This window comes from Ursus americanus, unplaced genomic scaffold (assembly GCF_024610735.1).
Source record: "Ursus americanus isolate L20-20 unplaced genomic scaffold, mUrsAme1.1.p SCAF_76, whole genome shotgun sequence".
NCBI classification, from domain to species: domain Eukaryota; kingdom Metazoa; phylum Chordata; class Mammalia; order Carnivora; family Ursidae; genus Ursus; species Ursus americanus.
In genome coordinates this window covers 599,151-667,988 of record NW_028273658.1, presented here as the reverse complement: position 1 = coordinate 667,988, position 68,838 = coordinate 599,151, and positions in this window count along the sequence as shown.

Genomic DNA, 68,838 nt, shown 5'->3' with positions numbered 1-68,838 from the left:
GCTAGCAAAACCGCCGGGTTGAGGGAAGGGTTCAGACTGTGCCTGGGCCCTGTGGTCTCTTCCAGGTCAGTGTATGCAATTTCCTTCCCCTTGCCCCAGGCACCTGGGAGCATGTCTGCAAGTGGAGAAAGACTTTCCAGTGGGAAGCCGGGTTTTGTCCAACGGGTCCCAGTGCTCTGCTCCTCTCTTTTCACTCCTGCTGCCAGAAGCCCAGGGAGGATGGGAGGGCTTAGAACATGGCTGGGCACTGGGGTTTCTTCCAGAGAAGTGGAGGGCATTTGCTTTACCTTGCCACAACCACTTGGGATAGGGTCTGCACCTCAGGAAAACTGTCTCCGTGGGAAGCCGGCTTTTTGCAAAGGGGTCTCAGGGCCGTGTGCCTCGGCTGTCCCTCCGGCTCCCCAAAGCACAGGGACGAGGTGAGGGGCTTAGACCATGCCTGGTCAATGTTGTTTCTTACACCTGGGTGTGTGGCATTTTGTTGAGCTGGCTACCCCCACTTGGGATAGGTGTTCCACAGCAAGCACCTATTGTTCGTCGGAAGCCGTTTTTGCCCCAGGGGTCTCCGGGCTGTGTTCGTTGGGGTTGAACTCCTGCTAGCAAAACCGCCGGGTTGAGGGAAGGGTTCAGATGTGCCTTGGCCATGTGGTCTCTTCCAGGTCAGTGTATGGCATTTCCTTCCCCTTGCCACAGGCACCTGGGAGCATGTCTGCACGTGGAGAAAGACTTTCCCGTGGGAAGCCGGTTTTTTTCAAACGGGTCCCAGTGCTCTGCTCCTCTCTTTTCACTCCTGCTGCCAGAAGCCCAGGGAGGATGGGAGGGCTTAGAACATGGCTGGGCACTGTGGTTTCTTCCAGAGAAGTGGAGGGCATTTGCTTTACCTTGCCACAACCACTTGGGATAGGGTCTGCACCTCAGGAAAACTGTCTCCGTGGGAAGCCGGCTTTTTGCAAAGGGGTCTCAGGACCGTGTGCTTCGGCTGTCCCTCCGGCTCCTCAAAGCACAGTGACGAAGTGAGGGTCTTAGACCGTGCCTGGGCAATGTTGTTTCTTACACCTGGGTGTGTGGCATTTTGTTGAGCTGGCTACCCCCACTTGGGATAGGTGTTCCACAGCAAGCACCTATTGTTCGTCGGAAGTCGTTTTTGCCCCAGGGATCTCCGGCCTATGTTCGTTGGGGTTGAACTCCTGCTAGCAAAACCGCTGGGTTGAGGGAAGGGTTCAGACTGTGCCTGGGCCCTGTGGTCTCTTCCAGGTCAGTGTATGGCATTTCCTTCCCCTTGCCCCAGGCACCTGGGAGCATGTCTGCACGTGGAGAAAGACTTTCCCGTGGGAAGCCGGTTTTTGTCCAACGGGTCCCAGTGCTCTGCTCCTCTCTTTTCACTCCTGCTGCCAGATGCCCAGGGAGGATGGGAGGGCTTAGAACATGGCTGGGCACTGTGGTTTCTTACAGAGAAGTGGAGGGCATTTGCTTTACCTTGCCACAACCACTTGGGATAGGGTCTGCACCTCAGGAAAACTGTCTCCGTGGGAAGCCGGCTTTTTGCAAAGGGGTCTCAGGGCCGTGTGCCTCGGCTGTCCCTCCGGCTCCCCAAAGCACAGGGACGAGGTGAGGGGCTTAGACCATGCCTGGGCAATGTTGTTTCTTACACCTGGGTGTGTGGCATTTTGTTGAGCTGGCTACCCCCACTTGGGATAGGTGTTCCACAGCAAGCACCTATTGTTCGTCGGAAGCCGTTTTTGCCCCAGGGGTCTCCGGGCTGTGTTCGTTGGGGTTGAACTCCTGCTAGCAAAACCGCCGGGTTGAGGGAAGGGTTCAGACTGTGCCTGGGCCCTGTGGTCTCTTCCAGGTCAGTGTATGGCATTTCCTTCCCCTTGCCCCAGGCACCTGGGAGCATGTCTGCACGTGGAGAAAGACTTTCCCGTGGGAAGCCGGTTTTTGTCCAACGGGTCCCAGTGCTCTGCTCCTCTCTTTTCACTCCTGCTGCCAGAAGCCCAGGGAGGATGGGAGGGCTTAGAACATGGCTGGGCACTGTGGTTTCTTCCAGAGAAGTGGAGGGCATTTGCTTTACCTTGCCACAACCACTTGGGATAGGGTCTGCACCTCAGGAAAACTGTCTCCGTGGGAAGCCGGCTTTTTGCAAAGGGGTCTCAGGGCCGTGTGCCTCGGCTGTCCCTCCGGCTCCCCAAAGCACAGGGACGAGGTGAGGGGCTTAGACCATGCCTGGTCAATGTTGTTTCTTACACCTGGGTGTGTGGCATTTTGTTGAGCTGGCTACCCCCACTTGGGATAGGTGTTCCACAGCAAGCACCTATTGTTCGTCGGAAGCCGTTTTTGCCCCAGGGGTCTCCGGGCTGTGTTCGTTGGGGTTGAACTCCTGCTAGCAAAACCGCCGGGTTGAGGGAAGGGTTCAGACTGTGCCTGGGCCCTGTGGTCTCTTCCAGGTCAGTGTATGGCATTTCCTTCCCCTTGCCACAGGCACCTGGGAGCATGTCTGCACGTGGAGAAAGACTTTCCCGTGGGAAGCCGGGTTTTGTCAAACGGGTCCCAGTGCTCTGCTCCTCTCTTTTCACTCCTGCTGCCAGAAGCCCAGGGAGGATGGGAGGGCTTAGAACATGGCTGGGCACTGTGGTTTCTTCCAGAGAAGTGGAGGGCATTTGCTTTACCTTGCCACAACCACTTGGGATAGGGTCTGCACCTCAGGAAAACTGTCTCCGTGGGAAGCCGGCTTTTTGCAAAGGGGTCTCAGGGCCGTGTGCCTCGGCTGTCCCTCCGGCTCCCCAAAGCACAGGGACGAGGTGAGGGGCTTAGACCATGCCTGGGCAATGTTGTTTCTTACACCTGGGTGTGTGGCATTTTGTTGAGCTGGCTACCCCCACTTGGGATAGGTGTTCCACAGCAAGCACCTATTGTTCGTCGGAAGCTGTTTTTGCCCCAGGGGTCTCCGGGCTGTGTTCGTTGGGGTTGAACTCCTGCTAGCAAAACCGCCAGGTTGAGGGAAGGGTTCAGACTGTGCCTGGGCCCTGTGGTCTCTTCCAGGTCAGTGTATGGCATTTCCTTCCCCTTGCCCCAGGCACCTGGGAGCATGTCTGCAAGTGGAGAAAGACATTCCCGTGGGAAGCCGGGTTTTGTCAAACGGGTCCCAGTGCTCTGCTCCTCTCTTTTCACTCCTGCTGCCAGATGCCCAGGGCGAATGGGAGGGCTTAGAACATGGCTGGGCACTGTGGTTTCTTCCAGAGAAGTGGAGGGCATTTGCTTTACCTTGCCACAACCACTTGGGATAGGGTCTGCACCTCAGGAAAACTGTCTCCGTGGGAAGCCGGCCTTTTGCAAAGGGGTCTCAGGGCCGTGTGCCTCCGCTGTCCCTCCGGCTCCCCAAAGCACAGGGACGAGGTGAGGGGCTTATACCATGCCTGGTCAATGTTGTTTCTTACACCTGGGTGTGTGGCATTTTGTTGAGCTGGCTACCCCCACTTGGGATAGGTGTTCCACAGCAAGCACCTATTGTTCGTCGGAAGCCGTTTTTGCCCCAGGGGTCTCCGGGCTGTGTTCGTTGGGGTTGAACTCCTGCTAGCAAAACCGCCGGGTTGAGGGAAGGGTTCAGACTGTGCCTGGGCCCTGTGGTCTCTTCCAGGTCAGTGTATGGCATTTCCTTCCCCTTGCCACAGGCACCTGGGAGCATGTCTGCACGTGGAGAAAGACTTTCCCGTGGGAAGCCGGGTTTTGTCAAACGGGTCCCAGTGCTCTGCTCCTCTCTTTTCACTCCTGCTGCCAGAAGCCCAGGGAGGATGGGAGGGCTTAGAACATGGCAGGGCACTGTGGTTTCTTCCAGAGAAGTGGAGGGCATTTGCTTTACCTTGCCACAACCACTTGGGATAGGGTCTGCACCTCAGGAAAACTGTCTCCGTGGGAAGCCGGCCTTTTGCAAAGGGGTCTCAGGGCCGTGTGCCTCCGCTGTCCCTCCGGCTCCCCAAAGCACAGGGACGAGGTGAGGGGCTTAGACCATGCCTGGTCAATGTTGTTTCGTACACCTGGGTGTGTGGCATTTTGTTGAGCTGGCTACCCCCACTTGGGATAGGTGTTCCACAGCAAGCACCTATTGTTCGTCGGAAGCCGTTTTTGCCCCAGGGGTCTCCGGGCTGTGTTCGTTGGGGTTGAACTCCTGCTAGCAAAACCGCCGGGTTGAGGGAAGGGTTCAGACTGTGCCTGGGCCCTGTGGTCTCTTCCAGGTCAGTGTATGGCATTTCCTTCCCCTTGCCCCAGGCACCTGGGAGCATGTCTGCACGTGGAGAAAGACTTTCCCGTGAGAAGCCGGGTTTTGTCAAACGGGTCCCAGTGCTCTGCTCCTCTCTTTTCACTCCTGCTGCCAGAAGCCCAGGGAGGATGGGAGGGCTTAGAACATGGCAGGGCACTGTGGTTTCTTCCAGAGAAGTGGAGGGCATTTGCTTTACCTTGCCACAACCACTTGGGATAGGGTCTGCACCTCAGGAAAACTGTCTCCGTGGGAAGCCGGCTTTTTGCAAAGGGGTCTCAGGGCCGTGTGCCTCCGCTGTCCCTCCGGCTCCCCAAAGCACAGGGACGAGGTGAGGGGCTTAGACCATGCCTGGTCAATGTTGTTTCGTACACCTGGGTGTGTGGCATTTTGTTGAGCTGGCTACCCCCACTTGGGATAGGTGTTCCACAGCAAGCACCTATTGTTCGTCGGAAGCCGTTTTTGCCCCAGGGGTCTCCGGGCTGTGTTCGTTGGGGTTGAACTCCTGCTAGCAAAACCGCCGGGTTGAGGGAAGGGTTCAGACTGTGCCTGGGCCCTGTGGTCTCTTCCAGGTCAGTGTATGGCATTTCCTTCCCCTTGCCCCAGGCACCTGGGAGCATGTCTGCACGTGGAGAAAGACTTTCCCGTGGGAAGCCGGTTTTTGTCCAACGGGTCCCAGTGCTCTGCTCCTCTCTTTTCACTCCTGCTGCCAGAAGCCCAGGGAGGATGGGAGGGCTTAGAACATGGCTGGGCACTGGGGTTTCTTCCAGAGAAGTGGAGGGCATTTGCTTTACCTTGCCACAACCACTTGGGATAGGGTGTGCACCTCAGGAAAACTGTCTCCGTGGGAAGCCGGCTTTTTGCAAAGGGGTCTCAGGGCCGTGTGCCTCGGCTGTCCCTCCGGCTCCCCAAAGCACAGGGACGAGGTGAGGGGCTTAGACCATGCCTGGGCAATGTTGTTTCTTACACCTGGGTGTGTGGCATTTTGTTGAGCTGGCTACCCCCACTTGGGATAGGTGTTCCACAGCAAGCACCTATTGTTCGTCGGAAGCCGTTTTTGCCCCAGGGGTCTCCGGGCTGTGTTCGTTGGGGTTGAACTCCTGCTAGCAAAACCGCCGGGTTGAGGGAAGGGTTCAGACTGTGCCTGGGCCCTGTGGTCTCTTCCAGGTCAGTGTATGGCATTTCCTTCCCCTTGCCACAGGCACCTGGGAGCATGTCTGCACGTGGAGAAAGACTTTCCCGTGGGAAGCCGGGTTTTGTCAAACGGGTCCCAGTGCTCTGCTCCTCTCTTTTCACTCCTGCTGCCAGAAGCCCAGGGAGGATGGGAGGGCTTAGAACATGGCTGGGCACTGTGGTTTCTTCCAGAGAAGTGGAGGGCATTTGCTTTACCTTGCCACAACCACTTGGGATAGGGTCTGCACCTCAGGAAAACTGTCTCCGTGGGAAGCCGGCTTTTTGCACAGGGGTCTCAGGGCCGTGTGCCTCGGCTGTCCCTCCGGCTCCCCAAAGCACAGGGACGAGGTGAGGGGCTTAGACCATGCCTGGTCAATGTTGTTTCTTACACCTGGGTGTGTGGCATTTTGTTGAGCTGGCTACCCCCACTTGGGATAGGTGTTCCACAGCAAGCACCTATTGTTCGTCGGAAGCCGTTTTTGCCCCAGGGGTCAACGGGCTGTGTTCGTTGGGGTTGAACTCCTGCTAGCAAAACCGCCGGGTTGAGGGAAGGGTTCAGACTGTGCCTGGGCCCTGTGGTCTCTTCCAGGTCAGTGTATGGCATTTCCTTCCCCTTGCCCCAGGCACCTGGGAGCATGTCTGCACGTGGAGAAAGACTTTCCAGTGGGAAGCCGGGTTTTGTCCAACGGGTCCCAGTGCTCTGCTCCTCTCTTTTCACTCCTGCTGCCAGAAGCCCAGGGAGGATGGGAGGGCTTAGAACATGGCTGGGCACTGTGGTTTCTTCCAGAGAAGTGGAGGGCATTTGCTTTACCTTGCCACAACCACTTGGGATAGGGTCTGCACCTCAGGAAAACTGTCTCCGTGGGAAGCCGGCTTTTTGCAAAGGGGTCTCAGGGCCGTGTGCCTCGGCTGTCCCTCCGGCTCCCCAAAGCACAGGGACGAGGTGAGGGGCTTAGACCATGCCTGGGCAATGTTGTTTCTTACACCTGGGTGTGTGGCATTTTGTTGAGCTGGCTACCCCCACTTGGGATAGGTGTTCCACAGCAAGCACCTATTGTTCGTCGGAAGCCGTTTTTGCCCCAGGGGTCTCCGGGCTGTGTTCGTTGGGGTTGAACTCCTGCTAGCAAAACCGCCGGGTTGAGGGAAGGGTTCAGATGTGCCTTGGCCCTGTGGTCTCTTTCCAGGTCAGTGTATGGCATTTCCTTCCCCTTGCCACAGGCACCTGGGAGCATGTCTGCACGTGGAGAAAGACTTTCCCGTGGGAAGCCGGTTTTTTTCAAACGGGTCCCAGTGCTCTGCTCCTCTCTTTTCACTCCTGCTGCCAGAAGCCCAGGGAGGATGGGAGGGCTTAGAACATGGCTGGGCACTGTGGTTTCTTCCAGAGAAGTGGAGGGCATTTGCTTTACCTTGCCACAACCACTTGGGATAGGGTCTGCACCTCAGGAAAACTGTCTCCGTGGGAAGCCGGCTTTTTGCAAAGGGGTCTCAGGGCCGTGTGCTTCGGCTGTCCCTCCGGCTCCCCAAAGCACAGTGACGAAGTGAGGGGCTTAGACCGTGCCTGGGCAATGTTGTTTCTTACACCTGGGTGTGTGGCATTTTGTTGAGCTGGCTACCCCCACTTGGGATAGGTGTTCCACAGCAAGCACCTATTGTTCGTCGGAAGTCGTTTTTGCCCCAGGGATCTCCGGCCTATGTTCGTTGGGGTTGAACTCCTGCTAGCAAAACCGCCGGGTTGAGGGAAGGGTTCAGACTGTGCCTGGGCCCTGTGGTCTCTTCCAGGTCAGTGTATGGCATTTCCTTCCCCTTGCCCCAGGCACCTGGGAGCATGTCTGCACGTGGAGAAAGACTTTCCCGTGGGAAGCCGGTTTTTGTCCAACGGGTCCCAGTGCTCTGCTCCTCTCTTTTCACTCCTGCTGCCAGAAGCCCAGGGAGGATGGGAGGGCTTAGAACATGGCTGGGCACTGTGGTTTCTTCCAGAGAAGTGGAGGGCATTTGCTTTACCTTGCCACAATCACTTGGGATAGGGTGTGCACCTCAGGAAAACTGTCTCCGTGGGAAGCCGGCTTTTTGCAAAGGGGTCTCAGGGCCGTGTGCCTCGGCTGTCCCTCTGGCTCCCCAAAGCACAGGGACGAGGTGAGGGGCTTAGACCATGCCTGGGCAATGTTGTTTCTTACACCTGGGTGTGTGGCATTTTGTTGAGCTGGCTACCCCCACTTGGGATAGGTGTTCCACAGCAAGCACCTATTGTTCGTCGGAAGCCGTTTTTGCCCCAGGGGTCTCCGGGCTGTGTTCGTTGGGGTTGAACTCCTGCTAGCAAAACCGCCGGGTTGAGGGAAGGGTTCAGACTGTGCCTGGGCCCTGTGGTCTCTTCCAGGTCAGTGTATGGCATTTTCTTCCCCTTGCCACAGGCACCTGGGAGCATGTCTGCACGTGGAGAAAGACTTTCCCGTCGGAAGCCGGTTTTTTTCAAACGGGTCCCAGTGCTCTGCTCCTCTCTTTTCACTCCTGCTGCCAGAAGCCCAGGGAGGATGGGAGGGCTTAGAACATGGCTGGGCACTGGGGTTTCTTCCAGAGAAGTGGAGGGCATTTGCTTTACCTTGCCACAACCACTTGGGATAGGGTCTGCACCTCAGGAAAACTGTCTCCGTGGGAAGCCGGCTTTTTGCAAAGGGGTCTCAGGGCCGTGTGCTTCGGCTGTCCCTCCGGCTCCCCAAAGCACAGGGACGAAGTGAGGGGCTTAGACCATGCCTGGGCAATGTTGTTTCTTACACCTGGGTGTGTGGCATTTTGTTGAGCTGGCTACCCCCACTTGGGATAGGTGTTCCACAGCAAGCACCTATTGTTCGTCGGAAGCCGTTTTTGCCCCAGGGGTCTCCGGGCTGTGTTCGTTGGGGTTGAACTCCTGCTAGCAAAACCGCCGGGTTGAGGGAAGGGTTCAGACTGTGCCTGGGCCCTGTGGTCTCTTCCAGGTCAGTGTATGCAATTTCCTTCCCTTTGCCCCAGGCACCTGGGAGCATGTCTGCACGTGGAGAAAGACTTTCCCTTGGGAAGCCGGTTTTTGTCAAATGGGTCCCAGTGCTCTGCTCCTCTCTTTTCACTCCTGCTGCCAGAAGCCCAGGGAGGATGGGAGGGCTTAGAACATGCCTGGGCACTGTGGTTTCTTCCAGAGAAGTGGAGGGCATTGGCTTTACCTTGCCACAACCACTTGGGATAGGGTGTGCACCTCAGGAAAACTGTCTCCGTGGGAAGCCGGCTTTTTGCAAAGGGGTCTCAGGGCCGTGGGCCTCGGCTGTCCCTCCGGCTCCCCAAAGCACAGGGACGAGGTGAGGGGCTTAGACCATGCCTGGGCAATGTTGTTTCTTACACCTGGGTGTGTGGCATTTTGTTGAGCTGGCTACCCCCACTTGGGATAGGTTTTCCACAGCAAGCACCTATTGTTCGTCGGAAGCCGTTTTTGCCCCAGGGGTCTCCGGGCTGTGTTCGTTGGGGTTGAACTCCTGCTAGCAAAACCGCCGGGTTGAGGGAAGGGTTCAGACTGTGCCTGGGCCCTGTGGTCTCTTCCAGGTCAGTGTATGGCATTTCCTTCCCCTTGCCCCAGGCACCTGGGAGCATGTCTGCACGTGGAGAAAGACTTTCCCGTGGGAAGCCGGGTTTTGTCCAACGGGTCCCAGTGCTCTGCTCCTCTCTTTTCACTCCTGCTGCCAGAAGCCCAGGGAGGATGGGAGGGCTTAGAACATGGCTGGGCACTGGGGTTTCTTCCAGAGAAGTGGAGGGCATTTGCTTTACCTTGCCACAACCACTTGGGATAGGGTCTGCACCTCAGGAAAACTGTCTCCGTGGGAAGCCGGCTTTTTGCAAAGGGGTCTCAGGGCCGTGTGCCTCGGCTGTCCCTCCGGCTCCCCAAAGCACAGGGACGAGGTGAGGGGCTTAGACCATGCCTGGGCAATGTTGTTTCTTACACCTGGGTGTGTGGCATTTTGTTGAGCTGGCTACCCCCACTTGGGATAGGTGTTCCACAGCAAGCACCTATTGTTCGTCGGAAGCTGTTTTTGCCCCAGGGGTCTCCGGGCTGTGTTCGTTGGGGTTGAACTCCTGCTAGCAAAACCGCCAGGTTGAGGGAAGGGTTCAGACTGTGCCTGGGCCCTGTGGTCTCTTCCAGGTCAGTGTATGGCATTTCCTTCCCCTTGCCCCAGGCACCTGGGAGCATGTCTGCACGTGGAGAAAGACTTTCCAGTGGGAAGCCGGGTTTTGTCCAACGGGTCCCAGTGCTCTGCTCCTCTCTTTTCACTCCTGCTGCCAGAAGCCCAGGGAGGATGGGAGGGCTTAGAACATGGCTGGGCACTGTGGTTTCTTCCAGAGAAGTGGAGGGCATTTGCTTTACCTTGCCACAACCACTTGGGATAGGGTCTGCACCTCAGGAAAACTGTCTCCGTGGGAAGCCGGCTTTTTGCAAAGGGGTCTCAGGGCCGTGTGCCTCGGCTGTCCCTCCGGCTCCCCAAAGCACAGGGACGAGGTGAGGGGCTTAGACCATGCCTGGGCAATGTTGTTTCTTACACCTGGGTGTGTGGCATTTTGTTGAGCTGGCTACCCCCACTTGGGATAGGTGTTCCACAGCAAGCACCTATTGTTCGTCGGAAGCCGTTTTTGCCCCAGGGGTCTCCGGGCTGTGTTCGTTGGGGTTGAACTCCTGCTAGCAAAACCGCCGGGTTGAGGGAAGGGTTCAGATGTGCCTTGGCCCTGTGGTCTCTTTCCAGGTCAGTGTATGGCATTTCCTTCCCCTTGCCACAGGCACCTGGGAGCATGTCTGCACGTGGAGAAAGACTTTCCCGTGGGAAGCCGGTTTTTTTCAAACGGGTCCCAGTGCTCTGCTCCTCTCTTTTCACTCCTGCTGCCAGAAGCCCAGGGAGGATGGGAGGGCTTAGAACATGGCTGGGCACTGTGGTTTCTTCCAGAGAAGTGGAGGGCATTTGCTTTAACTTGCCACAACCACTTGGGATAGGGTCTGCACCTCAGGAAAACTATCTCCGTGGGAAGCGGGCTTTTTGCAAAGGGGTCTCAGGGCCGTGTGCCTCGGCTGTCCCTCCGGCTCCCCAAAGCACAGGGACGAGGTGAGGGGCTTAGACCATGCCTGGGCAATGTTGTTTCTTACACCTGGGTGTGTGGCATTTTGTTGAGCTGGCTACCCCCACTTGGGATAGGTGTTCCACAGCAAGCACCTATTGTTCGTCGGAAGCCTTTTTTGCCCCAGGGGTCTCCGGGCTGTGTTCGTTGGGGTTGAACTCCTGCTAGCAAAACCGCCGGGTTGAGGGAAGGGTTCAGACTGTGCCTGGGCCCTGTGGTCTCTTCCAGGTCAGTGTATGGCATTTCCTTCCCCTTGCCCCAGGCACCTGGGAGCATGTCTGCACGTGGAGAAAGACTTTCCCGTGGGAAGCCGGGTTTTGTCAAACGGGTCCCAGTGCTCTGCTCCTCTCTTTTCACTCCTGCTGCCAGAAGCCCAGGGCGGATGGGAGGGCTTAGAACATGGCTGGGCACTGTGGTTTCTTCCAGAGAAGTGGAGGGCATTTGCTTTAACTTGCCACAACCACTTGGGATAGGGTCTGCACCTCAGGAAAACTGTCTCCGTGGGAAGCCGGCTTTTTGCAAAGGGGTCTCATGGCCGTGTGCCTCGGCTGTCCCGCCGGCTCCCCAAAGCACAGGGACGAGGTGAGGGGCTTAGACCATGCCTGGGCAATGTTGTTTCTTACACCTGGGTGTGTGGCATTTTTTTGAGCTGGCTACCCCCAATTGGGATAGGTGTTCCACAGCAAGCACCTATTGTTCGTCGGAAGCTGTTTTTGCCCCAGGGGTCTCCGGGCTGTGTTCGTTGGGGTTGAACTCCTGCTAGCAAAACCGCCGGGTTGAGGGAAGGGTTCAGACTGTGCCTGGGCCCTGTGGTCTCTTCCAGGTCAGTGTATGCAATATCCTTCCCCTTGCCCCAGGCACCTGGGAGCATGTCTGCAGGTGGAGAAAGACTTTCCCGTGGGAAGCCGATTTTTGTCCAACGGGTCCCAGTGCTCTGCTCCTCTCTTTTCACTCCTGCTGCCAGAAGCCCAGGGAGGATGGGAGGGCTTAGAACATGGCTGGGCACTGTGGTTTCTTCCAGAGAAGTGGAGGGCATTTGCTTTACCTTGCCACAACCACTTGGGATAGGGTTTGCACCTCAGGAACACTGTCTCCGTGGGAAGCCGGCTTTTTGCAAAGGGGTCTCAGGGCCGTGTGCCTCGGCTGTCCATCCGGCTCCCCAAAGCACAGGGACGAGGTGAGGGGCTTAGACCATGCCTGGGCAATGTTGTTTCTTACACCTGGGTGTGTGGCATTTTGTTGAGCTGGCTACCCCCACTTGGGATAGGTGTTCCACAGCAAGCACCTATTGTTCGTCGGAAGCCGTTTTTGCCCCAGGGGTCTCCGGGCTGTGTTCGTTGGGGTTGAACTCCTGCTAGCAAAACCGCCGGGTTGAGGGAAGGGTTCAGACTGTGCCTGGGCCCTGTGGTCTCTTCCAGGTCAGTGTATGCAATTTCCTTCCCTTTGCCCCAGGCACCTGGGAGCATGTCTGCACGTGGAGAAAGACTTTCCCTTGGGAAGCCGGTTTTTGTCAAATGGGTCCCAGTGCTCTGCTCCTCTCTTTTCACTCCTGCTGCCAGAAGCCCAGGGAGGATGGGAGGGCTTAGAACATGCCTGGGCACTGTGGTTTCTTCCAGAGAAGTGGAGGGCATTGGCTTTACCTTGCCACAACCACTTGGGATAGGGTGTGCACCTCAGGAAAACTGTCTCCGTGGGAAGCCGGCTTTTTGCAAAGGGGTCTCAGGGCCGTGGGCCTCGGCTGTCCCTCCGGCTCCCCAAAGCACAGGGACGAGGTGAGGGGCTTAGACCATGCATGGGCAATGTTGTTTCTTACACCTGGGTGTGTGGCATTTTGTTGAGCTGGCTACCCCCACTTGGGATAGGTTTTCCACAGCAAGCACCTATTGTTCGTCGGAAGCCGTTTTTGCCCCAGGGTTCTCCGGGCTGTGTTCGTTGGGGTTGAACTCCTGCTAGCAAAACCCCCGGGTTGAGGGAAGGGTTCAGACTGTGCCTGGGCCCTGTGGTCTCTTCCAGGTCAGTGTATGGCATTTCCTTCCCCTTGCCCCAGGCACCTGGGAGCATGTCTGCACGTGGAGAAAGACTTTCCCGTGGGAAGCCGGGTTTTGTCAAACGGGTCCCAGTGCTCTGCTCCTCTCTTTTCACTCCTGCTGCCAGAAGCCCAGGGAGGATGGGAGGGCTTAGAACATGGCTGGGCACTGTGGTTTCTTCCAGAGAAGTGGAGGGCATTTGCTTTACCTTGCCACAACCACTTGGGATAGGGTCTGCACCTCAGGAACACTGTCTCCGTGGGAAGCCGGCTTTTTGCAAAGGGGTCTCAGGGCCGTGTGCCTCGGCTGTCCCTCCGGCTCCCCAAAGCACAGGGACGAGGTGAGGGGCTTAGACCATGCCTGGGCAATGTTGTTTCTTACACCTGGGTGTGTGGCATTTTGTTGAGCTGGCTACCCCCACTTGGGATAGGTGTTCCACAGCAAGCACCTATTGTTCGTCGGAAGCCGTTTTTGCCCCAGGGGTCTCCGGGCTGTGTTCGTTGGGGTTGAACTCCTGCTAGCAAAACCGCCGGGTTGAGGGAAGGGTTCAGACTGTGCCTGGGCCCTGTGGTCTCTTCCAGGTCAGTGTATGGCATTTCCTTCCCCTTGCCCCAGGCACCTGGGAGCATGTCTGCACGTGGAGATAGACTTTCCCGTGGGAAGCCGGGTTTTGTCCAACGGGTCCCAGTGCTCTGCTCCTCTCTTTTCACTCCTGCTGCCAGAAGCCCAGGGAGGATGGGAGGGCTTAGAACATGGCTGGGCACTGTGGTTTCTTCCAGAGAAGTGGAGGGCATTTGCTTTACCTTGCCACAACCACTTGGGATAGGGTCTGCACCTCAGGAAAACTGTCTCCGTGGGAAGCCGGCTTTTTGCAAAGGGGTCTCAGGGCCGTGTGCCTCGGCTGTCCCTCCGGCTCCCCAAAGCACAGGGACGAGGTGAGGGGCTTAGACCATGCCTGGGCAATGTTGTTTCTTACACCTGGGTGTGTGGCATTTTGTTGAGCTGGCTACCCCCACTTGGGATAGGTGTTCCACAGCAAGCACCTATTGTTCGTCGGAAGCCGTTTTTGCCCCAGGGGTCTCCGGGCTGTGTTCCTTGGAGTTGAACTCCTGCTAGCAAAACCGCCGGGTTGAGGGAAGGGTTCAGACTGTGCCTGGGCCCTGTGGTCTCTTCCAGGTCAGTGTATGGCATTTCCTTCCCCTTGCCCCAGGCACCTGGGAGCATGTCTGCACGTGGAGAAAGACTTTCCCGTGGGAAGCCGGGTTTTGTCCAACGGGTCCCAGTGCTCTGCTCCTCTCTTTTCACTCCTGCTGCCAGATGCCCAGGGAGGATGGGAGGGCTTTGAACATGGCTGGGCACTGTGGTTTCTTACAGAGAAGTGGAGGGCATTTGCTTTACCTTGCCACAACCACTTGGGATAGGGTCTGCACCTCAGGAAAACTGTCTCCGTGGGAAGCCGGCTTTTTGCAAAGGGGTCTCAGGGCCGTGTGCCTCGGCTGTCCCTCCGGCTCCCCAAAGCACAGGGACGAGGTGAGGGGCTTAGACCATGCCTGGGCAATGTTGTTTCTTACACCTGGGTGTGTGGCATTTTGTTGAGCTGGCTACCCCCACTTGGGATAGGTGTTCCACAGCAAGCACCTATTGTTCGTCGGAAGCCGTTTTTGCCCCAGGGGTCTCCGGGCTGTGTTCGTTGGGGTTCAACTCCTGCTAGCAAAACCGCCGGGTTGAGGGAAGGGTTCAGACTGTGCCTGGGCCCTGTGGTCTCTTCCAGGTCAGTGTATGGCATTTCCTTCCCCTTGCCCCAGGCACCTGGGGGCATGTCTGCACATGGAGAAAGACTTTCCCGTGGGAAGCCGGGTTTTGCCAAACGGGGCCCAGTGCTCTGCTCCTCTCTTTTCACTCCTGCTGCCAGAAGCCCAGGGCGGATCGGAGGGCTTAGAACATGGCTGGGCACTGTGGTTTCTTCCAGAGAAGTGGAGGGCATTTGCTTTAACTTGCCACAACCACTTGGGATAGGGTCTGCACCTCAGGAAAACTGTCTCCGTGGGAAGCCGGCTTTGTGCAAAGGGGCCTCAGGGCCGTGTGCCTCGGCTGTCCCTCCGGCTCCCCAAAGCACAGGGACGAGGTGAGGGGCTTAGACCATGCCTGGGCAATGTTGTTTCTTACACCTGGGTGTGTGGCATTTTGTTGAGCTGGCTACCCCCACTTGGGATAGGTGTTCCACAGCAAGCACCTATTGATTGTCGGAAGCCGTTTTTGCCCCAGGGGTCTCCGGGCTGTGTTCGTTGGGGTTGAACTCCTGCTAGCAAAACCGCCGGGTTGAGGGAAGGGTTCAGACTGTGCCTGGGCCCTGTAGTCTCTTCCAGGTCAGTGTATGGCATTTCCTTCCCCTTGCCCCAGGCACCTGGGAGCATGTCTGCAAGTGGAGAAAGACATTCCCGTGGGAAGCCGGGTTTTGTCAAACGGGTCCGAGTGCTCTGCTCCTCTCTTTTCACTCCTGCTGCCAGAAGCCCAGGGCGGATGGGAGGGCTTAGAACATGGCTGGGCACTGTGGTTTCTTCCAGAGAAGTGGAGGGCATTTGCTTTACCTTGCCACAACCACTTGGGATAGGGTCTGCACCTCAGGAAAACTGTCTCCGTGGGAAGCCGGCTTTTTGCAAAGGGGTCTCAGGGCCGTGTGCCTCGGCTGTCCCTCCGGCTCCCCAAAGCACAGGGACGAGGTGAGGGGCTTAGACCATGCCTGGGCAATGTTGTTTCTTACACCTGGGTGTGTGGCATTTTGTTGAGCTGGCTACCCCCACTTGGGATAGGTGTTCCACAGCAAGCACCTATTGTTCGTCGGAAGCCGTTTTTGCCCCAGGGGTCTCCGGGCTGTGTTCGTTGGGGTTGAACTCCTGCTAGCAAAACCGCCGGGTTGAGGGAAGGGTTCAGACTGTGCCTGGGCCCTGTGGTCTCTTCCAGGTCAGTGTATGGCATTTCCTTCCCCTTGCCCCAGGCACCTGGGAGCATGTCTGCACGTGGAGAAAGACTTTCCCGTGGGAAGCCGGGTTTTGTCCAACGGGTCCCAGTGCTCTGCTCCTCTCTTTTCACTCCTGCTGCCAGAAGCCCAGGGAGGATGGGAGGGCTTAGAACATGGCTGGGCACTGTGGTTTCTTCCAGAGAAGTGGAGGGCATTTGCTTTACCTTGCCACAACCACTTGGGATAGGGTCTGCACCTCAGGAAAACTGTCTCCGTGGGAAGCCGGCTTTTTGCAAAGGGGTCTCAGGGCCGTGTGCCTCGGCTGTCCCTCCGGCTCCCCAAAGCACAGGGACGAGGTGAGGGGCTTAGACCATGCCTGGGCAATGTTGTTTCTTACACCTGGGTGTGTGGCATTTTGTTGAGCTGGCTACCCCCACTTGGGATAGGTGTTCCACAGCAAGCACCTATTGTTCGTCGGAAGCTGTTTTTGCCCCAGGGGTCTCCGGGCTGTGTTCGTTGGGGTTGAACTCCTGCTAGCAAAACCGCCAGGTTGAGGGAAGGGTTCAGACTGTGCCTGGGCCCTGTGGTCTCTTCCAGGTCAGTGTATGGCATTTCCTTCCCCTTGCCCCAGGCACCTGGGAGCATGTCTGCAAGTGGAGAAAGACATTCCCGTGGGAAGCCGGGTTTTGTCAAACGGGTCCCAGTGCTCTGCTCCTCTCTTTTCACTCCTGCTGCCAGAAGCCCAGGGCGAATGGGAGGGCTTAGAACATGGCTGGGCACTGTGGTTTCTTCCAGAGAAGTGGAGGGCATTTGCTTTACCTTGCCACAACCACTTGGGATAGGGTCTGCACCTCAGGAAAACTGTCTCCGTGGGAAGCCGGCCTTTTGCAAAGGGGTCTCAGGGCCGTGTGCCTCCGCTGTCCCTCCGGCTCCCCAAAGCACAGGGACGAGGTGAGGGGCTTAGACCATGCCTGGTCAATGTTGTTTCTTACACCTGGGTGTGTGGCATTTTGTTGAGCTGGCTACCCCCACTTGGGATAGGTGTTCCACAGCAAGCACCTATTGTTCGTCGGAAGCCGTTTTTGCCCCAGGGGTCTCCGGGCTGTGTTCGTTGGGGTTGAACTCCTGCTAGCAAAACCGCCGGGTTGAGGGAAGGGTTCAGACTGTGCCTGGGCCCTGTGGTCTCTTCCAGGTCAGTGTATGGCATTTCCTTCCCCTTGCCCCAGGCACCTGGGAGCATGTCTGCACGTGGAGAAAGACTTTCCCGTGAGAAGCCGGGTTTTGTCAAACGGGTCCCAGTGCTCTGCTCCTCTCTTTTCACTCCTGCTGCCAGAAGCCCAGGGAGGATGGGAGGGCTTAGAACATGGCAGGGCACTGTGGTTTCTTCCAGAGAAGTGGAGGGCATTTGCTTTACCTTGCCACAACCACTTGGGATAGGGTCTGCACCTCAGGAAAACTGTCTCCGTGGGAAACCGGCCTTTTGCAAAGGTGTCTCAGGGCCGTGTGCCTCCGCTGTCCCTCCGGCTCCCCAAAGCACAGGGACGAGGTGAGGGGCTTAGACCATGCCTGGTCAATGTTGTTTCGTACACCTGGGTGTGTGGCATTTTGTTGAGCTGGCTACCCCCACTTGGGATAGGTGTTCCACAGCAAGCACCTATTGTTCGTCGGAAGCCGTTTTTGCCCCAGGGGTCTCCGGGCTGTGTTCGTTGGGGTTGAACTCCTGCTAGCAAAACCGCCGGGTTGAGGGAAGGGTTCAGACTGTGCCTGGGCCCTGTGGTCTCTTCCAGGTCAGTGTATGGCATTTCCTTCCCCTTGCCCCAGGCACCTGGGAGCATGTCTGCACGTGGAGAAAGACTTTCCCGTGGGAAGCCGGTTTTTGTCCAACGGGTCCCAGTGCTCTGCTCCTCTCTTTTCACTCCTGCTGCCAGAAGCCCAGGGAGGATGGGAGGGCTTAGAACATGGCTGGGCACTGGGGTTTCTTCCAGAGAAGTGGAGGGCATTTGCTTTACCTTGCCACAACCACTTGGGATAGGGTGTGCACCTCAGGAAAACTGTCTCCGTGGGAAGCCGGCTTTTTGCAAAGGGGTCTCAGGGCCGTGTGCCTCGGCTGTCCCTCCGGCTCCCCAAAGCACAGGGACGAGGTGAGGGGCTTAGACCATGCCTGGGCAATGTTGTTTCTTACACCTGGGTGTGTGGCATTTTGTTGAGCTGGCTACCCCCACTTGGGATAGGTGTTCCACAGCAAGCACCTATTGTTCGTCGGAAGCCGTTTTTGCCCCAGGGGTCTCCGGGCTGTGTTCGTTGGGGTTGAACTCCTGCTAGCAAAACCGCCGGGTTGAGGGAAGGGTTCAGACTGTGCCTGGGCCCTGTGGTCTCTTCCAGGTCAGTGTATGGCATTTCCTTCCCCTTGCCCCAGGCACCTGGGAGCATGTCTGCAAGTGGAGAAAGACTTTCCAGTGGGAAGCCGGGTTTTGTCCAACGGGTCCCAGTGCTCTGCTCCTCTCTTTTCACTCCTGCTGCCAGAAGCCTAGGGAGGATGGGAGGGCTTAGAACATGGCTGGGCACTGTGGTTTCTTCCAGAGAAGTGGAGGTCATTTGCTTTACCTTGCCACAACCACTTGGGATAGGGTCTGCACCTCAGGAAAACTGTCTCCGTGGGAAGCTGGCTTTTTGCAAAGGGGTCTCAGGGCCGTGTGCCTCGGCTGTCCCTCCGGCTCCCCAAAGCACAGGGACGAGGTGAGGGGCTTAGACCATGCCTGGGCAATGTTGTTTCTTACACCTGGGTGTGTGGCATTTTGTTGAGCTGGCTACCCCCACTTGGGATAGGTGTTCCACAGCAAGCACCTATTGTTCGTCGGAAGCCGTTTTTGCCCCAGGGGTCTCCGGGCTGTGTTCGTTGGGGTTGAACTCCTGCTAGCAAAATCGCCGGGTTGAGGGAAGGGTTCAGATGTGCCTTGGCCCTGTGGTCTCTTCCAGGTCAGTGTATGGCATTTCCTTCCCCTTGCCACAGGCACCTGGGAGCATGTCTGCACGTGGAGAAAGACTTTCCCGTGGGAAGCCGGTTTTTGTCCAACGGGTCCCAGTGCTCTGCTCCTCTCTTTTCACTCCTGCTGCCAGAAGCCCAGGGAGGATGGGAGGGCTTAGAACATGGCTGGGCACTGTGGTTTCTTCCAGAGAAGTGGAGGGCATTTGCTTTACCTTGCCACAACCACTTGGGATAGGGTGTGCACCTCAGGAAAACTGTCTCCGTGGGAAGCCGGCTTTTTGCAAAGGAGTCAGGGCCGTGTGCCTCGGCTGTCCCTCTGGCTCCCCAAAGCACAGGGACGAGGTGAGGGGCTTAGACCATGCCTGGGCAATGTTGTTTCTTACACCTGGGTGTGTGGCATTTTGTTGAGCTGGCTACCCCCACTTGGGATAGGTGTTCCACAGCAAGCACCTATTGTTCGTCGGAAGCCGTTTTTGCCCCAGGGGTCTCCGGGCTGTGTTCGTTGGGGTTGAACTCCTGCTAGCAAAACCGCCGGGTTGAGGGAAGGGTTCAGACTGTGCCTGGGCCCTGTGGTCTCTTCCAGGTCAGTGTATGGCATTTTCTTCCCCTTGCCACAGGCACCTGGGAGCATGTCTGCACGTGGAGAAAGACTTTCCCGTCGGAAGCCGGTTTTTTTCAAACGGGTCCCAGTGCTCTGCTCCTCTCTTTTCACTCCTGCTGCCAGAAGCCCAGGGAGGATGGGAGGGCTTAGAACATGGCTGGGCACTGGGGTTTCTTCCAGAGAAGTGGAGGGCATTTGCTTTACCTTGCCACAACCACTTGGGATAGGGTCTGCACCTCAGGAAAACTGTCTCCGTGGGAAGCCGGCTTTTTGCAAAGGGGTCTCATGGCCGTGTGCCTCGGCTGTCCCGCCGGCTCCCCAAAGCACAGGGACGAGGTGAGGGGCTTAGACCATGCCTGGGCAATGTTGTTTCTTACACCTGGGTGTGTGGCATTTTGTTGAGCTGGCTACCCCCACTTGGGATAGGTGTTCCACAGCAAGCACCTATTGTTCGTCAGAAGCCGTTTTTGCCCCAGGGGTCTCCGGGCTGTGTTCGTTGGGGTTGAACTCCTGCTAGCAAAACCGCCGGGTTGAGGGAAGGGTTCAGACTGTGCCTGGGCCCTGTGGTCTCTTCCAGGTCAGTGTGTGGCATTTCCTTCCCCTTGCCACAGGCACCTGGGAGCATGTCTTCACGTGGAGAAAGACTTTCCCGTGGGAAGCCGGGTTTTGTCAAACGGGTCCCAGTGCTCTGCTCCTCTCTTTTCACTCCTGCTGCCAGAAGCCCAGGGAGGATGGGAGGGCTTAGAACATGGCAGGGCACTGTGGTTTCTTCCAGAGAAGTGGAGGGCATTTGCTTTACCTTGCCACAACCACTTGGGATAGGGTCTGCACCTCAGGAAAACTGTCTCCGTGGGAAGCCGGCCTTTTGCAAAGGGGTCTCAGGGCCGTGTGCCTCCGCTGTCCCTCCGGCTCCCCAAAGCACAGGGACGAGGTGAGGGGCTTAGACCATGCCTGGTCAATGTTGTTTCGTACACCTGGGTGTGTGGCATTTTGTTGAGCTGGCTACCCCCACTTGGGATAGGTGTTCCACAGCAAGCACCTATTGTTCGTCGGAAGCCGTTTTTGCCCCAGGGGTCTCCGGGCTGTGTTCGTTGGGGTTGAACTCCTGCTAGCAAAACCGCCGGGTTGAGGGAAGGGTTCAGACTGTGCCTGGGCCCTGTGGTCTCTTCCAGGTCAGTGTATGGCATTTCCTTCCCCTTGCCCCAGGCACCTGGGAGCATGTCTGCACGTGGAGAAAGACTTTCCCGTGAGAAGCCGGGTTTTGTCAAACGGGTCCCAGTGCTCTGCTCCTCTCTTTTCACTCCTGCTGCCAGAAGCCCAGGGAGGATGGGAGGGCTTAGAACATGGCAGGGCACTGTGGTTTCTTCCAGAGAAGTGGAGGGCATTTGCTTTACCTTGCCACAACCACTTGGGATAGGGTCTGCACCTCAGGAAAACTGTCTCCGTGGGAAGCCGGCCTTTTGCAAAGGGGTCTCAGGGCCGTGTGCCTCCGCTGTCCCTCCGGCTCCCCAAAGCACAGGGACGAGGTGAGGGGCTTAGACCATGCCTGGTCAATGTTGTTTCGTACACCTGGGTGTGTGGCATTTTGTTGAGCTGGCTACCCCCACTTGGGATAGGTGTTCCACAGCAAGCACCTATTGTTCGTCGGAAGCCGTTTTTGCCCCAGGGGTCTCCGGGCTGTGTTCGTTGGGGTTGAACTCCTGCTAGCAAAACCGCCGGGTTGAGGGAAGGGTTCAGACTGTGCCTGGGCCCTGTGGTCTCTTCCAGGTCAGTGTATGGCATTTCCTTCCCCTTGCCCCAGGCACCTGGGAGCATGTCTGCACGTGGAGAAAGACTTTCCCGTGGGAAGCCGGTTTTTGTCCAACGGGTCCCAGTGCTCTGCTCCTCTCTTTTCACTCCTGCTGCCAGAAGCCCAGGGAGGATGGGAGGGCTTAGAACATGGCTGGGCACTGGGGTTTCTTCCAGAGAAGTGGAGGGCATTTGCTTTACCTTGCCACAACCACTTGGGATAGGGTGTGCACCTCAGGAAAACTGTCTCCGTGGGAAGCCGGCTTTTTGCAAAGGGGTCTCAGGGCCGTGTGCCTCGGCTGTCCCTCCGGCTCCCCAAAGCACAGGGACGAGGTGAGGGGCTTAGACCATGCCTGGGCAATGTTGTTTCTTACACCTGGGTGTGTGGCATTTTGTTGAGCTGGCTACCCCCACTTGGGATAGGTGTTCCACAGCAAGCACCTATTGTTCGTCGGAAGCCGTTTTTGCCCCAGGGGTCTCCGGGCTGTGTTCGTTGGGGTTGAACTCCTGCTAGCAAAACCGCCGGGTTGAGGGAAGGGTTCAGACTGTGCCTGGGCCCTGTGGTCTCTTCCAGGTCAGTGTATGGCATTTCCTTCCCCTTGCCACAGGCCCCTGGGAGCATGTCTGCAAGTGGAGAAAGACTTTCCAGTGGGAAGCCGGGTTTTGTCCAACGGGTCCCAGTGCTCTGCTCCTCTCTTTTCACTCCTGCTGCCAGAAGCCCAGGGAGGATGGGAGGGCTTAGAACATGGCTGGGCACTGTGGTTTCTTCCAGAGAAGTGGAGGTCATTTGCTTTACCTTGCCACAACCACTTGGGATAGGGTCTGCACCTCAGGAAAACTGTCTCCGTGGGAAGCTGGCTTTTTGCAAAGGGGTCTCAGGGCCGTGTGCCTCGGCTGTCCCTCCGGCTCCCCAAAGCACAGGGACGAGGTGAGGGGCTTAGACCATGCCTGGGCAATGTTGTTTCTTACACCTGGGTGTGTGGCATTTTGTTGAGCTGGCTACCCCCACTTGGGATAGGTGTTCCACAGCAAGCACCTATTGTTCGTCGGAAGCCGTTTTTGCCCCAGGGGTCTCCGGGCTGTGTTCGTTGGGGTTGAACTCCTGCTAGCAAAATCGCCGGGTTGAGGGAAGGGTTCAGATGTGCCTTGGCCCTGTGGTCTCTTCCAGGTCAGTGTATGGCATTTCCTTCCCCTTGCCACAGGCACCTGGGAGCATGTCTGCACGTGGAGAAAGACTTTCCCGTGGGAAGCCGGTTTTTGTCCAACGGGTCCCAGTGCTCTGCTCCTCTCTTTTCACTCCTGCTGCCAGAAGCCCAGGGAGGATGGGAGGGCTTAGAACATGGCTGGGCACTGTGGTTTCTTCCAGAGAAGTGGAGGGCATTTGCTTTACCTTGCCACAACCACTTGGGATAGGGTGTGCACCTCAGGAAAACTGTCTCCGTGGGAAGCCGGCTTTTTGCAAAGGAGTCAGGGCCGTGTGCCTCGGCTGTCCCTCTGGCTCCCCAAAGCACAGGGACGAGGTGAGGGGCTTAGACCATGCCTGGGCAATGTTGTTTCTTACACCTGGGTGTGTGGCATTTTGTTGAGCTGGCTACCCCCACTTGGGATAGGTGTTCCACAGCAAGCACCTATTGTTCGTCGGAAGCCGTTTTTGCCCCAGGGGTCTCCGGGCTGTGTTCGTTGGGGTTGAACTCCTGCTAGCAAAACCGCCGGGTTGAGGGAAGGGTTCAGACTGTGCCTGGGCCCTGTGGTCTCTTCCAGGTCAGTGTATGGCATTTTCTTCCCCTTGCCACAGGCACCTGGGAGCATGTCTGCACGTGGAGAAAGACTTTCCCGTCGGAAGCCGGTTTTTTTCAAACGGGTCCCAGTGCTCTGCTCCTCTCTTTTCACTCCTGCTGCCAGAAGCCCAGGGAGGATGGGAGGGCTTAGAACATGGCTGGGCACTGGGGTTTCTTCCAGAGAAGTGGAGGGCATTTGCTTTACCTTGCCACAACCACTTGGGATAGGGTCTGCACCTCAGGAAAACTGTCTCCGTGGGAAGCCGGCTTTTTGCAAAGGGGTCTCATGGCCGTGTGCCTCGGCTGTCCCGCCGGCTCCCCAAAGCACAGGGACGAGGTGAGGGGCTTAGACCATGCCTGGGCAATGTTGTTTCTTACACCTGGGTGTGTGGCATTTTGTTGAGCTGGCTACCCCCACTTGGGATAGGTGTTCCACAGCAAGCACCTATTGTTCGTCGGAAGCCGTTTTTGCCCCAGGGGTCTCCGGGCTGTGTTCGTTGGGGTTGAACTCCTGCTAGCAAAACCGCCGGGTTGAGGGAAGGGTTCAGACTGTGCCTGGGCCCTGTGGTCTCTTCCAGGTCAGTGTATGCAATTTCCTTCCCCTTGCCCCAGGCACCTGGGAGCATGTCTGCACGTGGAGAAAGACTTTCCCTTGGGAAGCCGGTTTTTGTCAAATGGGTCCCAGTGCTCTGCTCCTCTCTTTTCACTCCTGCTGCCAGAAGCCCAGGGAGGATGGGAGGGCTTAGAACCTGCCTGGGCACTGTGGTTTCTTCCAGAGTAGTGGAGGGCATTGGCTTTACCTTACCACAACCACTTGGGATAGGGTGTGCACCTCAGGAAAACTGTCTCCGTGGGAAGCCGGCTTTTTGCAAAGGGGTCTCAGGGCCGTGTGCCTCGGCTGTCCCTCCGGCTCCCCAAAGCACAGGGACGAGGTGAGGGGCTTAGACCATGCCTGGTCAATGTTGTTTCTTACACCTGGGTGTGTGGCATTTTGTTGAGCTGGCTACCCCCACTTGGGATAGGTGTTCCACAGCAAGCACCTATTGTTCGTCGGAAGCCGTTTTTGCCCCAGGGGTCTCCGGGCTGTATTCGTTGGGGTTGAACTCCTGCTAGCAAAACCGCCGGGTTGAGGGAAGGGTTCAGACTGTGCCTGGGCCCTGTGGTCTCTTCCAGGTCAGTGTATGGCATTTCCTTCCCCTTGCCCCAGGCACCTGGGAGCATGTCTGCACGTGGAGAAAGACTTTCCCGTGGGAAGCCGGTTTTTGTCCAACGGGTCCCAGTGCTCTGCTCCTCTCTTTTCACTCCTGCTGCCAGAAGCCCAGGGAGGATGGGAGGGCTTAGAACATGGCTGGGCACTGGGGTTTCTTCCAGAGAAGTGGAGGGCATTTGCTTTACCTTGCCACAACCACTTGGGATAGGGTGTGCACCTCAGGAAAACTGTCTCCGTGGGAAGCCGGCTTTTTGCAAAGGGGTCTCAGGGCCGTGTGCCTCGGCTGTCCCTCCGGCTCCCCAAAGCACAGGGACGAGGTGAGGGGCTTAGACCATGCCTGGGCAATGTTGTTTCTTACACCTGGGTGTGTGGCATTTTGTTGAGCTGGCTACCCCCACTTGGGATAGGTGTTCCACAGCAAGCACCTATTGTTCGTCGGAAGCCGTTTTTGCCCCAGGGGTCTCCGGGCTGTGTTCGTTGGGGTTGAACTCCTGCTAGCAAAACCGCCGGGTTGAGGGAAGGGTTCAGACTGTGCCTGGGCCCTGTGGTCTCTTCCAGGTCAGTGTATGGCATTTCCTTCCCCTTGCCACAGGCCCCTGGGAGCATGTCTGCAAGTGGAGAAAGACTTTCCAGTGGGAAGCCGGGTTTTGTCCAACGGGTCCCAGTGCTCTGCTCCTCTCTTTTCACTCCTGCTGCCAGAAGCCCAGGGAGGATGGGAGGGCTTAGAACATGGCTGGGCACTGTGGTTTCTTCCAGAGAAGTGGAGGTCATTTGCTTTACCTTGCCACAACCACTTGGGATAGGGTCTGCACCTCAGGAAAACTGTCTCCGTGGGAAGCTGGCTTTTTGCAAAGGGGTCTCAGGGCCGTGTGCCTCGGCTGTCCCTCCGGCTCCCCAAAGCACAGGGACGAGGTGAGGGGCTTAGACCATGCCTGGGCAATGTTGTTTCTTACACCTGGGTGTGTGGCATTTTGTTGAGCTGGCTACCCCCACTTGGGATAGGTGTTCCACAGCAAGCACCTATTGTTCGTCGGAAGCCGTTTTTGCCCCAGGGGTCTCCGGGCTGTGTTCGTTGGGGTTGAACTCCTGCTAGCAAAATCGCCGGGTTGAGGGAAGGGTTCAGATGTGCCTTGGCCCTGTGGTCTCTTCCAGGTCAGTGTATGGCATTTCCTTCCCCTTGCCACAGGCACCTGGGAGCATGTCTGCACGTGGAGAAAGACTTTCCCGTGGGAAGCCGGTTTTTGTCCAACGGGTCCCAGTGCTCTGCTCCTCTCTTTTCACTCCTGCTGCCAGAAGCCCAGGGAGGATGGGAGGGCTTAGAACATGGCTGGGCACTGTGGTTTCTTCCAGAGAAGTGGAGGGCATTTGCTTTACCTTGCCACAACCACTTGGGATAGGGTGTGCACCTCAGGAAAACTGTCTCCGTGGGAAGCCGGCTTTTTGCAAAGGAGTCAGGGCCGTGTGCCTCGGCTGTCCCTCTGGCTCCCCAAAGCACAGGGACGAGGTGAGGGGCTTAGACCATGCCTGGGCAATGTTGTTTCTTACACCTGGGTGTGTGGCATTTTGTTGAGCTGGCTACCCCCACTTGGGATAGGTGTTCCACAGCAAGCACCTATTGTTCGTCGGAAGCCGTTTTTGCCCCAGGGGTCTCCGGGCTGTGTTCGTTGGGGTTGAACTCCTGCTAGCAAAACCGCCGGGTTGAGGGAAGGGTTCAGACTGTGCCTGGGCCCTGTGGTCTCTTCCAGGTCAGTGTATGGCATTTTCTTCCCCTTGCCACAGGCACCTGGGAGCATGTCTGCACGTGGAGAAAGACTTTCCCGTCGGAAGCCGGTTTTTTTCAAACGGGTCCCAGTGCTCTGCTCCTCTCTTTTCACTCCTGCTGCCAGAAGCCCAGGGAGGATGGGAGGGCTTAGAACATGGCTGGGCACTGGGGTTTCTTCCAGAGAAGTGGAGGGCATTTGCTTTACCTTGCCACAACCACTTGGGATAGGGTCTGCACCTCAGGAAAACTGTCTCCGTGGGAAGCCGGCTTTTTGCAAAGGGGTCTCATGGCCGTGTGCCTCGGCTGTCCCGCCGGCTCCCCAAAGCACAGGGACGAGGTGAGGGGCTTAGACCATGCCTGGGCAATGTTGTTTCTTACACCTGGGTGTGTGGCATTTTGTTGAGCTGGCTACCCCCACTTGGGATAGGTGTTCCACAGCAAGCACCTATTGTTCGTCGGAAGCCGTTTTTGCCCCAGGGGTCTCCGGGCTGTGTTCGTTGGGGTTGAACTCCTGCTAGCAAAACCGCCGGGTTGAGGGAAGGGTTCAGACTGTGCCTGGGCCCTGTGGTCTCTTCCAGGTCAGTGTATGCAATTTCCTTCCCCTTGCCCCAGGCACCTGGGAGCATGTCTGCACGTGGAGAAAGACTTTCCCTTGGGAAGCCGGTTTTTGTCAAATGGGTCCCAGTGCTCTGCTCCTCTCTTTTCACTCCTGCTGCCAGAAGCCCAGGGAGGATGGGAGGGCTTAGAACCTGCCTGGGCACTGTGGTTTCTTCCAGAGTAGTGGAGGGCATTGGCTTTACCTTACCACAACCACTTGGGATAGGGTGTGCACCTCAGGAAAACTGTCTCCGTGGGAAGCCGGCTTTTTGCAAAGGGGTCTCAGGGCCGTGTGCCTCGGCTGTCCCTCCGGCTCCCCAAAGCACAGGGACGAGGTGAGGGGCTTAGACCATGCCTGGTCAATGTTGTTTCTTACACCTGGGTGTGTGGCATTTTGTTGAGCTGGCTACCCCCACTTGGGATAGGTGTTCCACAGCAAGCACCTATTGTTCGTCGGAAGCCGTTTTTGCCCCAGGGGTCTCCGGGCTGTATTCGTTGGGGTTGAACTCCTGCTAGCAAAACCGCCGGGTTGAGGGAAGGGTTCAGACTGTGCCTGGGCCCTGTGGTCTCTTCCAGGTCAGTGTATGGCATTTCCTTCCCCTTGCCCCAGGCACCTGGGAGCATGTCTGCACGTGGAGAAAGACTTTCCCGTGGGAAGCCGGGTTTTGTCAAACGGGTCCCAGTGCTCTGCTCCTCTCTTTTCACTCCTGCTGCCAGAAGCCCAGGGAGGATGGGAGGGCTTAGAACATGGCTGGGCACTGTGGTTTCTTCCAGAGAAGTGGAGGGCATTTGCTTTACCTTGCCACAACCACTTGGGATAGGGTCTGCACCTCAGGAAAACTGTCTCCGTGGGAAGCCGGCTTTTTGCAAAGGGGTCTCAGGGCCGTGTGCCTCGGCTGTCCCTCCGGCTCCCCAAAGCACAGGGACGAGGTGAGGGGCTTAGACCATGCCTGGGCAATGTTGTTTCTTACACCTGGGTGTGTGGCATTTTGTTGAGCTGGTTACCCCCACTTGGGATAGGTGTTCCACAGCAAGCACCTATTGTTCGTCGGAAGCCGTTTTTGCCCCAGGGGTCTCCGGGCTGTGTTCGTTGGGGTTGAACTCCTGCTAGCAAAACCGCCGGGTTGAGGGAAGGGTTCAGACTGTGCCTGGGCCCTGTGGTCTCTTCCAGGTCAGTGTATGGCATTTCCTTCCCCTTGCCCCAGGCACCTGGGAGCATGTCTGCACGTGGAGAAAGACTTTCCCGTGGGAAGCCGGGTTTTGTCCAACGGGTCCCAGTGCTCTGCTCCTCTCTTATCACTCCTGCTGCCAGAAGCCCAGGGAGGATGGGAGGGCTTAGAACATGGCTGGGCACTGTGGTTTCTTCCAGAGAAGTGGAGGGCATTTGCTTTACCTTGCCACAACCACTTGGGATAGGGTCTGCACCTCAGGAAAACTGTCTCCGTGGGAAGCCGGCTTTTTGCAAAGGGGTCTCAGGGCCGTGTGCCTCGGCTGTCCCTCCGGCTCCCCAAAGCACAGGGACGAGGTGAGGGGCTTAGACCATGCCTGGGCAATGTTGTTTCTTACACCTGGGTGTGTGGCATTTTGTTGAGCTGGCTACCCCCACTTGGGATAGGTGTTCCACAGCAAGCACCTATTGTTCGTCGGAAGCCGTTTTTGCCCCAGGGGTCTCCGGGCTGTGTTCGTTGGGGTTGAACTCCTGCTAGCAAAACCGCCGGGTTGAGGGAAGGGTTCAGACTGTGCCTGGGCCCTGTGGTCTCTTCCAGGTCAGTGTATGGCATTTCCTTCCCCTTGCCCCAGGCACCTGGGAGCATGTCTGCACGTGGAGAAAGACTTTCCCGTGGTAAGCCGGTTTTTGTCAAACGGGTCCCAGTGCTCTGCTCCTCTCTTTTCACTCCTGCTGCCAGAAGCCCAGGGAGGATGGGAGGGCTTAGAACATGGCTGGGCACTGTGGTTTCTTCCAGAGAAGTGGAGGGCATTTGCATTACCTTGCCACAACCACTTGGGATAGGGTGTGCACCTCAGGAAAACTGTCTCCGTGGGAAGCCGGCTTTTTGCAAAAGGGTCTCAGGGCCGTGTGCCTCGGCTGTCCCTCCGGCTCCCCACAGCACAGGGACGAGGTGAGGGGCTTAGACCATGCATGGGCAATGTTGTTTCTTACACCTGGGTGTGTGGCATTTTGTTGAGCTGGCTACCCCCACTTGGGATAGGTGTTCCACAGCAAGCACCTATTGTTCGTCGGAAGCCGTTTTTGCCCCAGGGTTCTCCGGGCTGTGTTCGTTGGGGTTGAACTCCTGCTAGCAAAACCCCCGGGTTGAGGGAAGGGTTCAGACTGTGCCTGGGCCCTGTGGTCTCTTCCAGGTCAGTGTATGGCATTTCCTTCCCCTTGCCCCAGGCACCTGGGAGCATGTCTGCACGTGGAGAAAGACTTTCCCGTGGGAAGCCGGGTTTTGTCCAACGGGTCCCAGTGCTCTGCTCCTCTCTTTTCACTCCTGCTGCCAGAAGCCCAGGGAGGATGGGAGGGCTTAGAACATGGCTGGGCACTGTGGTTTCTTCCAGAGAAGTGGAGGGCATTTGCTTTACCTTGCCACAACCACTTGGGATAGGGTCTGCACCTCAGGAAAACTGTCTCCGTGGGAAGCCGGCTTTTTGCAAAGGGGTCTCAGGGCCGTGTGCCTCGGCTGTCCCTCCGGTTCCCCAAAGCACAGGGACGAGGTGAGGGGCTTAGACCATGCCTGGGCAATGTTGTTTCTTACACCTGGGTGTGTGGCATTTTGTTGAGCTGGTTACCCCCACTTGGGATAGGTGTTCCACAGCAAGCACCTATTATTCGTCGGAAGCCGTTTTTGCCCCAGGGGTCTCCGGGCTGTGTTCGTTGGGGTTGAACTCCTGCTAGCAAAACCGCCGGGTTGAGGGAAGGGTTCAGACTGTGCCTGGGCCCTGTGGTCTCTTCCAGGTCAGTGTATGGCATTTCCTTCCCCTTGCCACAGGCACCTGGGAGCATGTCTGCACGTGGAGAAAGACTTTCCCGTGGGAAGCCGGTTTTTGTCGAACGGGTCCCAGTGCTCTGCTCCTCTCTTTTCACTCCTGCTGCCAGAAGCCCAGGGAGGATGGGAGGGCTTAGAACATGGCTGGGCACTGTGGTTTCTTCCAGAGAAGTGGAGGGCATTTGCATTACCTTGCCACAACCACTTGGGATAGGGTGTGCACCTCAGGAAAACTGTCTCCGTGGGAAGCCGGCTTTTTGCAAAGGGGTCTCAGGGCCGTGTGCCTCGGCTGTCCCTCCGGCTCCCCAAAGCACAGGGACGAGGTGAGGGGCTTAGACCATGCCTGGGCAATGTTGTTTCTTACACCTGGGTGTGTGGCATTTTGTTGAGCTGGCTACCCCCACTTGGGATAGGTGTTCCACAGCAAGCACCTATTGTTCGTCGGAAGCCGTTTTTGCCCCAGGGGTCTCCGGGCTGTGTTCGTTGGGGTTGAACTCCTGCTAGCAAAACCGCCGGGTTGAGGGAAGGGTTCAGACTGTGCCTGGGCCCTGTGGTCTCTTCCAGGTCAGTGTATGGCATTTCCTTCCCCTTGCCCCAGGCACCTGGGAGCATGTCTGCACGTGGAGAAAGACTTTCCCGTGGGAAGCCGGTTTTTGTCCAATGGGTCCCAGTGCTCTGCTCCTCTCTTTTCACTCCTGCTGCCAGAAGCCCAGGGAGGATGGGAGGGCTTAGAACATGGCTGGGCACTGTGGTTTCTTCCAGAGAAGTGGAGGGCATTTGCTTTACCTTGCCACAACCACTTGGGATAGGGTGTGCACCTCAGGAAAACTGTCTCCGTGGGAAGCCGGCTTTTTGCAAAGGGGTCTCAGGGCCGTGTGCCTCGGCTGTCCCTCCGGCTCCCCAAAGCACAGGGAGGAGGTGAGGGGCTTAGACCATGCCTGGGCAATGTTGTTTCTTACACCTGGGTGTGTGGCATTTTGTTGAGCTGGCTACCCCCACTTGGGATAGGTGTTCCACAGCAAGCACCTATTGTTCGTCGGAAGCCGTTTTTGCCCCAGGGGTCTCCGGGCTGTGTTCGTTGGGGTTGAACTCCTGCTAGCAAAACCGCCGGGTTGAGGGAAGGGTTCAGACTGTGCCTGGGCCCTGTGGTCTCTTCCAGGTCAGTGTATGGCATTTCCTTCCCCTTGCCCCAGGCACCTGGGAGCATGTCTGCACGTGGAGAAAGACTTTCCCGTGGGAAGCCGGTTTTTGTCCAATGGGTCCCAGTGCTCTGCTCCTCTCTTTTCACTCCTGCTGCCAGAAGCCCAGGGCGGATGGGAGGGCTTAGAACATGGCTGGGCACTGTGGTTTCTTCCAGAGAAGTGGAGGGCATTTGCTTTACCTTGCCACAACCACTTGGGATAGGGTCTGCACCTCAGGAAAACTGTCTCCGTGGGAAGCCGGCTTTTTGCAAAGGGGTCTCAGGGCCGTGTGCCTCGGCTGTCCCTCCGGCTCCCCAAAGCACAGGGACGAGGTGAGGGGCTTAGACCATGCCTGGGCAATGTTGTTTCTTACACCTGGGTGTGTGGCATTTTGTTGAGCTGGCTACCCCCACTTGGGATAGGTGTTCCACAGCAAGCACCTATTGTTCGTCGGAAGCCGTTTTTGCCCCAGGGGTCTCCGGGCTGTGTTCGTTGGGGTTGAACTCCTGCTAGCAAAACCGCCGGGTTGAGGGAAGGGTTCAGACTGTGCCTGGGCCCTGTGGTCTCTTCCAGGTCAGTGTATGGCATTTCCTTCCCCTTGCCACAGGCACCTAGGAGCATGTCTGCACGTGGAGAAAGACTTTCCCGTGGGAAGCCGGGTTTTGTCAAACGGGTCCCAGTGCTCTGCTCCTCTCTTTTCACTCCTGCTGCCAGAAGCCCAGGGAGGATGGGAGGGCTTAGAACATGGCTGGGCACTGTGGTTTCTTCCAGAGAAGTGGAGGGCATTTGCTTTACCTTGCCACAACCACTTGGGATAGGGTCTGCACCTCAGGAAACTGTCTCCGTGGGAAGCCGGCTTTTTGCACAGGGGTCTCAGGGCCGTGTGCCTCGGCTGTCGCTCCGGCTCCCCAAAGCACAGGGACGAGGTGAGGGGCTTAGACCATGCCTGGTCAATGTTGTTTCTTACACCTGGGTGTGTGGCATTTTGTTGAGCTGGCTACCCCCACTTGGGATAGGTGTTCCACAGCAAGCACCTATTGTTCGTCGGAAGCCGTTTTTGCCCCAGGGGTCTCCGGGCTGTGTTCGTTGGGGTTGAACTCCTGCTAGCAAAACCGCCGGGTTGAGGGAAGGGTTCAGATGTGCCTTGGCCATGTGGTCTCTTCCAGGTCAGTGTATGGCATTTCCTTCCCCTTGCCACAGGCACCTGGGAGCATGTCTGCACGTGGAGAAAGACTTTCCCGTGGGAAGCCGGTTTTTTTCAAACGGGTCCCAGTGCTCTGCTCCTCTCTTTTCACTCCTGCTGCCAGAAGCCCAGGGAGGATGGGAGGGCTTAGAACATGGCTGGGCACTGTGGTTTCTTCCAGAGAAGTGGAGGGCATTTGCTTTACCTTGCCACAACCACTTGGGATAGGGTCTGCACCTCAGGAAAACTGTCTCCGTGGGAAGCCGGCTTTTTGCAAAGGGGTCTCAGGACCGTGTGCTTCGGCTGTCCCTCCGGCTCCTCAAAGCACAGTGACGAAGTGAGGGGCTTAGACCGTGCCTGGGCAATGTTGTTTCTTACACCGGGGTGTGTGGCATTTTGTTGAGCTGGCTACCCCCACTTGGGATAGGTGTTCCACAGCAAGCACCTATTGTTCGTCGGAAGTCGTTTTTGCCCCAGGGATCTCCGGCCTATGTTCGTTGGGGTTGAACTCCTGCTAGCAAAACCGCCGGGTTGAGGGAAGGGTTCAGACTGTGCCTGGGCCCTGTGGTCTCTTCCAGGTCAGTGTATGGCATTTCCTTCCCCTTGCCCCAGGCACCTGGGAGCATGTCTGCACGTGGAGAAAGACTTTCCCGTGGGAAGCCGGGTTTTGTCCAACGGGTCCCAGTGCTCTGCTCCTCTCTTATCACTCCTGCTGCCAGAAGCCCAGGGCGAATGGGAGGGCTTAGAACATGGCTGGGCACTGTGGTTTCTTCCAGAGAAGTGGAGGGCATTTGCTTTACCTTGCCACAACCACTTGGGATAGGGTCTGCACCTCAGGAAAACTGTCTCCGTGGGAAGCCGGCTTTTTGCAAAGGGGTCTCAGGGCCGTGTGCCTCGGCTGTCCCTCCGGCTCCCCAAAGCACAGGGACGAGGTGAGGGGCTTAGACCATGCCTGGGCAATGTTGTTTCTTACACCTGGGTGTGTGGCATTTTGTTGAGCTGGCTACCCCCACTTGGGATAGGTGTTCCACAGCAAGCACCTATTGTTCGTCGGAAGCCGTTTTTGCCCCAGGGGTCTCCGGGCTGTGTTCGTTGGGGTTGAACTCCTGCTAGCAAAACCGCCGGGTTGAGGGAAGGGTTCAGACTGTGCCTGGGCCCTGTGGTCTCTTCCAGGTCAGTGTATGGCATTTCCTTCCCCTTGCCCCAGGCACCTGGGAGCATGTCTGCACGTGGAGAAAGACTTTCCCGTGGTAAGCCGGTTTTTGTCAAACGGGTCCCAGTGCTCTGCTCCTCTCTTTTCACTCCTGCTGCCAGAAGCCCAGGGAGGATGGGAGGGCTTAGAACATGGCTGGGCACTGTGGTTTCTTCCAGAGAAGTGGAGGGCATTTGCATTACCTTGCCACAACCACTTGGGATAGGGTGTGCACCTCAGGAAAACTGTCTCCGTGGGAAGCCGGCTTTTTGCAAAAGGGTCTCAGGGCCGTGTGCCTCGGCTGTCCCTCCGGCTCCCCACAGCACAGGGACGAGGTGAGGGGCTTAGACCATGCATGGGCAATGTTGTTTCTTACACCTGGGTGTGTGGCATTTTGTTGAGCTGGCTACCCCCACTTGGGATAGGTGTTCCACAGCAAGCACCTATTGTTCGTCGGAAGCCGTTTTTGCCCCAGGGTTCTCCGGGCTGTGTTCGTTGGGGTTGAACTCCTGCTAGCAAAACCCCCGGGTTGAGGGAAGGGTTCAGACTGTGCCTGGGCCCTGTGGTCTCTTCCAGGTCAGTGTATGGCATTTCCTTCCCCTTGCCCCAGGCACCTGGGAGCATGTCTGCACGTGGAGAAAGACTTTCCCGTGGGAAGCCGGGTTTTGTCAAACGGGTCCCAGTGCTCTGCTCCTCTCTTTTCACTCCTGCTGCCAGAAGCCCAGGGAGGATGGGAGGGCTTAGAACATGGCTGGGCACTGTGGTTTCTTCCAGAGAAGTGGAGGGCATTTGCATTACCTTGCCACAACCACTTGGGATAGGGTGTGCACCTCAGGAAAACTGTCTCCGTGGGAAGCCGGCTTTTTGCAAAGGGGTCTCAGGGCCGTGTGCCTCGGCTGTCCCTCCGGCTCCCCAAAGCACAGGGACGAGGTGAGGGGCTTAGACCATGCCTGGGCAATGTTGTTTCTTACACCTGGGTGTGTGGCATTTTGTTGAGCTGGCTACCCCCACTTGGGATAGGTGTTCCACAGCAAGCACCTATTGTTCGTCGGAAGCCGTTTTTGCCCCAGGGGTCTCCGGGCTGTGTTCGTTGGGGTTGAACTCCTGCTAGCAAAACCGCCGGGTTGAGGGAAGGGTTCAGACTGTGCCTGGGCCCTGTGGTCTCTTCCAGGTCAGTGTATGGCATTTCCTTCCCCTTGCCCCAGGCACCTGGGAGCATGTCTGCACGTGGAGAAAGACTTTCCCGTGGGAAGCCGGTTTTTGTCCAATGGGTCCCAGTGCTCTGCTCCTCTCTTTTCACTCCTGCTGCCAGAAGCCCAGGGAGGATGGGAGGGCTTAGAACATGGCTGGGCACTGTGGTTTCTTCCAGAGAAGTGGAGGGCATTTGCTTTACCTTGCCACAACCACTTGGGATAGGGTCTGCACCTCAGGAAAACTGTCTCCGTGGGAAGCCGGCTTTTTGCAAAGGGGTCTCAGGGCCGTGTGCCTCGGCTGTCCCTCCGGCTCCCCAAAGCACAGGGACGAGGTGAGGGGCTTAGACCATGCCTGGGCAATGTTGTTTCTTACACCTGGGTGTGTGGCATTTTGTTGAGCTGGCTACCCCCACTTGGGATAGGTGTTCCACAGCAAGCACCTATTGTTCGTCGGAAGCCGTTTTTGCCCCAGGGGTCTCCGGGCTGTGTTCGTTGGGGTTGAACTCCTGCTAGCAAAACCGCCGGGTTGAGGGAAGGGTTCAGACTGTGCCTGGGCCCTGTGGTCTCTTCCAGGTCAGTGTATGGCATTTCCTTCCCCTTGCCACAGGCACCTAGGAGCATGTCTGCACGTGGAGAAAGACTTTCCCGTGGGAAGCCGGGTTTTGTCAAACGGGTCCCAGTGCTCTGCTCCTCTCTTTTCACTCCTGCTGCCAGAAGCCCAGGGAGGATGGGAGGGCTTAGAACATGGCTGGGCACTGTGGTTTCTTCCAGAGAAGTGGAGGGCATTTGCTTTACCTTGCCACAACCACTTGGGATAGGGTCTGCACCTCAGGAAACTGTCTCCGTGGGAAGCCGGCTTTTTGCACAGGGGTCTCAGGGCCGTGTGCCTCGGCTGTCGCTCCGGCTCCCCAAAGCACAGGGACGAGGTGAGGGGCTTAGACCATGCCTGGTCAATGTTGTTTCTTACACCTGGGTGTGTGGCATTTTGTTGAGCTGGCTACCCCCACTTGGGATAGGTGTTCCACAGCAAGCACCTATTGTTCGTCGGAAGCCGTTTTTGCCCCAGGGGTCTCCGGGCTGTGTTCGTTGGGGTTGAACTCCTGCTAGCAAAACCGCCGGGTTGAGGGAAGGGTTCAGATGTGCCTTGGCCATGTGGTCTCTTCCAGGTCAGTGTATGGCATTTCCTTCCCCTTGCCACAGGCACCTGGGAGCATGTCTGCACGTGGAGAAAGACTTTCCCGTGGGAAGCCGGTTTTTTTCAAACGGGTCCCAGTGCTCTGCTCCTCTCTTTTCACTCCTGCTGCCAGAAGCCCAGGGAGGATGGGAGGGCTTAGAACATGGCTGGGCACTGTGGTTTCTTCCAGAGAAGTGGAGGGCATTTGCTTTACCTTGCCACAACCACTTGGGATAGGGTCTGCACCTCAGGAAAACTGTCTCCGTGGGAAGCCGGCTTTTTGCAAAGGGGTCTCAGGACCGTGTGCTTCGGCTGTCCCTCCGGCTCCTCAAAGCACAGTGACGAAGTGAGGGGCTTAGACCGTGCCTGGGCAATGTTGTTTCTTACACCTGGGTGTGTGGCATTTTGTTGAGCTGGCTACCCCCACTTGGGATAGGTGTTCCACAGCAAGCACCTATTGTTCGTCGGAAGTCGTTTTTGCCCCAGGGATCTCCGGCCTATGTTCGTTGGGGTTGAACTCCTGCTAGCAAAACCGCCGGGTTGAGGGAAGGGTTCAGACTGTGCCTGGGCCCTGTGGTCTCTTCCAGGTCAGTGTATGGCATTTCCTTCCACTTGCCCCAGGCACCTGGGAGCATGTCTGCACGTGGAGAAAGACTTTCCCGTGGGAAGCCGGTTTTTGTCCAACGGGTCCCAGTGCTCTGCTCCTCTCTTTTCACTCCTGCTGCCAGAAGCCCAGGGAGGATGGGAGGGCTTAGAACATGGCTGGGCACTGGGGTTTCTTCCAGAGAAGTGGAGGGCATTTGCTTTACCTTGCCACAACCACTTGGGATAGGGTCTGCACCTCAGGAAAACTGTCTCCGTGGGAAGCCGGCTTTTTTCAAAGGGGTCTCAGGGCCGTGTGCCTCGGCTGTCCCTCCGGCTCCCCAAAGCACAGGGACGAGGTGAGGGGCTTAGACCATGCCTGGTCAATGTTGTTTCTTACACCTGGGTGTGTGGCATTTTGTTGAGCTGGCTACCCCCACTTGGGATAGGTGTTCCACAGCAAGCACCTATTGTTCGTCGGAAGCCGTTTTTGCCCCAGGGGTCTCCGGGCTGTGTTCGTTGGGGTTGAACTCCTGCTAGCAAAACCGCCGGGTTGAGGGAAGGGTTCAGACTGTGCCTGGGCCCTGTGGTCTCTTCCAGGTCAGTGTATGGCATTTCCTTCCCCTTGCCACAGGCACCTGGGAGCATGTCTGCACGTGGAGAAAGACTTTCCCGTGGGAAGCCGGGTTTTGTCAAACGGGTCCCAGTGCTCTGCTCCTCTCTTTTCACTCCTGCTGCCAGAAGCCCAGGGAGGATGGGAAGGCTTAGAACATGGCTGGGCACTGGGGTTCCTTCCAGAGAAGTGGAGGGCATTTGCTTTACCTTGCCACAACCACTTGGGATAGGGTCTGCACCTCAGGAAACTGTCTCCGTGGGAAGCCGGCTTTTTGCACAGGGGTCTCAGGGCCGTGTGCCTCGGCTGTCCCTCCGGCTCCCCAAAGCACAGGGACGAGGTGAGGGGCTTAGACCATGCCTGGGCAATGTTGTTTCTTACACCTGGGTGTGTGGCATTTTGTTGAGCTGGCTACCCCCACTTGGGATAGGTGTTCCACAGCAAGCACCTATTGTTCGTCGGAAGCCGTTTTTGCCCCAGGGGTCTCCGGGCTGTGTTCGTTGGGGTTGAACTCCTGCTAGCAAAACCGCCGGGTTGAGGGAAGGGTTCAGACTGTGCCTGGGCCCTGTGGTCTCTTCCAGGTCAGTGTATGGCATTTCCTTCCCCTTGCCCCAGGCACCTGGGAGCATGTCTGCACGTGGAGAAAGACTTTCCCGTGGGAAGCCGGGTTTTGTCCAACGGGTCCCAGTGCTCTGCTCCTCTCTTTTCACTCCTGCTGCCAGAAGCCCAGGGAGGATGGGAGGGCTTAGAACATGGCTGGGCACTGTGGTTTCTTCCAGAGAAGTGGAGGGCATTTGCTTTACCTTGCCACAACCACTTGGGATAGGGTCTGCACCTCAGGAAAACTGTCTCCGTGGGAAGCCGGCTTTTTGAAAAGGGGTCTCAGGGCCGTGTGCCTCGGCTGTCCCTCCGGCTCCCCAAAGCACAGGGACGAGGTGAGGGGCTTAGACCATGCCTGGTCAATGTTGTTTCTTACACCTGGGTGTGTGGCATTTTGTTGAGCTGGCTACCCCCACTTGGGATAGGTGTTCCACAGCAAGCACCTATTGTTCGTCGGAAGCCGTTTTTGCCCCAGGGGTCTCCGGGCTGTGTTCGTTGGGGTTGAACTCCTGCTAGCAAAACCGCCGGGTTGAGGGAAGGGTTCAGACTGTGCCTGGGCCCTGTGGTCTCTTCCAGGTCAGTGTATGGCATTTCCTTCCCCTTGCCCCAGGCACCTGGGAGCATGTCTGCAAGTGGAGAAAGACTTTCCCGTGGGAAGCCGGGTTTTGTCAAACGGGTCCCAGTGCTCTGCTCCTCTCTTTTCACTCCTGCTGCCAGAAGCCCAGGGAGGATGGGAGGGCTTAGAACATGGCTGGGCACTGTGGTTTCTTCCAGAGAAGTGGAGGGCATTTGCTTTACCTTGCCACAACCACTTGGGATAGGGTGTGCACCTCAGGAAAACTGTCTCCGTGGGAAGCCGGCTTTTTGCAAAGGGGTCTCAGGGCCGTGTGCCTCGGCTGTCCCTCCGGCTCCCCAAAGCACAGGGACGAGGTGAGGGGCTTAGACCATGCCTGGGCAATGTTGTTTCTTACACCTGGGTGTATGGCATTTTGTTGAGCTGGCTACCCCCACTTGGGATAGGTGTTCCACAGCAAGCACCTATTGATCGTCGGAAGCCGTTTTTGCCCCAGGGGTCTCCGGGCTGTGTTCGTTGGGGTTGAACTCCTGCTAGCAAAACCGCCAGGTTGAGGGAAGGGTTCAGACTGGGACTGGGCCCTGTGGTCTCTTCCAGGTCAGTGTATGGCATTTCCTTCCCCTTGCCACAGGCACCTGGGAGCATGTCTGCACGTGGAGAAAGACTTTCCCGTGGGAAGCCGGGTTTTGTCAAACGGGTCCCAGTGCTCTGCTCCTCTCTTTCACTCCTGCTGCCAGAAGCCCAGGGAGGATGGGAGGGCTTAGAACATGGCTGGGCACTGGGGTTTCTTCCAGAGAAGTGGAGGGCATTTGCTTTACCTTGCCACAACCACTTGGGATAGGGTGTGCACCTCAGGAAACTGTCTCCGTGCGAAGCCGGCTTTTTGCAAAGGGTTCTCAGGGCCGTGTGCCTCCGCTGTCCCTCCGGCTCCCCAAAGCACAGGGACGAGGTGAGGGGCTTAGACCATGCCTGGGCAATGTTGTTTCTTACACCTGGGTGTGTGGCATTTTGTTGAGCTGGCTACCCCCACTTGGGATAGGTGTTCCACAGCAAGAACCTATTGTTCGTCGGAAGCCGTTTTTGCCCCAGGGGTCTCCGGGCTGTGTTCGTTGGGGTTGAACTCCTGCTAGCAAAACCGCCGGGTTGAGGGAAGGGTTCAGACTGTGCCTGGGCCCTGTGGTCTCTTCCAGGTCAGTGTATGGCATTTCCTTCCCCTTGCCCCAGGCACCTGGGAGCATGTCTGCACGTGGAGAAAGACTTTCCCGTGGGAAGCCGGTTTTTGTCCAACGGGTCCCAGTGCTCTGCTCCTCTCTTTTCACTCCTGCTGCCAGAAGCCCAGGGAGGATGGGAGGGCTTAGAACATGGCTGGGCACTGTGGTTTCTTCCAGAGAAGTGGAGGGCATTGGCTTTACCTTGCCACAACCACTTGGGATAGGGTCTGCACCTCAGGAAAACTGTCTCCGTGGGAAGCCGGCTTTTTGCAAAGGGGTCTCAGGGCCGTGTGCCTCGGCTGTCCCTCCGGCTCCCCAAAGCACAGGGACGAGGTGAGGGGCTTAGACCATGCCTGGGCAATGTTGTTTCTTACACCTGGGTGTGTGGCATTTTGTTGAGCTGGCTACCCCCACTTGGGATAGGTGTTCCACAGCAAGCACCTATTGTTCGTCGGAAGCCGTTTTTGCCCCAGGGGTCTCCGGGCTGTGTTCGTTGGGGTTGAACTCCTGCTAGCAAAACCGCCGGGTTGAGGGAAGGGTTCAGACTGTGCCTGGGCCCTGTGGTCTCTTCCAGGTCAGTGTATGGCATTTCCTTCCCCTTGCCACAGGCACCTGGGAGCATGTCTGCACGTGGAGAAAGACTTTCCCGTGGGAAGCCGGGTTTTGTCAAACGGGTCCCAGTGCTCTGCTCCTCTCTTTTCACTCCTGCTGCCAGAAGCCCAGGGAGGATGGGAAGGCTTAGAACATGGCTGGGCACTGGGGTTCCTTCCAGAGAAGTGGAGGGCATTTGCTTTACCTTGCCACAACCACTTGGGATAGGGTCTGCACCTCAGGAAACTGTCTCCGTGGGAAGCCGGCTTTTTGCACAGGGGTCTCAGGGCCGTGTGCCTCGGCTGTCCCTCCGGCTCCCCAAAGCACAGGGACGAGGTGAGGGGCTTAGACCATGCCTGGGCAATGTTGTTTCTTACACCTGGGTGTGTGGCATTTTGTTGAGCTGGCTACCCCCACTTGGGATAGGTGTTCCACAGCAAGAACCTATTGTTCGTCGGAAGCCGTTTTTGCCCCAGGGGTCTCCGGGCTGTGTTCGTTGGGGTTGAACTCCTGCTAGCAAAACCGCCGGGTTGAGGGAAGGGTTCAGACTGTGCCTGGGCCCTGTGGTCTCTTCCAGGTCAGTGTATGGCATTTCCTTCCCCTTGCCCCAGGCACCTGGGAGCATGTCTGCACGTGGAGAAAGACTTTCCCGTGGGAAGCCGGTTTTTGTCCAACGGGTCCCAGTGCTCTGCTCCTCTCTTTTCACTCCTGCTGCCAGAAGCCCAGGGAGGATGGGAGGGCTTAGAACATGGCTGGGCACTGTGGTTTCTTCCAGAGAAGTGGAGGGCATTGGCTTTACCTTGCCACAACCACTTGGGATAGGGTCTGCACCTCAGGAAAACTGTCTCCGTGGGAAGCCGGCTTTTTGCAAAGGGGTCTCAGGGCCGTGTGCCTCGGCTGTCCCTCCGGCTCCCCAAAGCACAGGGACGAGGTGAGGGGCTTAGACCATGCCTGGGCAATGTTGTTTCTTACACCTGGGTGTGTGGCATTTTGTTGAGCTGGCTACCCCCACTTGGGATAGGTGTTCCACAGCAAGCACCTATTGTTCGTCGGAAGCCGTTTTTGCCCCAGGGGTCTCCGGGCTGTGTTCGTTGGGGTTGAACTCCTGCTAGCAAAACCGCCGGGTTTGGGGAAGGGTTCAGACTGTGCCTGGGCCCTGTGGTCTCTTCCAGGTCAGTGTATGGCATTTCCTTCCCCTTGCCACAGGCACCTGGGAGCATGTCTGCACGTGGAGAAAGACTTTCCCGTGGGAAGCCGGTTTTTGTCGAACGGGTCCCAGTGCTCTGCTCCTCTCTTTTCACTCCTGCTGCCAGAAGCCCAGGGAGGATGGGAGGGCTTAGAACATGGCTGGGCACTGTGGTTTCTTCCACAGAAGTGGAGGGCATTTGCTTTACCTTGCCACAACCACTTGGGATAGGGTGTGCACCTCAGGAAAACTGTCTCCGTGGGAAGCCGGCTTTTTGCAAAGGGGTCTCAGGGCCGTGGGCCTCGGCTGTCCCTCCGGCTCCCCAAAGCACAGGGACGAGGTGAGGGGCTTAGACCATGCCTGGGCAATGTTGTTTCTTACACCTGGGTGTGTGGCATTTTGTTGAGCTGGCTACCCCCACTTGGGATAGGTGTTCCACAGCAAGCACCTACTGTTCGTCGGAAGCCGTTTTTGCCCCAGGGGTCTCCGGGCTGTGTTCGTTGGGGTTGAACTCCTGCTAGCAAAACCGCCGGGTTGAGGGAAGGGTTCAGACTGTGCCTGGGCCCTGTGGTCTCTTCCAGGTCAGTGTATGGCATTTCCTTCCCCTTGCCCCAGGCACCTGGGAGCATGTCTGCACGTGGAGAAAGACTTTCCCGTGGGAAGCCGGGTTTTGTCCAACGGGTCCCAGTGCTCTGCTCCTCTCTTTTCACTCCTGCTGCCAGAAGCCCAGGGAGGATGGGAGGGCTTAGAACATGGCTGGGCACTGTGGTTTCTTCCAGAGAAGTGGAGGGCATTTGCTTTACCTTGCCACAACCACTTGGGATAGGGTCTGCACCTCAGGAAAACTGTCTCCGTGGGAAGCCGGCTTTTTGAAAAGGGGTCTCAGGGCCGTGTGCCTCGGCTGTCCCTCCGGCTCCCCAAAGCACAGGGACGAGGTGAGGGGCTTAGACCATGCCTGGTCAATGTTGTTTCTTACACCTGGGTGTGTGGCATTTTGTTGAGCTGGCTACCCCCACTTGGGATAGGTGTTCCACAGCAAGCACCTATTGTTCGTCGGAAGCCGTTTTTGCCCCAGGGGTCTCCGGGCTGTGTTCGTTGGGGTTGAACTCCTGCTAGCAAAACCGCCGGGTTGAGGGAAGGGTTCAGACTGTGCCTGGGCCCTGTGGTCTCTTCCAGGTCAGTGTATGGCATTTCCTTCCCCTTGCCCCAGGCACCTGGGAGCATGTCTGCAAGTGGAGAAAGACTTTCCCGTGGGAAGCCGGGTTTTGTCAAACGGGTCCCAGTGCTCTGCTCCTCTCTTTTCACTCCTGCTGCCAGAAGCCCACGGAGGATGGGAGGGCTTAGAACATGGCTGGGCACTGTGGTTTCTTCCAGAGAAGTGGAGGGCATTTGCTTTACCTTGCCACAACCACTTGGGATAGGGTGTGCACCTCAGGAAAACTGTCTCCGTGGGAAGCCGGCTTTTTGCAAAGGGGTCTCAGGGCCGTGTGCCTCGGCTGTCCCTCCGGCTCCCCAAAGCACAGGGACGAGGTGAGGGGCTTAGACCATGCCTGGGCAATGTTGTTTCTTACACCTGGGTGTATGGCATTTTGTTGAGCTGGCTACCCCCACTTGGGATAGGTGTTCCACAGCAAGCACCTATTGATCGTCGGAAGCCGTTTTTGCCCCAGGGGTCTCCGGGCTGTGTTCGTTGGGGTTGAACTCCTGCTAGCAAAACCGCCAGGTTGAGGGAAGGGTTCAGACTGGGACTGGGCCCTGTGGTCTCTTCCAGGTCAGTGTATGGCATTTCCTTCCCCTTGCCACAGGCACCTGGGAGCATGTCTGCACGTGGAGAAAGACTTTCCCGTGGGAAGCCGGGTTTTGTCAAACGGGTCCCAGTGCTCTGCTCCTCTCTTTCACTCCTGCTGCCAGAAGCCCAGGGAGGATGGGAGGGCTTAGAACATGGCTGGGCACTGGGGTTTCTTCCAGAGAAGTGGAGGGCATTTGCTTTACCTTGCCACAACCACTTGGGATAGGGTGTGCACCTCAGGAAACTGTCTCCGTGCGAAGCCGGCTTTTTGCAAAGGGTTCTCAGGGCCGTGTGCCTCCGCTGTCCCTCCGGCTCCCCAAAGCACAGGGACGAGGTGAGGGGCTTAGACCATGCCTGGGCAATGTTGTTTCTTACACCTGGGTGTGTGGCATTTTGTTGAGCTGGCTACCCCCACTTGGGATAGGTGTTCCACAGCAAGAACCTATTGTTCGTCGGAAGCCGTTTTTGCCCCAGGGGTCTCCGGGCTGTGTTCGTTGGGGTTGAACTCCTGCTAGCAAAACCGCCGGGTTGAGGGAAGGGTTCAGACTGTGCCTGGGCCCTGTGGTCTCTTCCAGGTCAGTGTATGGCATTTCCTTCCCCTTGCCCCAGGCACCTGGGAGCATGTCTGCACGTGGAGAAAGACTTTCCCGTGGGAAGCCGGTTTTTGTCCAACGGGTCCCAGTGCTCTGCTCCTCTCTTTTCACTCCTGCTGCCAGAAGCCCAGGGAGGATGGGAGGGCTTAGAACATGGCTGGGCACTGTGGTTTCTTCCAGAGAAGTGGAGGGCATTGGCTTTACCTTGCCACAACCACTTGGGATAGGGTCTGCACCTCAGGAAAACTGTCTCCGTGGGAAGCCGGCTTTTTGCAAAGGGGTCTCAGGGCCGTGTGCCTCGGCTGTCCCTCCGGCTCCCCAAAGCACAGGGACGAGGTGAGGGGCTTAGACCATGCCTGGGCAATGTTGTTTCTTACACCTGGGTGTGTGGCATTTTGTTGAGCTGGCTACCCCCACTTGGGATAGGTGTTCCACAGCAAGCACCTATTGTTCGTCGGAAGCCGTTTTTGCCCCAGGGGTCTCCGGGCTGTGTTCGTTGGGGTTGAACTCCTGCTAGCAAAACCGCCGGGTTGAGGGAAGGGTTCAGACTGTGCCTGGGCCCTGTGGTCTCTTCCAGGTCAGTGTATGGCATTTCCTTCCCCTTGCCACAGGCACCTGGGAGCATGTCTGCACGTGGAGAAAGACTTTCCCGTGGGAAGCCGGGTTTTGTCCAACGGGTCCCAGTGCTCTGCTCCTCTCTTTTCACTCCTGCTGCCAGAAGCCCAGGGAGGATGGGAAGGCTTAGAACATGGCTGGGCACTGGGGTTCCTTCCAGAGAAGTGGAGGGCATTTGCTTTACCTTGCCACAACCACTTGGGATAGGGTCTGCACCTCAGGAAACTGTCTCCGTGGGAAGCCGGCTTTTTGCACAGGGGTCTCAGGGCCGTGTGCCTCGGCTGTCCCTCCGGCTCCCCAAAGCACAGGGACGAGGTGAGGGGCTTAGACCATGCCTGGTCAATGTTGTTTCTTACACCTGGGTGTGTGGCATTTTGTTGAGCTGGCTACCCCCACTTGGGATAGGTGTTCCACAGCAAGCACCTATTGTTCGTCGGAAGCCGTTTTTGCCCCAGGGGTCAACGGGCTGTGTTCGTTGGGGTTGAACTCCTGCTAGCAAAACCGCCGGGTTGAGGGAAGGGTTCAGACTGTGCCTGGGCCCTGTGGTCTCTTCCAGGTCAGTGTATGCAATTTCCTTCCCCTTGCCCCAGGCACCTGGGAGCATGTCTGCAAGTGGAGAAAGACTTTCCAGTGGGAAGCCGGGTTTTGTCCAACGGGTCCCAGTGCTCTGCTCCTCTCTTTTCACTCCTGCTGCCAGAAGCCCAGGGAGGATGGGAGGGCTTAGAACATGGCTGGGCACTGGGGTTTCTTCCAGAGAAGTGGAGGGCATTGGCTTTACCTTGCCACAACCACTTGGGATAGGGTCTGCACCTCAGGAAAACTGTCTCCGTGGGAAGCCGGCTTTTTGCAAAGGGGTCTCAGGGCCGTGTGCCTCGGCTGTCCCTCCGGCTCCCCAAAGCACAGGGACGAGGTGAGGGGCTTAGACCATGCCTGGTCAATGTTGTTTCTTACACCTGGGTGTGTGGCATTTTGTTGAGCTGGCTACCCCCACTTGGGATAGGTGTTCCACAGCAAGCACCTATTGTTCGTCGGAAGCCGTTTTTGCCCCAGGGGTCTCCGGGCTGTGTTCGTTGGGGTTGAACTCCTGCTAGCAAAACCGCCGGGTTGAGGGAAGGGTTCAGATGTGCCTTGGCCATGTGGTCTCTTCCAGGTCAGTGTATGGCATTTCCTTCCCCTTGCCACAGGCACCTGGGAGCATGTCTGCACGTGGAGAAAGACTTTCCCGTGGGAAGCCGGTTTTTTTCAAACGGGTCCCAGTGCTCTGCTCCTCTCTTTTCACTCCTGCTGCCAGAAGCCCAGGGAGGATGGGAGGGCTTAGAACATGGCTGGGCACTGTGGTTTCTTCCAGAGAAGTGGAGGGCATTTGCTTTACCTTGCCACAACCACTTGGGATAGGGTCTGCACCTCAGGAAAACTGTCTCCGTGGGAAGCCGGCTTTTTGCAAAGGGGTCTCAGGACCGTGTGCTTCGGCTGTCCCTCCGGCTCCTCAAAGCACAGTGACGAAGTGAGGGTCTTAGACCGTGCCTGGGCAATGTTGTTTCTTACACCTGGGTGTGTGGCATTTTGTTGAGCTGGCTACCCCCACTTGGGATAGGTGTTCCACAGCAAGCACCTATTGTTCGTCGGAAGTCGTTTTTGCCCCAGGGATCTCCGGCCTATGTTCGTTGGGGTTGAACTCCTGCTAGCAAAACCGCTGGGTTGAGGGAAGGGTTCAGACTGTGCCTGGGCCCTGTGGTCTCTTCCAGGTCAGTGTATGGCATTTCCTTCCCCTTGCCCCAGGCACCTGGGAGCATGTCTGCACGTGGAGAAAGACTTTCCCGTGGGAAGCCGGTTTTTGTCCAACGGGTCCCAGTGCTCTGCTCCTCTCTTTTCACTCCTGCTGCCAGAAGCCCAGGGAGGATGGGAGGGCTTAGAACATGGCTGGGCACTGTGGTTTCTTCCAGAGAAGTGGAGGGCATTTGCTTTACCTTGCCACAACCACTTGGGATAGGGTCTGCACCTCAGGAAAACTGTCTCCGTGGGAAGCCGGCTTTTTGCAAAGGGGTCTCAGGGCCGTGTGCCTCGGCTGTCCCTCCGGCTCCCCAAAGCACAGGGACGAGGTGAGGGGCTTAGACCATGCCTGGTCAATGTTGTTTCTTACACCTGGGTGTGTGGCATTTTGTTGAGCTGGCTACCCCCACTTGGGATAGGTGTTCCACAGCAAGCACCTATTGTTCGTCGGAAGCCGTTTTTGCCCCAGGGGTCTCCGGGCTGTGTTCGTTGGGGTTGAACTCCTGCTAGCAAAACCGCCGGGTTGAGGGAAGGGTTCAGACTGTGCCTGGGCCCTGTGGTCTCTTCCAGGTCAGTGTATGGCATTTCCTTCCCCTTGCCCCAGGCACCTGGGAGCATGTCTGCAAGTGGAGAAAGACTTTCCCGTGGGAAGCCGGGTTTTGTCAAACGGGTCCCAGTGCTCTGCTCCTCTCTTTTCACTCCTGCTGCCAGAAGCCCAGGGAGGATGGGAGGGCTTAGAACATGGCTGGGCACTGTGGTTTCTTCCAGAGAAGTGGAGGGCATTTGCTTTACCTTGCCACAACCACTTGGGATAGGGTGTGCACCTCAGGAAAACTGTCTCCGCGGGAAGCCGGCTTTTTGCAAAGGGGTCTCAGGGCCGTGTGCCTCGGCTGTCCCTCCGGCTCCCCAAAGCACAGGGACGAGGTGAGGGGCTTAGACCATGCCTGGGCAATGTTGTTTCTTACACCTGGGTGTATGGTATTTTGTTGAGCTGGCTACCCCCACTTGGGATAGGTGTTCCACAGCAAGAACCTATTGTTCGTCGGAAGCCGTTTTTGCCCCAGGGGTCTCCGGGCTGTGTTCGTTGGGCTTGAACTCCTGCTAGCAAAACCGCCGGGTTGAGGGAAGGGTTCAGACTGTGCCTGGGCCCTGTGGTCTCTTCCAGGTCAGTGTATGGCATTTCCTTCCCCTTGCCCCAGGCACCTGGGAGCATGTCTGCACGTGGAGAAAGACTTTCCCGTGGGAAGCCGGTTTTTGTCCAACGGGTCCCAGTGCTCTGCTCCTCTCTTTTCACTCCTGCTGCCAGAAGCCCAGGGAGGATGGGAGGGCTTAGAACTTGGCTGGGCACTGTGGTTTCTTCCAGAGAAGTGGAGGGCATTTGCTTTACCTTGCCACAACCACTTGGGATAGGGTCTGCACCTCAGGAAAACTGTCTCCGTGGGAAGCCGGCTTTTTGCAAAGGGGTCTCAGGACCGTGTGCTTCGGCTGTCCCTCCGGCTCCTCAAAGCACAGTGACGAAGTGAGGGTCTTAGACCGTGCCTGGGCAATGTTGTTTCTTACACCTGGGTGTGTGGCATTTTGTTGAGCTGGCTACCCCCACTTGGGATAGGTGTTCCACAGCAAGCACCTATTGTTCGTCGGAAGTCGTTTTTGCCCCAGGGATCTCCGGCCTATGTTCGTTGGGGTTGAACTCCTGCTAGCAAAACCGCCGGGTTGAGGGAAGGGTTCAGACTGTGCCTGGGCCCTGTGGTCTCTTCCAGGTCAGTGTATGGCATTTCCTTCCCCTTGCCCCAGGCACCTGGGAGCATGTCTGCACGTGGAGAAAGACTTTCCCGTGGGAAGCCGGTTTTTGTCCAACGGGTCCCAGTGCTCTGCTCCTCTCTTTTCACTCCTGCTGCCAGAAGCCCAGGGAGGATGGGAGGGCTTAGAACATGGCTGGGCACTGTGGTTTCTTCCAGAGAAGTGGAGGGCATTTGCTTTACCTTGCCACAACCACTTGGGATAGGGTCTGCACCTCAGGAAAACTGTCTCCGTGGGAAGCCGGCTTTTTGCAAAGGGGTCTCAGGGCCGTGTGCCTCGGCTGTCCCTCCGGCTCCCCAAAGCACAGGGACGAGGTGAGGGGCTTAGACCATGCCTGGTCAATGTTGTTTCTTACACCTGGGTGTGTGGCATTTTGTTGAGCTGGCTACCCCCACTTGGGATAGGTGTTCCACAGCAAGCACCTATTGTTCGTCGGAAGCCGTTTTTGCCCCAGGGGTCTCCGGGCTGTGTTCGTTGGGGTTGAACTCCTGCTAGCAAAACCGCCGGGTTGAGGGAAGGGTTCAGACTGTGCCTGGGCCCTGTGGTCTCTTCCAGGTCAGTGTATGGCATTTCCTTCCCCTTGCCACAGGCACCTGGGAGCATGTCTGCACGTGGAGAAAGACTTTCCCGTGGGAAGCCGGGTTTTGTCAAACGGGTCCCAGTGCTCTGCTCCTCTCTTTTCACTCCTGCTGCCAGAAGCCCAGGGAGGATGGGAGGGCTTAGAACATGGCTGGGCACTGTGGTTTCTTCCAGAGAAGTGGAGGGCATTTGCTTTACCTTGCCACAACCACTTGGGATAGGGTCTGCACCTCAGGAAAACTGTCTCCGTGGGAAGCCGGCTTTTTGCAAAGGGGTCTCAGGGCCGTGTGCCTCGGCTGTCCCTCCGGCTCCCCAAAGCACAGGGACGAGGTGAGGGGCTTAGACCATGCCTGGGCAATGTTGTTTCTTACACCTGGGTGTATGGCATTTTGTTGAGCTGGCTACCCCCACTTGGGATAGGTGTTCCACAGCAAGAACCTATTGTTCGTCGGAAGCCGTTTTTGCCCCAGGGGTCTCCGGGCTGTGTTCGTTGGGGTTGAACTCCTGCTAGCAAAACCGCCGGGTTGAGGGAAGGGTTCAGACTGTGCCTGGGCCCTGTGGTCTCTTCCAGGTCAGTGTATGGCATTTCCTTCCCCTTGCCACAGGCACCTGGGAGCATGTCTGCACGTGGAGAAAGACTTTCCCGTGGGAAGCCGGTTTTTGTCTAACGGGTCCCAGTGCTCTGCTCCTCTCTTTTCACTCCTGCTGCCAGAAGCCCAGGGAGGATGGGAGGGCTTAGAACATGGCTGGGCACTGTGGTTTCTTCCAGAGAAGTGGAGGGCATTTGCTTTACCTTGCCACAACCACTTGGGATAGGGTGTGCACCTCAGGAAAACTGTCTCCGTGGGAAGCCGGCTTTTTGCAAAGGGGTCTCAGGGCCGTGTGCCTCGGCTGTCCCTCCGGCTCCCCAAAGCACAGGGACGAGGTGAGGGGCTTAGACCATGCCTGGGCAATGTTGTTTCTTACACCTGGGTGTGTGGCATTTTGTTGAGCTGGCTACCCCCACTTGGGATAGGTGTTCCACAGCAAGCACCTATTGATCGTCGGAAGCCGTTTTTGCCCCAGGGGTCTCCGGGCTGTGTTCGTTGGGGTTGAACTCCTGCTAGCAAAACCGCCAGGTTGAGGGAAGGGTTCAGACTGGGACTGGGCCCTGTGGTCTCTTCCAGGTCAGTGTATGGCATTTCCTTCCCCTGCCACAGGCACCTGGGAGCATGTCTGCACGTGGAGAAAGACTTTCCCGTGGGAAGCCGGGTTTTGTCAAACGGGTCCCAGTGCTCTGCTCCTCTCTTTCACTCCTGCTGCCAGAAGCCCAGGGAGGATGGGAGGGCTTAGAACATGGCTGGGCACTGGGGTTTCTTCCAGAGAAGTGGAGGGCATTTGCTTTACCTTGCCACAACCACTTGGGATAGGGTGTGCACCTCAGGAAACTGTCTCCGTGGGAAGCCGGCTTTTTGCAAAGGGTTCTCAGGGCCGTGTGCCTCCGCTGTCCCTCCGGCTCCCCAAAGCACAGGGACGAGGTGAGGGGCTTAGACCATGCCTGGGCAATGTTGTTTCTTACACCTGGGTGTGTGGCATTTTGTTGAGCTGGCTACCCCCACTTGGGATAGGTGTTCCACAGCAAGCACCTATTGTTCGTCGGAAGCCGTTTTTGCCCCAGGGGTCTCCGGGCTGTGTTCGTTGGGGTTGAACTCCTGCTAGCAAAACCGCCGGGTTGAGGGAAGGGTTCAGACTGTGCCTGGGCCCTGTGGTCTCTTCCAGGTCAGTGTATGGCATTTCCTTCCCCTTGCCCCAGGCACCTGGGAGCATGTCTGCACGTGGAGAAAGACTTTCCCGTGGGAAGCCGGTTTTTGTCCAACGGGTCCCAGTGCTCTGCTCCTCTCTTTTCACTCCTGCTGCCAGAAGCCCAGGGAGGATGGGAGGGCTTAGAACATGGCTGGGCACTGTGGTTTCTTCCAGAGAAGTGGAGGGCATTGGCTTTACCTTGCCACAACCACTTGGGATAGGGTCTGCACCTCAGGAAAACTGTCTCCGTGGGAAGCCATCTTTTTGCAAAGGGGTCTCAGGGCCGTGTGCCTCGGCTGTCCCTCCGGCTCCCCAAAGCACAGGGACGAGGTGAGGGGCTTAGACCATGCCTGGGCAATGTTGTTTCTTACACCTGGGTGTGTGGCATTTTGTTGAGCTGGCTACCCCCACTTGGGATAGGTGTTCCACAGCAAGCACCTATTGTTCGTCGGAAGCCGTTTTTGCCCCAGGGGTCTCCGGGCTGTGTTCGTTGGGGTTGAACTCCTGCTAGCAAAACCGCCGGGTTGAGGGAAGGGTTCAGACTGTGCCTGGGCCCTGTGGTCTCTTCCAGGTCAGTGTATGGCATTTCCTTCCCCTTGCCACAGGCACCTGGGAGCATGTCTGCACGTGGAGAAAGACTTTCCCGTGGGAAGCCGGGTTTTGTCAAACGGGTCCCAGTGCTCTGCTCCTCTCTTTTCACTCCTGCTGCCAGAAGCCCAGGGAGGATGGGAGGGCTTAGAACATGGCTGGGCACTGGGGTTTCTTCCAGAGAAGTGGAGGGCATTTGCTTTACCTTGCCACAACCACTTGGGATAGGGTCTGCACCTCAGGAAACTGTCTCCGTGGGAAGCCGGCTTTTTGCACAGGGGTCTCAGGGCCGTGTGCCTCGGCTGTCCCTCCGGCTCCCCAAAGCACAGGGACGAGGTGAGGGGCTTAGACTATGCCTGGTCAATGTTGTTTCTTACACCTGGGTGTGTGGCATTTTGTTGAGCTGGCTACCCCCACTTGGGATAGGTGTTCCACAGCAAGCACCTATTGTTCGTCGGAAGCCGTTTTTGCCCCAGGGGTCAACGGGCTGTGTTCGTTGGGGTTGAACTCCTGCTAGCAAAACCGCCGGGTTGAGGGAAGGGTTCAGACTGTGCCTGGGCCCTGTGGTCTCTTCCAGGTCAGTGTATGCAATTTCCTTCCCCTTGCCCCAGGCACCTGGGAGCATGTCTGCAAGTGGAGAAAGACTTTCCAGTGGGAAGCCGGGTTTTGTCCAACGGGTCCCAGTGCTCTGCTCCTCTCTTTTCACTCCTGCTGCCAGAAGCCCAGGGAGGATGGGAGGGCTTAGAACATGGCTGGGCACTGGGGTTTCTTCCAGAGAAGTGGAGGGCATTTGCTTTACCTTGCCACAACCACTTGGGATAGGGTCTGCACCTCAGGAAAACTGTCTCCGTGGGAAGCCGGCTTTTTGCAAAGGGGTCTCAGGGCCGTGTGCCTCGGCTCTCCCTCCGGCTCCCCAAAGCACAGGGACGAGGTGAGGGGCTTAGACCATGCCTGGTCAATGTTGTTTCTTACACCTGGGTGTGTGGCATTTTGTTGAGCTGGCTACCCCCACTTGGGATAGGTGTTCCACAGCAAGCACCTATTGTTCGTCGGAAGCCGTTTTTGCCCCAGGGGTCTCCGGGCTGTGTTCGTTGGGGTTGAACTCCTGCTAGCAAAACCGCCGGGTTGAGGGAAGGGTTCAGATGTGCCTTGGTCATGTGGTCTCTTCCAGGTCAGTGTATGGCATTTCCTTCCCCTTGCCACAGGCACCTGGGAGCATGTCTGCACGTGGAGAAAGACTTTCCCGTGGGAAGCCGGTTTTTTTCAAACGGGTCCCAGTGCTCTGCTCCTCTCTTTTCACTCCTGCTGCCAGAAGCCCAGGGAGGATGGGAGGGCTTAGAACATGGCTGGGCACTGTGGTTTCTTCCAGAGAAGTGGAGGGCATTTGCTTTACCTTGCCACAACCACTTGGGATAGGGTCTGCACCTCAGGAAAACTGTCTCCGTGGGAAGCCGGCTTTTTGCAAAGGGGTCTCAGGACCGTGTGCTTCGGCTGTCCCTCCGGCTCCTCAAAGCACAGTGACGAAGTGAGGGTCTTAGACCGTGCCTGGGCAATGTTGTTTCTTACACCTGGGTGTGTGGCATTTTGTTGAGCTGGCTACCCCCACTTGGGATAGGTGTTCCACAGCAAGCACCTATTGTTCGTCGGAAGTCGTTTTTGCCCCAGGGATCTCCGGCCTATGTTCGTTGGGGTTGAACTCCTGCTAGCAAAACCGCTGGGTTGAGGGAAGGGTTCAGACTGTGCCTGGGCCCTGTGGTCTCTTCCAGGTCAGTGTATGGCATTTCCTTCCCCTTGCCCCAGGCACCTGGGAGCATGTCTGCACATGGAGAAAGACTTTCCCGTGGGAAGCCGGTTTTTGTCCAACGGGTCCCAGTGCTCTGCTCCTCTCTTTTCACTCCTGCTGCCAGAAGCCCAGGGAGGATGGGAGGGCTTAGAACATGGCTGGGCACTGTGGTTTCTTCCAGAGAAGTGGAGGGCATTTGCTTTACCTTGCCACAACCACTTGGGATAGGGTCTGCACCTCAGGAAAACTGTCTCCGTGGGAAGCCGGCTTTTTGCAAAGGGGTCTCAGGGCCGTGTGCCTCGGCTGTCCCTCCGGCTCCCCAAAGCACAGGGACGAGGTGAGGGGCTTAGACCATGCCTGGTCAATGTTGTTTCTTACACCTGGGTGTGTGGCATTTTGTTGAGCTGGCTACCCCCACTTGGGATAGGTGTTCCACAGCAAGCACCTATTGTTCGTCGGAAGCCGTTTTTGCCCCAGGGGTCTCCGGGCTGTGTTCGTTGGGGTTGAACTCCTGCTAGCAAAACCGCCGGGTTGAGGGAAGGGTTCAGACTGTGCCTGGGCCCTGTGGTCTCTTCCAGGTCAGTGTATGGCATTTCCTTCCCCTTGCCACAGGCACCTGGGAGCATGTCTGCACGTGGAGAAAGACTTTCCCGTGGGAAGCCGGGTTTTGTCAAACGGGTCCCAGTGCTCTGCTCCTCTCTTTTCACTCCTGCTGCCAGAAGCCCAGGGAGGATGGGAGGGCTTAGAACATGGCTGGGCACTGTGGTTTCTTCCAGAGAAGTGGAGGGCATTTGCTTTACCTTGCCACAACCACTTGGGATAGGGTCTGCACCTCAGGAAAACTGTCTCCGTGGGAAGCCGGCTTTTTGCAAAGGGGTCTCAGGGCCGTGTGCCTCGGCTGTCCCTCCGGCTCCCCAAAGCACAGGGACGAGGTGAGGGGCTTAGACCATGCCTGGTCAATGTTGTTTCTTACACCTGGGTGTGTGGCATTTTGTTGAGCTGGCTACCCCCACTTGGGATAGGTGTTCCACAGCAAGCACCTATTGTTCGTCGGAAGCCGTTTTTGCCCCAGGGGTCTCCGGGCTGTGTTCGTTGGGGTTGAACTCCTGCTAGCAAAACCGCCGGGTTGAGGGAAGGGTTCAGACTGTGCCTGGGCCCTGTGGTCTCTTCCAGGTCAGTGTATGGCATTTCCTTCCCCTTGCCCCAGGCACCTGGGAGCATGTCTGCAAGTGGAGAAAGACTTTCCCGTGGGAAGCCGGGTTTTGTCAAACGGGTCCCAGTGCTCTGCTCCTCTCTTTTCACTCCTGCTGCCAGAAGCCCAGGGAGGATGGGAGGGCTTAGAACATGGCTGGGCACTGTGGTTTCTTCCAGAGAAGTGGAGGGCATTTGCTTTACCTTGCCACAACCACTTGGGATAGGGTGTGCACCTCAGGAAAACTGTCTCCGCGGGAAGCCGGCTTTTTGCAAAGGGGTCTCAGGGCCGTGTGCCTCGGCTGTCCCTCCGGCTCCCCAAAGCACAGGGACGAGGTGAGGGGCTTAGACCATGCCTGGGCAATGTTGTTTCTTACACCTGGGTGTATGGTATTTTGTTGAGCTGGCTACCCCCACTTGGGATAGGTGTTCCACAGCAAGAACCTATTGTTCGTCGGAAGCCGTTTTTGCCCCAGGGGTCTCCGGGCTGTGTTCGTTGGGCTTGAACTCCTGCTAGCAAAACCGCCGGGTTGAGGGAAGGGTTCAGACTGTGCCTGGGCCCTGTGGTCTCTTCCAGGTCAGTGTATGGCATTTCCTTCCCCTTGCCCCAGGCACCTGGGAGCATGTCTGCACGTGGAGAAAGACTTTCCCGTGGGAAGCCGGTTTTTGTCCAACGGGTCCCAGTGCTCTGCTCCTCTCTTTTCACTCCTGCTGCCAGAAGCCCAGGGAGGATGGGAGGGCTTAGAACTTGGCTGGGCACTGTGGTTTCTTCCAGAGAAGTGGAGGGCATTTGCTTTACCTTGCCACAACCACTTGGGATAGGGTCTGCACCTCAGGAAAACTGTCTCCGTGGGAAGCCGGCTTTTTGCAAAGGGGTCTCAGGACCGTGTGCTTCGGCTGTCCCTCCGGCTCCTCAAAGCACAGTGACGAAGTGAGGGTCTTAGACCGTGCCTGGGCAATGTTGTTTCTTACACCTGGGTGTGTGGCATTTTGTTGAGCTGGCTACCCCCACTTGGGATAGGTGTTCCACAGCAAGCACCTATTGTTCGTCGGAAGTCGTTTTTGCCCCAGGGATCTCCGGCCTATGTTCGTTGGGGTTGAACTCCTGCTAGCAAAACCGCCGGGTTGAGGGAAGGGTTCAGACTGTGCCTGGGCCCTGTGGTCTCTTCCAGGTCAGTGTATGGCATTTCCTTCCCCTTGCCCCAGGCACCTGGGAGCATGTCTGCACGTGGAGAAAGACTTTCCCGTGGGAAGCCGGTTTTTGTCCAACGGGTCCCAGTGCTCTGCTCCTCTCTTTTCACTCCTGCTGCCAGAAGCCCAGGGAGGATGGGAGGGCTTAGAACATGGCTGGGCACTGTGGTTTCTTCCAGAGAAGTGGAGGGCATTTGCTTTACCTTGCCACAACCACTTGGGATAGGGTCTGCACCTCAGGAAAACTGTCTCCGTGGGAAGCCGGCTTTTTGCAAAGGGGTCTCAGGGCCGTGTGCCTCGGCTGTCCCTCCGGCTCCCCAAAGCACAGGGACGAGGTGACGGGCTTAGACCATGCCTGGTCAATGTTGTTTCTTACACCTGGGTGTGTGGCATTTTGTTGAGCTGGCTACCCCCACTTGGGATAGGTGTTCCACAGCAAGCACCTATTGTTCGTCGGAAGCCGTTTTTGCCCCAGGGGTCTCCGGGCTGTGTTCGTTGGGGTTGAACTCCTGCTAGCAAAACCGCCGGGTTGAGGGAAGGGTTCAGACTGTGCCTGGGCCCTGTGGTCTCTTCCAGGTCAGTGTATGGCATTTCCTTCCCCTTGCCACAGGCACCTGGGAGCATGTCTGCACGTGGAGAAAGACTTTCCCGTGGGAAGCCGGGTTTTGTCAAACGGGTCCCAGTGCTCTGCTCCTCTCTTTTCACTCCTGCTGCCAGAAGCCCAGGGAGGATGGGAGGGCTTAGAACATGGCTGGGCACTGTGGTTTCTTCCAGAGAAGTGGAGGGCATTTGCTTTACCTTGCCACAACCACTTGGGATAGGGTGTGCACCTCAGGAAAACTGTCTCCGTGGGAAGCCGGCTTTTTGCAAAGGGGTCTCAGGGCCGTGTGCCTCGGCTGTCCCTCCGGCTCCCCAAAGCACAGGGACGAGGTGAGGGGCTTAGACCATGCCTGGGCAATGTTGTTTCTTACACCTGGGTGTATGGCATTTTGTTGAGCTGGCTACCCCCACTTGGGATAGGTGTTCCACAGCAAGAACCTATTGTTCGTCGGAAGCCGTTTTTGCCCCAGGGGTCTCCGGGCTGTGTTCGTTGGGCTTGAACTCCTGCTAGCAAAACCGCCGGGTTGAGGGAAGGGTTCAGACTGTGCCTGGGCCCTGTGGTCTCTTCCAGGTCAGTGTATGGCATTTCCTTCCCCTTGCCCCAGGCACCTGGGAGCATGTCTGCACGTGGAGAAAGACTTTCCCGTGGGAAGCCGGTTTTTGTCCAACGGGTCCCAGTGCTCTGCTCCTCTCTTTTCACTCCTGCTGCCAGAAGCCCAGGGAGGATGGGAGGGCTTAGAACATGGCTGGGCACTGTGGTTTCTTCCAGAGAAGTGGAGGGCATTTGCTTTACCTTGCCACAACCACTTGGGATAGGGTCTGCACGTCAGGAAAACTGTCTCCGTGGGAAGCCGGCTTTTTGCAAAGGGGTCTCAGGGCCGTGTGCCTCGGCTGTCCCTCCAGCTCCCCAAAGCACAGGGACGAGGTGAGGGGCTTAGACCATGCCTGGGCAATGTTGTGTCTTACACCTGGGTGTGTGGCAATTTGTTGAGCTGGCTACCCCCACTTGGGATAGGTGTTCCACAGCAAGCACCTATTGTTCGTCGGAAGCCGTTTTTGCCCCAGGGGTCTCCGGGCTGTGTTCGTTGGGGTTGAACTCCTGCTAGCAAAACCGCCGGGTTGAGGGAAGGGTTCAGACTGTGCCTGGGCCCTGTCGTCTCTTCCAGGTCAGTGTATGGCATTTCCTTCCCCTTGCCACAGGCACCTGGGAGAATGTCTGCACGTGGAGAAAGACTTTCCCGTGGGAAGCCGGTTTTTGTCTAACGGGTCCCAGTGCTCTGCTCCTCTCTTTTCACTCCTGCTGCCAGAAGCCCAGGGAGGATGGGAGGGCTTAGAACATGGCTGGGCACTGTGGTTTCTTCCAGAGAAGTGGAGGGCATTTGCTTTACCTTGCCACAACCACTTGGGATAGGGTGTGCACCTCAGGAAAACTGTCTCCGTGGGAAGCCGGCTTTTTGCAAAGGGGTCTCAGGGCCGTGTGCCTCGGCTGTCCCTCCGGCTCCCCAAAGCACAGGGACGAGGTGAGGGGCTTAGACCATGCCTGGGCAATGTTGTTTCTTACACCTGGGTGTGTGGCATTTTGTTGAGCTGGCTACCCCCACTTGGGATAGGTGTTCCACAGCAAGCACCTATTGATCGTCGGAAGCCGTTTTTGCCCCAGGGGTCTCCGGGCTGTGTTCGTTGGGGTTGAACTCCTGCTAGCAAAACCGCCAGGTTGAGGGAAGGGTTCAGACTGGGACTGGGCCCTGTGGTCTCTTCCAGGTCAGTGTATGGCATTTCCTTCCCCTGCCACAGGCACCTGGGAGCATGTCTGCACGTGGAGAAAGACTTTCCCGTGGGAAGCCGGGTTTTGTCAAACGGGTCCCAGTGCTCTGCTCCTCTCTTTCACTCCTGCTGCCAGAAGCCCAGGGAGGATGGGAGGGCTTAGAACATGGCTGGGCACTGGGGTTTCTTCCAGAGAAGTGGAGGGCATTTGCTTTACCTTGCCACAACCACTTGGGATAGGGTGTGCACCTCAGGAAACTGTCTCCGTGGGAAGCCGGCTTTTTGCAAAGGTTTCTCAGGGCCGTGTGCCTCCGCTGTCCCTCCGGCTCCCCAAAGCACAGGGACGAGGTGAGGGGCTTAGACCATGCCTGGGCAATGTTGTTTCTTACACCTGGGTGTGTGGCATTTTGTTGAGCTGGCTACCCCCACTTGGGATAGGTGTTCCACAGCAAGCACCTATTGTTCGTCGGAAGCCGTTTTTGCCCCAGGGGTCTCCGGGCTGTGTTCGTTGGGGTTGAACTCCTGCTAGCAAAACCGCCGGGTTGAGGGAAGGGTTCAGACTGTGCCTGGGCCCTGTGGTCTCTTCCAGGTCAGTGTATGGCATTTCCTTCCCCTTGCCCCAGGCACCTGGGAGCATGTCTGCACGTGGAGAAAGACTTTCCCGTGGGAAGCCGGTTTTTGTCCAACGGGTCCCAGTGCTCTGCTCCTCTCTTTTCACTCCTGCTGCCAGAAGCCCAGGGAGGATGGGAGGGCTTAGAACATGGCTGGGCACTGTGGTTTCTTCCAGAGAAGTGGAGGGCATTGGCTTTACCTTGCCACAACCACTTGGGATAGGGTCTGCACCTCAGGAAAACTGTCTCCGTGGGAAGCCATCTTTTTGCAAAGGGGTCTCAGGGCCGTGTGCCTCGGCTGTCCCTCCGGCTCCCCAAAGCACAGGGACGAGGTGAGGGGCTTAGACCATGCCTGGGCAATGTTGTTTCTTACACCTGGGTGTGTGGCATTTTGTTGAGCTGGCTACCCCCACTTGGGATAGGTGTTCCACAGCAAGCACCTATTGTTCGTCGGAAGCCGTTTTTGCCCCAGGGGTCTCCGGGCTGTGTTCGTTGGGGTTGAACTCCTGCTAGCAAAACCGCCGGGTTGAGGGAAGGGTTCAGACTGTGCCTGGGCCCTGTGGTCTCTTCCAGGTCAGTGTATGGCATTTCCTTCCCCTTGCCACAGGCACCTGGGAGCATGTCTGCACGTGGAGAAAGACTTTCCCGTGGGAAGCCGGGTTTTGTCAAACGGGTCCCAGTGCTCTGCTCCTCTCTTTTCACTCCTGCTGCCAGAAGCCCAGGGAGGATGGGAGGGCTTAGAACATGGCTGGGCACTGGGGTTTCTTCCAGAGAAGTGGAGGGCATTTGCTTTACCTTGCCACAACCACTTGGGATAGGGTCTGCACCTCAGGAAACTGTCTCCGTGGGAAGCCGGCTTTTTGCACAGGGGTCTCAGGGCCGTGTGCCTCGGCTGTCCCTCCGGCTCCCCAAAGCACAGGGACGAGGTGAGGGGCTTAGACCATGCCTGGGCAATGTTGTTTCTTACACCTGGGTGTGTGGCATTTTGTTGAGCTGGCTACCCCCACTTGGGATAGGTGTTCCACAGCAAGCACCTATTGTTCGTCGGAAGCCGTTTTTGCCCCAGGGGTCAACGGGCTGTGTTCGTTGGGGTTGAACTCCTGCTAGCAAAACCGCCGGGTTGAGGGAAGGGTTCAGACTGTGCCTGGGCCCTGTGGTCTCTTCCAGGTCAGTGTATGCAATTTCCTTCCCCTTGCCCCAGGCACCTGGGAGCATGTCTGCAAGTGGAGAAAGACTTTCCAGTGGGAAGCCTGGTTTTGTCCAACGGGTCCCAGTGCTCTGCTCCTCTCTTTTCACTCCTGCTGCCAGAAGCCCAGGGAGGATGGGAGGGCTTAGAACATGGCTGGGCACTGGGGTTTCTTCCAGAGAAGTGGAGGGCATTTGCTTTACCTTGCCACAACCACTTGGGATAGGGTCTGCACCTCAGGAAAACTGTCTCCGTGGGAAGCCGGCTTTTTGCAAAGGGGTCTCAGGGCCGTGTGCCTCGGCTCTCCCTCCGGCTCCCCAAAGCACAGGGACGAGGTGAGGGGCTTAGACCATGCCTGGTCAATGTTGTTTCTTACACCTGGGTGTGTGGCATTTTGTTGAGCTGGCTACCCCCACTTGGGATAGGTGTTCCACAGCAAGCACCTATTGTTCGTCGGAAGCCGTTTTTGCCCCAGGGGTCTCCGGGCTGTGTTCGTTGGGGTTGAACTCCTGCTAGCAAAACCGCCGGGTTGAGGGAAGGGTTCAGATGTGCCTTGGCCATGTGGTCTCTTCCAGGTCAGTGTATGGCATTTCCTTCCCCTTGCCACAGGCACCTGGGAGCATGTCTGCACGTGGAGAAAGACTTTCCCGTGGGAAGCCGGTTTTTTTCAAACGGGTCCCAGTGCTCTGCTCCTCTCTTTTCACTCCTGCTGCCAGAAGCCCAGGGAGGATGGGAGGGCTTAGAACATGGCTGGGCACTGTGGTTTCTTCCAGAGAAGTGGAGGGCATTTGCTTTACCTTGCCACAACCACTTGGGATAGGGTCTGCACCTCAGGAAAACTGTCTCCGTGGGAAGCCGGCTTTTTGCAAAGGGGTCTCAGGACCGTGTGCTTCGGCAGTCCCTCCGGCTCCTCAAAGCACAGTGACGAAGTGAGGGGCTTAGACCGTGCCTGGGCAATGTTGTTTCTTACACCTGGGTGTGTGGCATTTTGTTGAGCTGGCTACCCCCACTTGGGATAGGTGTTCCACAGCAAGCACCTATTGTTCGTCGGAAGTCGTTTTTGCCCCAGGGATCTCCGGCCAAATTCGTTGGGGTTGAACTCCTGCTAGCAAAACCGCCGGGTTGAGGGAAGGGTTCAGACTGTGCCTGGGCCCTGTGGTCTCTTCCAGGTCAGTGTATGGCATTTCCTTCCCCTTGCCCCAGGCACCTGGGAGCATGTCTGCACGTGGAGAAAGACTTTCCCGTGGGAAGCCGGTTTTTGTCCAACGGGTCCCAGTGCTCTGCTCCTCTCTTTTCACTCCTGCTGCCAGAAGCCCAGGGAGGATGGGAGGGCTTAGAACATGGCTGGGCACTGTGGTTTCTTCCAGAGAAGTGGAGGGCATTTGCTTTACCTTGCCATAACCACTTGGGATAGGGTCTGCACCTCAGGAAAACTGTCTCCGTGGGAAGCCGGCTTTTTGCAAAGGGGTCTCAGGGCCGTGTGCCTCGGCTGTCCCTCCGGCTCCCCAAAGCACAGGGACGAGGTGAGGGGCTTAGACCATGCCTGGTCAATGTTGTTTCTTACACCTGGGTGTGTGGCATTTTGTTGAGCTGGCTACCCCCACTTGGGATAGGTGTTCCACAGCAAGCACCTATTGTTCGTCGGAAGCCGTTTTTGCCCCAGGGGTCTCCGGGCTGTGTTCGTTGGGGTTGAACTCCTGCTAGCAAAACCGCCGGGTTGAGGGAAGGGTTCAGACTGTGCCTGGGCCCTGTGGTCTCTTCCAGGTCAGTGTATGGCATTTCCTTCCCCTTGCCACAGGCACCTGGGAGCATGTCTGCACGTGCAGAAAGACTTTCCCGTGGGAAGCCGGTTTTTTTCAAACGGGTCCCAGTGCTCTGCTCCTCTCTTTTCACTCCTGCTGCCAGAAGCCCAGGGAGGATGGGAGGGCTTAGAACATGGCTGGGCACTGTGGTTTCTTCCAGAGAAGTGGAGGGCATTTGCTTTACCTTGCCACAACCACTTGGGATAGGGTCTGCACCTCAGGAAAACTGTCTCCGTGGGAAGCCGGCTTTTTGCAAAGGGGTCTCAGGACCGTGTGCTTCGGCTGTCCCTCCGGCTCCTCAAAGCACAGTGACGAAGTGAGGGGCTTAGACCGTGCCTGGGCAATGTTGTTTCTTACACCTGGGTGTGTGGCATTTTGTTGAGCTGGCTACCCCCACTTGGGATAGGTGTTCCACAGCAAGCACCTATTGTTCGTCGGAAGTCGTTTTTGCCCCAGGGATCTCCGGCCTATGTTCGTTGGGGTTGAACTCCTGCTAGCAAAACCGCCGGGTTGAGGGAAGGGTTCAGACTGTGCCTGGGCCCTGTGGTCTCTTCCAGGTCAGTGTATGGCATTTCCTTCCCCTTGCCCCAGGCACCTGGGAGCATGTCTGCACGTGGAGAAAGACTTTCCCGTGGGAAGCCGGTTTTTGTCCAACGGGTCCCAGTGCTCTGCTCCTCTCTTTTCACTCCTGCTGCCAGATGCCCAGGGAGGATGGGAGGGCTTAGAACATGGCTGGGCACTGTGGTTTCTTACAGAGAAGTGGAGGGCATTTGCTTTACCTGGCCACAACCACTTGGGATAGGGTCTGCACCTCAGGAAAACTGTCTCCGTGGGAAGCCGGCTTTTTGCAAAGGGGTCTCAGGGCCGTGTGCCTCGGCTGACCCTCCGGCTCCCCAAAGCACAGGGACGAGGTGAGGGGCTTAGACCATGCCTGGGCAATGTTGTTTCTTACACCTGGGTGTGTGGCATTTTGTTGAGCTGGCTACCCCCACTTGGGATAGGTGTTCCACAGCAAGCACCTATTGTTCGTCGGAAGCCGTTTTTGCCCCAGGGGTCTCCGGGCTGTGTTCGTTGGGGTTGAACTCCTGCTAGCAAAACCGCCGGGTTGAGGGAAGGGTTCAGACTGTGCCTGGGCCCTGTGGTCTCTTCCAGGTCAGTGTATGGCATTTCCTTCCCCTTGCCCCAGGCACCTGGGAGCATGTCTGCACGTGGAGAAAGACTTTCCCGTGGGAAGCCGGTTTTTGTCCAACGGGTCCCAGTGCTCTGCTCCTCTCTTTTCACTCCTGCTGCCAGAAGCCCAGGGAGGATGGGAGGGCTTAGAACATGGCTGGGCACTGTGGTTTCTTCCAGAGAAGTGGAGGGCATTTGCTTTACCTTGCCATAACTACTTGGGATAGGGTCTGCACCTCAGGAAAACTGTCTCCGTGGGAAGCCGGCTTTTTGCAAAGGGGTCTCAGGGCCGTGTGCCTCGGCTGTCCCTCCGGCTCCCCAAAGCACAGGGACGAGGTGAGGGGCTTAGACCATGCCTGGTCAATGTTGTTTCTTACACCTGGGTGTGTGGCATTTTGTTGAGCTGGCTACCCCCACTTGGGATAGGTGTTCCACAGCAAGCACCTATTGTTCGTCGGAAGCCTTTTTTGCCCCAGGGGTCTCCGGGCTGTGTTCGTTGGGGTTGAACTCCTGCTAGCAAAACCGCCGGGTTGAGGGAAGGGTTCAGACTGTGCCTGGGCCCTGTGGTCTCTTCCAGGTCAGTGTATGGCATTTCCTTCCCCTTGCCACAGGCACCTGGGAGCATGTCTGCACGTGGAGAAAGACTTTCCCGTGGGAAGCCGGGTTTTGTCCAACGGGTCCCAGTGCTCTGCTCCTCTCTTTTCACTCCTGCTGCCAGAAGCCCAGGGAGGATGGGAGGGCTTAGAACATGGCTGGGCACTGTGGTTTCTTCCAGAGAAGTGGAGGGCATTTGCTTTACCTTGCCACAACCACTTGGGATAGGGTCTGCACCTCAGGAAAACTGTCTCCGTGGGAAGCCGGCTTTTTGCAAAGGGGTCTCAGGGCCGTGTGCCTCGGCTGTCCCTCCGGCTCCCCAAAGCACAGGGACGAGGTGAGGGGCTTAGACCATGCCTGGTCAATGTTGTTTCTTACACCTGGGTGTGTGGCATTTTGTTGAGCTGGCTACCCCCACTTGGGATAGGTGTTCCACAGCAAGCACCTATTGTTCGTCGGAAGCCGTTTTTGCCCCAGGGGTCTCCGGGCTGTATTCGTTGGGGTTGAACTCCTGCTAGCAAAACCGGCGGGTTGAGGGAAGGGTTCAGATGTGCCTTGGCCCTGTGGTCTCTTCCAGGTCAGTGTATGGCATTTCCTTCCCCTTGCCACAGGCACCTGGGAGCATGTCTGCACGTGGAGAAAGACTTTCCCGTGGGAAGCCGGGTTTTTTCAAACGGGTCCCAGTGCTCTGCTCCTCTCTTTTCACTCCTGCTGCCAGAAGCCCAGGGAGGATGGGAGGGCTTAGAACATGGCTGGGCACTGTGGTTTCTTCCAGAGAAGTGGAGGGCATTTGCTTTACCTTGCCACAACCACTTGGGATAGGGTCTGCACCTCAGGAAAACTGTCTCCGTGGGAAGCCGGCTTTTTGCAAAGGGGTCTCAGGGCCGTGTGCTTCGGCTGTCCCTCCGGCTCCCCAAAGCACAGTGACGAAGTGAGGGGCTTAGACCGTGCCTGGGCAATGTTGTTTCTTACACCTGGGTGTGTGGCATTTTGTTGAGCTGGCTACCCCCACTTGGGATAGGTGTTCCACAGCAAGCACGTATTGTTCGTCGGAAGTCGTTTTTGCCCCAGGGATCTCCGGCCTATGTTCGTTGGGGTTGAACTCCTGCTAGCAAAACCGCCGGGTTGAGGGAAGGGTTCAGACTGTGCCTGGGCCCTGTGGTCTCTTCCAGGTCAGTGTATGGCATTTCCTTCCCCTTGCCCCAGGCACCTGGGAGCATGTCTGCACGTGGAGAAAGACTTTCCCGTGGGAAGCCGGTTTTTGTCCAACGAGTCCCAGTGCTCTGCTCCTCTCTTTTCACTCCTGCTGCCAGAAGCCCAGGGAGGATGGGAGGGCTTAGAACATGGCTGGGCACTGTGGTTTCTTCCAGAGAAGTGGAGGGCATTTGCTTTACCTTGCCACAACCACTTGGGATAGGGTGTGCACCTCAGGAAAACTGTCTCCGTGGGAAGCCGGCTTTTTGCAAAGGGGTCTCAGGGCCGTGTGCCTCGGCTGTCCCTCTGGCTCCCCAAAGCACAGGGACGAGGTGAGGGGCTTAGACCCTGCCTGGGCAATGTTTTTTCTTACACCTGGGTGTGTGGCATTTTGTTGAGCTGGCTACCCCCACTTGGGATAGGTGTTCCACAGCAAGCACCTATTGTTCGTCGGAAGCCGTTTTTGCCCCAGGGGTCTCCGGGCTGTGTTCGTTGGGGTTGAACTCCTGCTAGCAAAACCGCCGGGTTGAGGGAAGGGTTCAGACTGTGCCTGGGCCCTGTGGTCTCTTCCAGGTCAGTGTATGGCATTTTCTTCCCCTTGCCACAGGCACCTGGGAGCATGTCTGCACGTGGAGAAAGACTTTCCCGTCGGAAGCCGGTTTTTTTCAAACGGGTCCCAGTGCTCTGCTCCTCTCTTTTCACTCCTGCTGCCAGAAGCCCAGGGAGGATGGGAGGGCTTAAAACATGGCTGGGCACTGGGGTTTCTTCCAGAGAAGTGGAGGGCATTTGCTTTACCTTGCCACAACCACTTGGGATAGGGTCTGCACCTCAGGAAAACTGTCTCCGTGGGAAGCCGGCTTTTTGCAAAGGGGTCTCAGGGCCGTGTGCTTCGGCTGTCCCTCCGGCTCCCCAAAGCACAGGGACGAAGTGAGGGGCTTAGACCATGCCTGGGCAATGTTGTTTCTTACACCTGGGTGTGTGGCATTTTGTTGAGCTGGCTACCCCCACTTGGGATAGGTGTTCCACAGCAAGCACCTATTGTTCGTCGGAAGCCGTTTTTGCCCCAGGGGTCTCCGGGCTGTGTTCGTTGGGGTTGAACTCCTGCTAGCAAAACCGCCGGGTTGAGGGAAGGGTTCAGACTGTGCCTGGGCCCTGTGGTCTCTTCCAGGTCAGTGTATGGCATTTCCTTCCCCTTGCCCCAGGCACCTGGGAGCATGTCTGCACGTGGAGAAAGACTTTCCCGTGGGAAGCCGGGTTTTGTCCAACGGGTCCCAGTGCTCTGCTCCTCTCTTTTCACTCCTGCCGCCAGATGCCCAGGGAGGATGGGAGGGCTTAGAACATGGCTGGGCACTGTGGTTTCTTCCAGAGAAGTGGAGGGCATTTGCTTTACCTTGCCACAACCACTTGGGATAGGGTGTGCACCTCAGGAAAACTGTCTCCGTGGGAAGCCGGCTTTTTGCAAAGGGGTCTCAGGGCCGTGTGCCTCGGCTGTCCCTCCGGCTCCCCAAAGCACAGGGACGAGGTGAGGGGCTTAGACCATGCCTGGGCAATGTTGTTTCTTACACCTGGGTGTGTGGCATTTTGTTGAGCTGGCTACCCCCACTTGGGATAGGTGTTCCACAGCAAGCACCTATTGTTCGTCGGAAGCCTTTTTTGCCCCAGGGGTCTCTGGGCTGTGTTCGTTGGGGTTGAACTCCTGCTAGCAAAACCGCCGGGTTGAGGGAAGGGTTCAGACTGTGCCTGGGCCCTGTGGTCTCTTCCAGGTCAGTGTATGGCATTTCCTTCCCCTTGCCCCAGGCACCTGGGAGCATGTCTGCACGTGGAGAAAGACTTTCCCGTGGGAAGCCGGGTTTTGTCCAACGGGTCCCAGTGCTCTGCTCCTCTCTTTTCACTCCTGCTGCCAGAAGCCCAGGGCGGATGGGAGGGCTTAGAACATGGCTGGGCACTGTGGTTTCTTCCAGAGAAGTGGAGGGCATTTGCTTTACCTTGCCACAACCACTTGGGATAGGGTCTGCACCTCAGGAAAACTGTCTCCGTGGGAAGCCGGCTTTTTGCAAAGGGGTCTCATGGCCGTGTGCCTCGGCTGTCCCGCCGGCTCCCCAAAGCACAGGGACGAGGTGAGGGGCTTAGACCATGCCTGGGCAATGTTGTTTCTTACACCTGGGTGTGTGGCATTTTGTTGAGCTGGCTACCCCCAATTGGGATAGGTGTTCCACAGCAAGCACCTATTGTTCGTCGGAAGCTGTTTTTGCCCCAGGGGTCTCCGGGCTGTGTTCGTTGGGGTTGAACTCCTGCTAGCAAAACCGCCGGGTTGAGGGAAGTGTTCAGACTGTGCCTGGGCCCTGTGGTCTCTTCCAGGTCAGTGTATGCAATTTCCTTCCCCTTGCCCCAGGCACCTGGGAGCATGTCTGCACGTGGAGAAAGACTTTCCCGTGGGAAGCCGGTTTTTGTCCAACGGGTCCCAGTGCTCTGCTCCTCTCTTTTCACTCCTGCTGCCAGAAGCCCAGGGAGGATGGGAGGGCTTAGAACATGGCTGGGCACTGTGGTTTCTTCCAGAGAAGTGGAGGGCATTTGCTTTACCTTGCCACAACCACTTGGGATAGGGTGTGCACCTCAGGAACACTGTCTCCGTGGGAAGCCGGCTTTTTGCAAAGGGGTCTCAGGGCCGTGTGCCTCGGCTGTCCCTCCGGCTCCCCAAAGCACAGGGACGAGGTGAGGGGCTTAGACCATGCCTGGGCAATGTTGTTTCTTACACCTGGGTGTGTGGCATTTTGTTGAGCTGGCTACCCCCAATTGGGATAGGTGTTCCACAGCAAGCACCTATTGTTCGTCGGAAGCCGTTTTTGCCCCAGGGGTCTCCGGGCTATGTTCGTTGGGGTTGAACTCCTGCTAGCAAAACCGCCGGGTTGAGGGAAGGGTTCAGACTGTGCCTGGGCCCTGTGGTCTCTTCCAGGTCAGTGTATGGCATTTCCTTCCCCTTGCCCCAGGCACCTGGGAGCATGTCTGCACGTGGAGAAAGACTTTCCCGTGGGAAGCCGGGTTTTGTCCAACGGGTCCCAGTGCTCTGCTCCTCTCTTTTCACTCCTGCTGCCAGAAGCCCAGGGAGGATGGGAGGGCTTAGAACATGGCTGGGCACTGTGGTTTCTTCCAGAGAAGTGGAGGGCATTTGCTTTACCTTGCCACAACCACTTGGGATAGGTTCTGCACCTCAGGAAAACTGTCTCCGTGGGAAGCCGGCTTTTTGCAAAGGGGTCTCAGGGCCGTGTGCCTCGGCTGTCCCTCCGGCTCCCCAAAGCACAGGGACGAGGTGAGGGGCTTAGACCATGCCTGGGCAATGTTGTTTCTTACACCTGGGTGTGTGGCATTTTGTTGAGCTGGCTACCCCCACTTGGGATAGGTGTTCCACAGCAAGCACCTATTGTTCGTCGGAAGCCGTTTTTGCCCCAGGGGTCTCCGGGCTGTGTTCGTTGGGGTTGAACTCCTGCTAGCAAAACCGCCGGGTTGAGGGAAGGGTTCAGACTGTGCCTGGGCCCTGTGGTCTCTTCCAGGTCAGTGTATGGCATTTCCTTCCCCTTGCCACAGGCACCTGGGAGCATGTCTGCACGTGGAGAAAGACTTTCCCTTGGGAAGCCGGTTTTTGTCAAATGGGTCCCAGTGCTCTGCTCCTCTCTTTTCACTCCTGCTGCCAGAAGCCCAGGGAGGATGGGAGGGCTTAGAACATGCCTGGGCACTGTGGTTTCTTCCAGAGAAGTGGAGGGCATTGGCTTTACCTTGCCACAACCACTTGGGATAGGGTGTGCACCTCAGGAAAACTGTCTCCGTGGGAAGCCGGCTTTTTGCAAAGGGGTCTCAGGGCCGTGTGCCTCGGCTGTCCCTCCGGCTCCCCAAAGCACAGGGACGAGGTGAGGGGCTTAGACCATGCCTGGGCAATGTTGTTTCTTACACCTGGGTGTGTGGCATTTTGTTGAGCTGGCTACCCCCACTTGGGATAGGTGTTCCACAGCAAGCACCTATTGTTCGTCGGAAGCCGTTTTTGCCCCAGGGGTCTCCGGGCTGTGTTCGTTGGGGTTGAACTCCTGCTAGCAAAACCGCCGGGTTGAGGGAAGGGTTCAGACTGTGCCTGGGCCCTGTGGTCTCTTCCAGGTCAGTGTATGGCATTTCCTTCCCCTTGCCACAGGCACCTGGGAGCATGTCTGCACGTGGAGAAAGACTTTCCCGTGGGAAGCCGGTTTTTGTCCAACGGGTCCCAGTGCTCTGCTCCTCTCTTTTCACTCCTGCTGCCAGAAGCCCAGGGAGGATGGGAGGGCTTAGAACATGGCTGGGCCCTGTGGTTTCTTCCAGAGAAGTGGAGGGCATTTGCTTTACCTTGCCACAACCACTTGGGATAGGGTGTGCACCTCAGGAAAACTGTCTCCGTGGGAAGCCGGCTTTTTGCAAAGGGGTCTCTGGGCCGTGTGCCTCGGCTGTCCCTCCGGCTCCCCAAAGCACAGGGACGAGGTGAGGGGCTTAGACCATGCCTGGTCAATGTTGTTTCTTACACCTGGGTGTGTGGCATTTTGTTGAGCTGGCTACCCCCACTTGGGATAGGTGTTCCACAGCAAGCACCTATTGTTCGTCGGAAGCCGTTTTTGCCCCAGGGGTCTCCGGGTGTGTTCGTTGGGGTTGAACTCCTGCTAGCAAAACCGCCGGGTTGAGGGAAGGGTTCAGACTGTGCCTGGGCCCTGTGGTCTCTTCCAGGTCAGTGTATGGCATTTCCTTCCCCTTGCCACAGGCACCTGGGAGCATGTCTGCACGTGGAGAAAGACTTTCCCGTGGGAAGCCGGGTTTTGTCAAACGGGTCCCAGTTCTCTGCTCCTCTCTTTTCACTCCTGCTGCCAGAAGCCCAGGGAGGATGGGAGGGCTTAGAACATGGCTGGGCCCTGTGGTTTCTTCCAGAGAAGTGGAGGGCATTTGCTTTACCTTGCCACAACCACTTGGGATAGGGTCTGCACCTCAGGAAACTGTCTCCGTGGGAAGCCGGCTTTTTGCACAGGGGTCTCAGGGCCGTGTGCCTCGGCTGTCCCTCCGGCTCCCCAAAGTACAGGGACGAGGTGAGGGGCTTAGACCATGCCTGGTCAATGTTGTTTCTTACACCTGGGTGTGTGGCATTTTGTTGAGCTGGCTACCCCCACTTGGGATAGGTGTTCCACAGCAAGCACCTATTGTTCGTCGGAAGCCGTTTTTGCCCCAGGGGTCTCCGGGCTGTGTTCGTTGGGGTTGAACTCCTGCTAGCAAAACCGCCGGGTTGAGGGAAGGGTTCAGATGTGCCTTGGCCATGTGGTCTCTTCCAGGTCAGTGTATGGCATTTCCTTCCCCTTGCCACAGGCACCTGGGAGCATGTCTGCACGTGGAGAAAGACTTTCCAGTGGGAAGCCGGTTTTTTTCAAACGGGTCCCAGTGCTCTGCTCCTCTCTTTTCACTCCTGCTGCCAGAAGCCCAGGGAGGATGGGAGGGCTTAGAACATGGCTGGGCACTGTGGTTTCTTCCAGAGAAGTGGAGGGCATTTGCTTTACCTTGCCACAACCACTTGGGATAGGGTCTGCACCTCAGGAAAACTGTCTCCGTGGGAAGCCGGCTTTTTGCAAAGGGGTCTCAGGACCGTGTGCTTCGGCTGTCCCTCCGGCTCCTCAAAGCACAGTGACGAAGTGAGGGTCTTAGACCGTGCCTGGGCAATGT